Genomic DNA, 72,089 nt, shown 5'->3' with positions numbered 1-72,089 from the left:
TGTTACTCAGATGACGTCCAATGACTAGTTCACGTTCGAAGTCAGTGAGCTCTAATGACAACACAAAACGCCTTGTCCCCGTTTACATCTACGTGTCCACATCTTGTGACATCTGGTGGTCAATTAACGGATTATACAGGGTGAATCTTTGTCCTGAGACAACATGATATCTCAAATCAGCAGAAAGCATCCGCCAGAAACTGCTTTCTTCGGAAACTGGCGGTATCGAACTGGGGCACACATTAAGAACAACAGCTCTTGCCTTATGCTATTCAGCAGGAGGGTATGCTAGCCCAGTGTGGTACAACTCAGTGCATGCAAAGCAGGTCGATGTAGCCTTAAATGTCAGCTGTAGGATTGTTACAGGCTGCCTAAGGCGAACCCCCATGGACAACGTTCAGTGTCTCGCTGGGATTGCTCCATGTGACACCAGAAAAGAGGTCGCCGCTAACATTGAGAGGCGTGGATCAAATGCAGTGACCCCTTGCCAAGCCATGACTGAAGCCCAGGAAGAGTTTCCTAACAACTTCACAGCCCTTAGGATCACCTGCAGCTACCCGACTCACCAAGTGGAAAGAAAGATGCCAACGCCTGTCAAACTGGATGACACCACAAGAATCCCTGCCACCTGGACACATGGAGAAGTGGGTCATCTGGAAGTCCTTGAACAGACTACGGACCGAAGTCGCAAGATCGAGGGGCAACCTCCTTAAATGGAATTTCCAACTGCCAAATGCCAACACAACACTGTGCGAATGCGGTGAACTGCAGACAACCCGGCATCTCTTCAAATGTAACATGCCCTGCCAGCTGCAGCATAAAGGACTTCTTAACGTCTGCAGCACCAAATGCTATCAAAGATACCCAATTCTGGGTGAATACCGTACAGTTTTCGTTGTATGTATTGTATATGTGTTCATTTAGTGTAACTCTCAAATAAAAAAGAATAACCTTTATCGGCTGTATCTTGTAGACATAAAAACGTAGTTTTTGTACTACAGCTCGTGCACTGTTGATCGTAGTATTTCCTATTTTTGGCCTCTCTACATACTGATTTTGTAAGACTCCTTATAAAAGTATTCTGTACCTTTTTTACTGATAGCCTCTGAAATAGATGGGAGATCTACCCCTGTTCACAGAGGACATTACCTGTTCGTCTAAATGACGTATGCCAAGCCCGAAAAGTTGGTCGATGTGGTATCGCAGCCGCCCAACCGCTGGGCGCACGAACTCCACGCCCCCGAGCTTCGACGGTGCGGGTCAGGTGCATAACTCACAGCCCGACTGCAGATCTTGCCGAGTTCGTTCCCAGTGGTTGAGTAACTCCAGTTAGTAGCAGTTGAGGATCGTTGGTTGGTTGGTTTGGGGAAGAAGACCAGACAGCGTGGTCATCGGTCTCATCGGATTAGGGAAGAATGGGGAAGGAAGTCGGCCGTGCCCTTTCAGAGGAACCATCCCGGCATTGGCCTGGAGTAGTTGAGGATCGTCATAGTGCGTTTGCAAGACTACACTGGTCTTGCTGTTTGATCTGAAAGACTACGGGCGACTGAAAGTTTACACCCTGACAGCAATCACTTTAGCTTGTAAGCCTTCCACCTGTCCAGCTGTGTCTGCTAAATCTATTTTGCCCTTTGACAGTGGTTGTTGTTGCTAGCCTGCATTGGAGGTGATCACCTTTATTAGAACCTTACATGAAACTAGAATGCCGAAATAATTTAATAAAACGGTGGCCCTTTTATTATTGTAGTCAATTATTGGTGGGTGATTAATATATCAACACGGGACTGTCGATTGGCCTTGGCCGGGCGACCCAGTTTCTCTCCCGCGTCCCAGTCCCTACTGTGGCCAGAAACGCCTGATAGGTAGATCCAGGTAGGTAGTTTTTCACCTCTTCGGCTGAAAGCATTGTCTGCACACAGGAGCGAGAAATTCTTGGGACCAGCATTCTGTCCCTGGTAAGCGCTTTCAGATATTCCACTCTCTAACAGCTGCACGTGGCCTCCAAGCCCCAAATGTCCACTGCAAGATTTACTGTTAAATAACCAAACCACCTGCTTGTTCTCAGTTCCAGAAAATACTTTTCGAAGGAGAACTTCCATAAAGATCCCGCAAGCATGTACATGCTCCCATCAGTGCCTGCTACTGTTGATAACTTCCTGCCGTCTCCCAAAAAATGATGTCTAGGGCATAATAACAACATTATCGAACAGCCTTGAATTTGAAAATAAGTGAGAGATTGACTTGTCCTCTCTCACATTCGCAACTTTCTCTACCAAACTAGTACATCAGAACTGGCCCCAAGATATATTTCTTACTCTCCAATTTTTATTGAACACACAGCCATTTCGCTGTACTATTGTTAATTACGACACAGGTTTCGACCTTTTATGCCATTTTCAAGTGGTTAACTTTATGCCACTAACATGTATTGCAGGACATCAAGCTTACTTCTCTATTTTGAACAGCCAGCCGCTGTGGCCCAGCGATTCTACGTGCTTCAGTCTGGAACCACGCTGCTGCTACGGTCGCAGGTTCGAATCCTGCCTCAGGCTTGGATGCGTGTGGTGTCCTTAGGTTAGTTAGGCTTAAGTAGTTCTTAGTCTAGGGGACTGATGACCTCAGATGTTAAGCCCCCTAGTGCTTAGAGCCATTTGAACCATTTGTATTGTGAACAGTTAACATGTTTAACTTATCCTGACTTTGCCAAGGACTCCTATAACGACTTCATCAAAGAGTCATTGTACTAAAATTGAGTGTAACACAATATTTCTCTTGGAGCTTGTGTTCTCCGATTCTTTTGATTCCTGCTTCGAAACCCGCGCACCGTCCCGACGCGAAAAGAGTACTTTCGGCGACGAGATTTTACTTGGTCGCTTCAGTGGAGACGGTTGTTCCCTTTCACAAAGTCTCCGCAAGTTTCTTTGCTCTTGGGTATCGGTTTTCGTCACAATGAATCAGACTACACCTTTTCGTCCTGTGGCGTCCAGTTTTTTGGAATATCTACGGAACCTGGGAAAAAAGGGGGTGGTGGTGAATTATCTTGTCAGATGTTGAAGATCAGTGTTATCACACAGCATAGTTTTAAAATTATTAGAGTGTAAAATAGTAAATGTAATTTGTGTACACCCTTATATCCTCGTTTTACCTCTGTGCCATGTAGCTCGAACGCGGGCATCATCATTATACACGCCCGTGGAGGACCGACACCACATACAGTAAATATCAGCCGCTCATACTTTGGTTTTCCGATATATATAGCTGATACGCGTGCCTCTGCATTACATGTAACAATGTTTCCTGTCTAGCCTTAAGTGCAATTTTTATAGCAGATACTTACGTCGTTTCTCGGGTACCACCTGTCACTAAAATTACGGTTGCAGTCGTAGTTTAGCCGCCTAGAGGAATCCCACCACCTGAGAGCAGCAGCCAGTATCCAGGTCAAGCCGCCGGCACTTGTTTGCGCAGCACGGCTGGAGCCCGAGGTTAAAGCGGGGCGCTGGAGTGAAGCGGCAGCCCGGCTACCCACCCACCTGTTGCTGCCGCGGTCTGCTACGCTGGGGCGCACGGACCAGCCTCAGGTGGCGGCTGTTGGTTCCAAACCGCCAGCGCTTCACTCTCCACTTAGTCTGCTCAACATGCGCTTCTAGTCCCACCGGGGAATACAGTATTCTGTAAAGGACTGCAAAGGTTTAGGCAAACACTATTACACTCCACTACACTGCATTCGCCATGAGCAACACTCGTGTGATGAAACTGAAAGGAAGAAACAAAGGTCATCATCGATATCTACCCTTGAACAGAGTTAGTTAGGTTACGAGAGTTTTCTACAAAATAGCAAGTTGGCATCCTCACGAGAAGGATTCCGATGGCCTGTAGGAAAGAAATCCGCCTCGCGCCCTCCGCTGTGAAAGCCTGGCGTATCTGTATCAGGTCGATTTCCATCTTTATGCAGATAACTACGTCGACTACGAAGTTTCTCTATAACAGGATTCCAAGCAGAGTTCAGCTGATAACCGCTATCTCGATTGATGAGAGTCTCGTTGTCAGACAATCTTATTTCCACAGATTCATTGATAATCGAGCTCCAAAAGTTTGATGTATGGGCCAAAATTTTTGTGTCGTAATTCATGGAATGGTCTGTGGAAATACAATGTTCGGCGATTGCGGACTTGGTGGGTTGGAGAAGGCGAGTATGCCGTTGGTGTTCCACAATGCGTTCCTGCACAGTTCGTGTTGTTTGCGCTATATATGATATTGCCGCATTCACACGGAATTTTGTAAACACCTGGTTTACGCAGGCCCAGGTCGTCTTTAACCGATCCCACCAGTGATGAAATTTTGGAAGGATGGCGAAAGATGACTCTCACTTGATACTTTCTCAATATTCTGCCTATCTGTGAAGAAATATTCCCAATAAATGGTAGATAAACAGTCGACCTGAAGGCCTCTTCCTCTTCCTTGTTCCATCGTTTGTAGGTGATGAAGACCTACAAACGACGGAACAAGGAAGAGGAAGAGGCCTTCAGGTCGACTGTTTATCTACCAATTATTGGGAATATTTCTTCACAGATAGGCAGAATATTGAGAAAGTATCAAGTGAGAGTCATCTTTCGCCCTCCTTCCAAAACTTCATCACTGGTGGGATCGGTTAAAGACGACCTGGGCCTGCGTAAACCAGGTGTTTACAATATTCCGTGTGAATTCGGCAATATCATATACAGCGCAAACAACACGAACTGTGCAGGAACGCATTGTGGAACACCAGCGGCATACTCGCCTTCTCCAACCCACCAAGTCCGCAATCGCCGAACATTGTATTTCCACAGACCATTCCATGAATTACAACGATACAAAAATTTTGGTCCCCACATCAAACTTTTGGAGCTCGATTATCAATGAATCTGTGGAAATAAGATTGTCTGACAACGAGACTCTCATCAATCGAGATAGCGGTTATCAGCTAAACTCTGCTTGGAATCCTGTTATAGAGAAACTTCGTAGTCGACGTAGTTATCTGAATAAAGATGGAAATCGACCTGACACCGATACGCCAGGCTTTCACCGCGGAGGGCGCGAGGCGCAGCGCACGGAGCCGTTATGAACGCGCACGCTGAGCAGCGCATGCGCAATGTCACCTCAGTACGGCTTTAAATATCGGAGCTCAGCGCGTACTCGCAAGTACTACTACAGTGGCATTCACCTGAAGATGGCCAGAAGACTCTGCGCCGAAGTATCGTGGCAGGAAGTTACTGATATCCGGCAGTTCTCCCGTGTTTTTATGGAACAAAAGCTCTTTTGTTTAGCAACCTATTTGTTGTGCAGGTTTGGGACTCGAATGTCTCCACTACACGGTGAGTAGCAATCTACATTTTGCATAATATTACTCCAGTGCCCTGCAGTGATTTCTGTACAGCAATTTGTTTAATATCGCTTCCAGATATCTAAAAGGTTGCAGAAGAAGGCAGAACTTCAACCAGACCTGCTCATACTGCAGGACCAGTACCATGTCTTGGACCAGCAGAACTTCTCTTGACATTAACAGAAGCAGCTTGAGCAACGTCGTCTCTCAATAGGTATCGACTGTGCAACATAGTAACATTTTCATCGAAAACCGGCATCGTTCTCAAACCCACCTCACAGCAGTTATGTCCGATTGTCTTGTTACATCATCTATCACAACATTCACAAAAGAAAACTAGTAATTTCTTGGAACAAAAACTGCCCATAAGTTCAGAAACTTCTCAGAACAATAACTGACTATACGTATCATCCTACGTGGCTCGATGGCTCAGACTACAGATCCAAAGATCTCGAGTTCGATGCCTGGTCAATCCCAGGATTTTATCTATCACTTACATCTTATTTCACCTTTGGTTATGTTTGTTGACATGAGAAATGCCCAATTGCATCCTGGTTCGGAATCCCGTTAAGCTGTCGGTCCCCCTATAACTGGCTGGGTGAGTTCATAGATCGGAGGAAGGCATGAGCTTACCATCTCCTGCAGGACCATCCCTAGTAAAGCACCCTGGTGTTCAAAACAATCTTCGTATTGATGACTGCTTTACTCACTGCCTGTGATCCTATGAAGAAACGATGAAAAACCAAAAACTGAAACGTTGGGACTAGATTCAAAGCAAGCCCACACCCTCTAAGATTCATTCCATCTTTCTTTCCTCCATACATCCGAAATTTGTGAATGCGGGTACCCTTCTCCAAAACATCCGAAAATACAATCCATACTTATCCAATAGCTAGATCACACTACAGAAAGTCAGCTTTCTAATAAAATTTCTGAACCCTGGTTTCCATGCTAAAGTCGCATTTAAAACTTGAATATTACATTTGGTCCTTGCGGAAACATCACGATCTCTCCAACAGAAAACCAAACAATGCAACCTTAACATCCACTTAGTACCCTCAGCCTTACCACAGAGGGGAACTGCTACAAGAACTCATATCCCACTTCAGCTCTGGAATAAGAAAACTCTCTATAGAATCATTGTTTGCAGCCCATTCTTCCAAGTCATAAAATCTCCATTCACTATAGATCAATAAATCAGGCAGGTTTCTCAAGATAATACCATAAATGAAAACATAAAATTTCTAAGTTCTATTCACAAACTTCAAGATGCTAAATGTGCCTCATAGTAAAACACCATTTGACAACTGAATTAAGAAGCTCAAAGCTTCAGCAATCAAACCAGAGCTCACGGGTCCCATCAGACCTATTGACACACATCTTCACCTAAACATCTCCCTCCATTCACACCCTAGTGCAGGAGACATTGTATCTGAAAAAAAAAAAAAAAAAGCCGCACATTCAAAAGACCACACACCATCCAGTAAATTTCTATTGTTGTGTATTATGAATTTCACCACAACAAACAAGCTCATTTTGTTTTCAACCACTTCGACAGCCACCAGGACCCTTTCTACCCTAACATCATCAACTAATATTACATCATGATGCAATATTGGTCTCCTTCCTGTATTTAATCTCGTACATTATCTCTTTACTTTCGTCCTCAACTAAGCCATAAATCAACCCCATTATACCAGCCTGAACAGCCTCCCGTAGTCTGCGGTATTGTCTACTGGAAGAATGGTAATCTTAGGCCCCATCCTCTTCACGATACTCACACCAAACATATCATGTTGTCTTTTTTTTTCAAAACGTTTAATATTACCACAGACACAAAATACAGGGTGATTCAAAAAGAATACCACAACTTTAAAAATGTGTATTTAATGAAAGAAACATAATATATCCTTCTGTTATACATCATTACAAAGAGTATTTAAAAAGGTTTTTTTTTTTACTCAAAAACAAGTGCAGAGATGTTCAATATGGCCCCCTCCAGACACACGAGCAATATCAACCCGATACTCCAACTCGTTCCACACTCTCTGTAGCATATCAGGAGTAACAGTTTGGATAGCTGCTGTTATTTCTCGTTTCAAATCATCAATGGTGGCTGGGAGAGGTGGCCGAAACACCATATCCTTAACATACCCCCATAAGAAAAAATCGCAGGGGGGTAAGATCAGGGCTTCTTGGAGGCCAGTGATGAAGTGCTCTGTCACGGGATGCCTGGCGGCCGATCCATCGCCTGGGGTAGTTGACGTTCAGGTAGTTACGGACAGATAAGTGCCAATATGGTGGCGCTCCATCCTGCTGAAATATGAATTGTTGTGCTTCTTGTTCGAGCTGAGGGAACAGCCAATTCTCTAACATCTCCAGATAGTGTAGTCCAGTTACAGTAGCACCCTCGAAGAAAAAGGGACCAAAAATTTTACTGGCTGAAATGGCGAACAAATGTACAACTAAATGAAACTTTATAGCTCCCTTAATTCGCCGACAGATAGTGCTTAGCTCTGCCTTTTGTCGTTGCAGAGTTTTAAATTCCTAGAGTTGTGGTATTCTTTTTGAATCACCCTGTGTATTTGATCTCATCACACGAGCCACTGTGACTGATTCTCCTGCAGAGTCAGCAACTTCTCCACCTGTATTATTGACATTCACCTATATACATACAGCCAGTCTCCTGCAGTGTTATTACTGTAGTGGTGACATTCATAGTGATATAGTACATATCCCACAGCACAATATAGTGCTAGTGCGAAAGTCGCTGATCATATTTAAAGGAAGCATGTACCCACCCTACTCACTATCTCCTACAAGACAACCCAGACAGCCGTTCCTAACTCCAATACAGAACTCATTTAAGATAATTTATTCATTAATAAAATGTCTACAGGAAATCCATACACACTCAAAATCGAAGCCATTACTTAACCTTTGTCCATATAAAACCCAACTTTCCTCTCTGCCCCCACACACTCTCCATGGAATATACACTCAGTTCTGCAAACTATATTGTTTCTTTCTATAGATTCATGATTGAGCCATGTTCATATACCATTGGCAGGGAGATAAAAACAATCTACTAAATTTAAAGCAACGTCGAGACTCCTCAACACTACACTAGCTGCAAACTACTTTAAGCCTCATCTTCTCTATGTGTAAAAGGCAATGTCCCGACTGACTGATTCACTAACTCATCATCTCTCAACCCAAAACACCAAGGATAGAATCTTGGAATTTGCGGAGGCTGTTGAGCTTATACTGTTTGTTGTTGTTGTGGTCTTCAGTCCTGAGACTGGTTTGATGCAGCTCTCCATGGTAATCTATCCTGTGCAAGCTCCTTCATCTGCCAGTACCTACTGCTATCTACATCCTTCTGAATCTGCTTACTGTATTCATCTCTTGATCTCCCTCTACGATTTTTACCCTCCACGCTACCCTCCAATATTAAATTAGTGATCCCCTGATGCCTCAGGACATGTCCTACCAACCGATCCCTTCTTCTAGTCAAGTTGTGCCACAAACTTCTCTTCTCCCCAATCCTATTCAATACCTCCCCATTAGGTACGTGATCTACCCACCTAATCTTCAACATTCTTCTGTAGCACCACATTTCGAATGCTTCTATTTTCTTCGTGTCCAAACTATTTATTGTCCATGTTTCACTTCCATACATGGCTACACTCCATACAAATACTTTCACAAACGACTTCCAGACACTTAAATCTGTAATCGATGTTAACAAATTTCTCTTCTTCAGAAACGCTTTCCTTGCCATTGCCAATCTACATTTTATATCCTCTCTACTTCGACCATCATCAGTTACTTTGCTCCCCAAATAGCAAAACTCCTTTACTACTTTAGGTCTCATTTTAATCTAATTCCCTCAGCATCACCCGACTTAATTCGACTACATTCCATTATCCTTGTTTTGCTTTTGTTGATGTTCATCTTATATCCTCCTTTCAAGACACTGTCCATTCCATTCAACTGCTCTTCCAAGTCCTTTGCTGTCTCTGGCAGAATTACAATGTCATCGGCGAACCTCAAAGTTTTTATTTCTTCTCCCTGGATTTTAATACCTACTCCGAATTTTTCTTTTGTTTCCTTTACTGCTTGCTCAATATAAAGATTGAATAACATCGGGGAGAGCCTACAACCCTGTCTGACTCCCTTCCCAACCACTGCTTCTCTTTCATGCCCCTCGACTCTTATAACTGCCATCTGCTTTCTGTACAAATTGTAAATAGCCTTTCGCTCCCTGTATTTTACCCCTGCCACCTTTAGAATTTGAAAGAGAGTATTCCAGTCAACATTGTCAAAAGCTATCTCTAAGTCTACAAATGCTAGAAACGTAGGTTTACCTTTCCTTAATCTTTACTCTAAGATAAGTCGTAAGGTCAGTATTGCCTCACGTGTTCCAACATTTCTACGGAATCCATACTGATCTTCCCCGGGTCGGCTTCTATCAGTTTTTCCATTCGTCTGTAAATAATTCATGTTAGTATTTTGCAGCTGTGTCTTATTAAACTGATTGTTCGGTAATTTTCACATCTGTCAACACCTGCTTTCTTTGGGATTGGAATTATTATATTCTTCTTGAAGTCTTAAGGTATTTCGCCTGTCTCGTACATCTTGCTCACCTGATGGAAGAGTTTTGTCAGGACTGGCTCTCCCAAGGCCGTCAGTAGTTCTAATGGAATGTTGTCTACTCCCGGGGCCTTGTTTCGACTCAGGTCTTTCAGTGCTCTGTCAAACTTTTCACGCAGTATCGTATCTCCCATTTCATCTTCATCTACATCCTCTTCCATTTCCATAATATTGTCCTCAAGTACATCGCCCTTGTATAGACCCTCTATATACTCCTTCCACCTTTCTGCCTTTCCCTCTTTGCTTGGAACCGGGTTTTCATCTGAGCTCTTGATATTCATACAAGTGGATCTCTTTTCTCCAAAGGTGTCTTTAATTTTCCTGTAGGCTGTATCTATCTTACCCCTAGTGAGATAAGCCTCCACATCCTTACATGTGTCCTCTAGCCATCCCTGCTTAGCCATTTTGCACTTCCTGTCGATCTCATTTTTGAGACGTTTGTTTTGCCTGCTTCATTTACTGCATTTTTATATTTTCTCCTTTCATCAATTGAATTCAATATTTCTTCTGTTACCCAAGGATTTCTACTAGCCCTCGTCTTTTTACCTACTTGATCCTCTGCTGCCTTCACTACTTCATCCCTCAGAGCTACCCATTCGTCTTCTACAGTATTTCTTTCCCCCATTCCTGTCAATTGTTCCCTTATGCTCTCCCTGAAACTCTGTTCAACCTCTGGTTTAGTCAGTTTATCCAATCCCATCTCCTTAAATTCCTTTTTTTGTAATTTCTTCAGTTTTAATCTACAGGTCATAACCAATAGATTGTGGTTAGAGTCCACATCTGCCCCTGGAAACGTCCTACAATTTAAAACCTGGTTCCTAAATCTCTGTCCTATCATTAATCTATCTGATACCTTTTAGTATCTTCAGGATTCTTCCATGTATACAGCCTTCTATTATGATTCTTGAACCAAGTGTTAGCTATCATTAAGTTATGCTCTGTGCAAAATTCTAACAGACGGCTTCCTGTTTCATTTCTTAGCCCCAATCCATGTTCACCTACTGTTTCCTTCTCTCCCTTTTCCTACTGTCGAATTCCAGTCACCCATGACTATTAAATTTTCGTCTCCCTTCACTACCTGAATAATTTATTTTATCTCATCATACATTTCTTCAATTTCTTCGTCATCTGCAGAGCTAGTTGGCATATAAAGTTGTACTACTGTAGTAGGCATGGGCTTCGTGTCTATCTTGGCCACTATAATACGTTCACTATGCTGTTTGTAGTAGCTTACCCGCATTCCTATTTTTTTTATTCATTATTAAACCTACTCCTGCATTACCCGTATTTGATTTTGTATTTATAACCCTGTATTCACCTGACCAAAAGTCTTGTTCCTCCTGCCACCGAACTTCACTAATTCCCACTATACTGTAGGCGTCGTTTAAAAAGGGATTTTTTCGAAATTCCACTCCTAAGGAACTGAAAAATGGGATGAAAGGTTTCTTGAAAATATGTTGCTATTAATACAGTTTTGAAGTTAGAGCTACGAAAATTGGTATCATGTTTCTCAATCAGAAACTAAAAATATCATGCTTCATATTTTTGGAAATTTAATCCCTATCAGGGTGAAACAGTTAATGAAATCATTATTAAAGAACTACCAAAATATTTTTAAAGCTAGACCTATAAAAATGGTATTTGAAATAAAAAAAGACATGTTTCAGCGTTTCTGGAAATTCAGCCGGTAATGGGAGAGTTGAGAGATGGAAGTTTTTATGGAAATATTTCATTATGAAAACATTGTCGAAGCTAAATCTACGAAAATTGGTATTTGGCTCCTCGGTTAGAAAGAAAATATAGTATGTTTCAGTATTTTCAGCCTACTGAATAACCAGCCGGCCGGAGTGGCCAAGCGGTTCTAGGCGCTACAGTCTGGAACCGCGAGACGGCTACGGTCGCAGGTTCGACTTCTGCCTCGGGCATGGATGTGTGTGATGTCCTTAGGTTAGTTAGGTTTAAGTAGTTCTAAGTTCTAGGGGACTGATGACCTCAGAAGTTAAGCCCCATAGTGCTCAGAGCCTACTGATTAACTGACTCATCATTGCCCAGCCCAGAGCACTAAGGATAGGAAACTGAAGTATGGAGAGGTTGTTGATCTTATACTGATATCATAGATTAGCAAGGGATCGCTCCAAATTCCACCTCTACTGAGGAGAAGTAGGTAATGAAAGGTATACTGAAAATAATATCACTATTAAGTCAATTTTGAAGCTAGAACTACAAAAATTGTTATTTGAATTCTCTGTCAGAAATTAAAGTACATTCTTCAGTATTTTTGGAAAGTCAACCTCTAAGGGGAACAATAGGGCATGACAACTTTTTTGAAAATGAAGCATTAGTGGTGCTCTAATAAAGGATTTTAAAACTAGTTCTATTGCAATCGATAGCTGAGCTCTCGGCTGGAAATACCTATTTTAGTGTTTTTGGAAATTCAGCGCCTAAGGAAGTGTAATAGGGGATGGAAATTTTCCAGAAATATTTCATTACACAAGAATTTTTTGGGCTAAATGTAAAAATTTTTTATTTTGCTTCTTAGAAAAAAATATGTATTTCAGTGCTTTTGGAAATTCAATCAGTAAGGAGTTAAATAGGGGACGAAAATTTTTATGAAAACATGTAGTTACTTTAAAGCATTTTTAAAGCAAAATCTATGAAAATTTATATTTGACTTCTAAATAAATATGTACCAGGGGATTCTATGGAAATACCCTGAGAACTCAAAAGGCAGGAGTAACAAAAACCTCGGACTCCAGCTACCACAATAGCTTTTTAGTCAGAAGTGAATTCGGGAATGGCCATGAATCTATGGCCTTAATGAGGGTGCCTAGTTTGAAATATGTTGTAGTTTATGAACAACATAAAAATTACATTGAATAAAAACAAAAAAAATCTGTGCAGACTAGTCAGTGCGAGCAAAGCAGTGGGCTCTAAGCTAGTTGACAATAATCGTACTCCCTAAGATCCCGTTCTGTACAAAGATCTCCGTACGCCTGAAGAAAGAAAAACAAAAGGCGGAAAAGCCAATCACTGTGACCATCCAACCTCTCTGATATATTTACAACCTCTGATGACCGCAGATATAGATTACAGCGCGTCATTATTGGTACGCTTCGACTGCTTTCTCCCTTGTTCTGTTACATCTATGGCTGCGGATTTGGTACACACCTGCCTCTTCCTTGACAGTATTAGTTCGGCAACAATCTATGGTTACGGACACGAACTAATGAGAGCAAGTTGTTTGTGGCCTGCGGTAGCTTTCAGGAATGTACAGTAATATGCAACGTAGGACCGCTTTTATTTACATCCATTCACTGTTTTGCCTTAACTGCCTCTTACATTCCTAGATTGCATTATGATTAACATGTCATAGATTTATCTATGACATGATTCTTTTTCTGCTGTACATTTTTCTTCGTTTCTCCTTCTAAAAACAAATCATTTTGGATAATAGTTAGCGAATAGTATATGACTTTTCGATAACGAGTACTGCTATAATTTCATTTTCACATTTCTATTTTATAACTACCTGGCTCTCATAACTTGTGTAACCTTAGCATGTTTCTGCGTCGTCTACTGATATAGACTATACGTTCAACAGTATCCGGACACCTTTTCAAAGGACGAGACGTTTATCGTGAGACAACGAAATGCCTCAAAAACTATGCATCGTATTAAAAATTACGCATCCAATTAAAACACGGAAAAATACTTATTCATTTTTTAAAAATATGCTATTCGGTGATACCAACGTCAACCCTCACCTCCATGCCTCACCCTCCCTCCCCCCCCCCCCCCAAGAGGGTGAGGTACAACAGGTAACTTCTGTATGCAATACTTTATTCGTTGCGTGATAGAGGGTACTATAATCGACAAGAAACACAATTGAGTTCAAAAACGATATTATATCGAGAAAAATGCATTGGGTAAAAAATAAAAACAGATGTGTTCCATAAGTTCCTTTTTTTTTTTTTTTAAAAAAAATCTTGCTTTAAGTGAGTCCTCTCACATGTTACGCCTCTCACCCACGGGGTGGTTGTTTTAGGTGAGAAAAATGTATGGGGATTCATTTAAAACAAGCTTTTTCCGAAGTTGTTGAGCACGTGTGTTTTTATTTCTTGATGCAATGCATCATTCTTCGTGAGGTGCAGTGATACCATTTTCGATATCGTTTCTGTATCTTGTCGATTAGAGGAAGTTTTATCACGCAACGAAAATTTATCACATACAATATTCTCGTAGAATTCGTATCTACTGTAAAAATGGGATGTTCTGTTTAATATTGCAAAATTGCCTCCCTGCTCCATTCCCTGGCGGTGGGGCAGTGTGGATCAACATTGGTAACGCCGAATTGAACACGTTTGTCACCATTTTTAAATCAGATGCTTCAGCTTCAGACAATGTTCCTTGTAGGTCAGTGTACAGTCGAGGGTGACACCCAAATACCTGGGGTGGGAACAATATTCTAGTGCATTTCCATTCTAGAGTATTTCAAGTTTCCTGTCAGCTTGTTTATGTTTCAGATGAAATGAACACACTTGCGTTTTCTTAGAATCGGGTGCGAGTTGATTCTTTTCATAGTAAGTACCAAGCTGTTGTAGACCGTGAGAAGCATTATCTCTACATTCTCTGCCCTGGGCAGCAAGAGCAGGGTCATCATCGTTTATGAAGCTTTTGCATTCTTGAGACTGTGGTTGATCGTTAGTGTACGCATTAAATAAAATAGGTGACAGTACACTTCCTTGAGGAAGACCATTCTTTTCAGTTCTCCGTCGGCTGTGTTTTCCTTGGTGTCGAATGCTGCGGAAAGGTCAACAAAAGCTACACCAGTTATCTTTCTTTGGTCAAAGCCATCTTCTACGAACTGAGAAAGATAAAGGATTTGTGAGGTGTAATTCTTGCCTGGTCTAAAGCCAGCTTGCTGCGAGATAAGAAGTGGATCAACTACCACAGCCGACCGAAGCGGCCGAGCGGTTCTAGGCGCTACAGTCTGAAACCGCGCGACCGCTACGGTCGCAGGTTCGAATCCTGCCTCGGGCATGGATGTGTGTGATGTCCTTAGGTTAGTTAGGTTTAAGTATTTCTAAGTTCTAGGGCACTGATGACCCCAGAAGTTAAGTCCCATAGTGCTCAGAGTCATTTGAACCATTTTTGAACAGATCTCAAACGCCGCTGGTATATGGAGGAATCAGTCCCTTTGTGCTTCGAAATATAGTTTCCAGATGCACGCTTGGACTGGTACAGGATCGGCGACTGAAGTGCGAAGATGAGTAGAGATAATGCGTTTAAACAAAGCATCCTGAACTGTAATTCAGTGGCAACTTGTTTATGGAGCATGTGTAATGTTACGAAACAAGTGAGGTTTTGATACGAGAAATTTAATAAAGTTAGGAAATACACTGACATCATTATGACCACCTGCTTAATAGTGTACGGCCACAGTTTTGCGGCAATAAACCAGCGTTGCAGCATAGAATGGCCTGTACAAATCCTTGATAGGTTTCCGGAGGAATGTGGCACCATTGCTGACGGGATAGGATGAAGTATAAGGGGGTTCAGGTGGCGCGCAAAAATAGTGACAGCCTACAGCTGTCATGCTGCCTTCTATTAGTATGACAGGTCTCACTGAAACATAGATGAACGTCCTCCATAGTATAATGTCTCCCATCTCTTATGCATTCTTGGATGGTTGCACGTTTCGAGGCTGAACGACAGCGTGTTATACCACGGCTATTTTTAAACTACCACAGTTAAGCTGTGAAGAATCATTCTCTCTATGATCTTATAGAGATGGCAAAGGCGAGATATTGGCCTGCAGTTCTTCGGATGCGTTGGTGACTTTCCAATGACGCGTGCCTTGCGCTATAATTTCGGGATCTTGAAAAGAGCCAGACAGTAGTTACAAGGGCCAGTCTTTGGTTGCAGTGCCAAAATGTTTAATTTGCTCTACAAAAATGTCGTCTAATTTTGCTGCCGTGGCATTCTTGCATTTCTGAATGGCTTATTCTAATTCATGTAGGTTGAATGGTCTAGTAAGGTTATTATTCTCTGACTGTTCCTTAAACTCTAATTTGAAGTCCGATTTTTTGATAGGAGATCTTGGTTAAGCATTCTCAAGAACCTGCGTAGAAATTTCATTTGGAGTGATGTTAGCGTGATTGGCATGTTTGGTTGGATCGTTATTTATTTTTCTCAGCAGTTTCCAGGCCTTTTGGCTACTAATTGAAAGATTTGTTTCCTCCATAAGTTTAATCCATCTTTCTCTGTTGTTTTCTGCTTTGGAAGACATTACTTCTTGACCAGCCAAGATGGTTTGCGCTACCCAAGATGGTAGTGAACAATTTTTGAAGAAAAAAGTAGTTTCTTTGTTGACTCAAATTTTCATGTATCTGGCAAGATATAACGTTCATATGTAGAGATTGGCCTGGCCGCGTGTTACACTTGTAATGAAAAGAGACTGTCCAAAGCCCAATGTGTGGTGCGGACTTACTTTGCGAAACTTGCAACACGTGCAATCTCATGTTATGTTCCAGGAGGATGGATACACCGTCAGTAGTCCCTATATATTTGTCAGTCGCTGGCTGTGAATTTTCGCGATAGGTGAAGTGGACGAGATGGTCCGAGTTTCTGGCCTCCACGATCACCTCACACCACTAGCATTCTTCCTACGTGGTTTTCTAAAATATTAGGTGAACGATCTAATGTTACGTTCCTACATGACTTGAAGACATAGATTCGCAATGCAATTTGGGATGTACAGAGAGAACGACTTAATACCGGCTGGACGTCGGTGTGCCGCCAGACACATTGACGTGACAAAAGTCATGGGATGACCTAACATCTTATCGGACCTCGTTTTGCATCGTAGTGAAGCAACAGGACGTGAAACGGAATCAAGTCATTAGAATTTCCCTGGAGCGATACTGAGCCATGCTCCCTCTATATAATAGCGGAAGTGTAGCCGCTGCAAGACTTTCTGCACAAACTGACATCTCGATTATTTCCCATAAATATTCGATAGGATTAATGCCTGGCGATCGGGGTCGCTCTAATTGTTCAGAATGATCTCAAAAACCAATCACGAACAATTGTGGCCCAATGACAGGGCGCATTGTCACACGTAAGAGGTCCTTCATTGTTTGGGGACATGAAGTCCACGAATAGGTGCAAATGGTCTCCAAGTAGCCGAAAATGACCATTTCCATCACAGAACCCCATGTAAACACAGCCAACACCATTATGGAGCGAACACCAGCTTGCACAGTGCCTTGTTAACAACTTGCGTCCATGGCTTCGTGGAATCTCCGCCACAATCGAAACCTGTCATTAGCTCTCAGCAACTAAATCGTGACTCGCCACGCCACTATTTTCCAATTGACTAGGGCCCAACCTATGTGGTCACGAGGCCAGGAGAGGCGCTGCAGCAGATGTCATGCTGTGAGCAAGGACGGTCGTGTCGCTAGTCTGTTACCATAGCCCATTATCGCCAAGTTTCGCCGCACTGTCCTAATGGACACTTTCGTCGTACGTCCCACTTGATTTGTGCGGTTATTTCACGCAGTGTTGCTTGTCTGTTAGCACTGACATCTAAATGCAAACGCCACTACTCTCGGTAGTTAAGTGAAGGCCGTCGGCCACTGCGTTGTCCGTGATGGGACGTAATGCCTGAAATTTGGTATTCTCGGCGCCCTATTTGACGCTGTGGATCTAGGAATACTGAATTCCCTAACGATTTCGGAAATGGAATGTCCTATGCGTCTAGCTCCAGCTAACATTCCGTTTATTCCTGTCGTCTGGCCATAATCACGTCTGAAGCCTTTTCACATCAATCACTCGAGTGCAAAAGACAGCTCCGCCAATGCACTGCCCTTTCATACCTTGTGTACGCCATACTACCGTCATTGGTATAAGTCCATCTCGTTATCCCATGACATTTGTCACCACAGTGCATATGAATGAGAAAGCAAAATTTGATGAGTTGTATGTAAAACCAGCAATAATGATCTCGAATAATTTTAAGTTATGAAAGTCTAAATTTGTAAAGATAATCTATGGACACCAGTATTGTATACTGACCAATGTTGTAACCAAATCTTTTGATCACAATGCGTTTGAACATGTCACCATGGAGTTTTAGGAGGTTACATGACGATCATACAGTGTTCTAAACTCTACAAGGTTTATATATCAGGTAGCTGTATCCTCCAATGTGGTCACGTCATATGTCATCATAATTGACTTTTACGGCCAACAGGGACCCATTTCGCGATGTATGTGATATAATGAAAATTTTCCTTTGAGATACGATTTGAATATTTTCCTAATTGTCTGTAGAGAAGCTGACCTACCTTTAGGTTACTAAATCCGCTTTTAGCAGATGTTGCATGTAATTATCGACACATACATGACATATTACAAAATTATACAACAGAATAATAATAATTACTTATTCGGCTCGGAAGGACACGAAAGGGCAAGCGTGTTTTTGTATTCCTTTTTAACATTTCTTTTTCGAGAAGTTCAGAACTCAATCATAAATCCCCAATAACCGTGCGATGCAGCTGTCAAAAATTCTCTACGAAAGCGACTTTGAATGAATTTTTTCGACCATCTTTACTACGATAACACAAGTCCATTTTTTCGACAGGAGTATGTCTCTGTGGTAAAATGCTCACTTGCTGTAAGGATGGGACGGGTTCGATTCATGGCTGTGATAAATTTTTAAACAAAGATGGATATTCTGCGAGCATTCCTGTGAAAAGTGAAATACATAAAAACGAAATAAAATTGTTTTGCATAGTTTTAACTTTTAACAATGTTTATTAACAAACCGGCAAAAAACAGTTTATATTAGAAATGAAAACAGAATTTTTGTGTGTGATGTGTAATTAGAAATAAGAACACGTGCATATCTCATTAATTACAGTTAGATTTGTGTTAGTTATTGTATATTTGATAAACTATATACGGAAATTACTTAGATATATAAACCGAAAAAAACCAAAAGGATAAAGATAAAAATAAGACTAACCACCAATTACTAGTCTCAAGCTCTAACAATTTTTTCCATCTTTGTGTATTTAACGCTTCACGTATATGCTTGTAGAACGTGCACTTTTATTTGAAAATTTGCGTTGCCGGGAAAAGAAGCCAGCCAGCCACCCACTTGTCTGACATTGTCTGTAGAGAAGCTGGCCTACCTTTAGGTTACTAAATTCGCTTGAGAAACTTCAAAGCCAATTTTTCGAGAATATATGAGAGTTGCATCGACGTCCTACGGAGAACTGATATTTTGAGTTCTGAACTTTACATACCATAAACACGAAAAAATGGAAAAGGCAATTTCCATGTGGTCTCCTTGTTAAATGTACTTTTAAATTAAGCAGAGTGTCTAAAAATATGTCGTGTAGTTTTACATGAGGCACTACCGATCAAAATTACACTACTGGGGAAAAATTGAACATACTTTTAGAGGTTTAGAGTTCAGTTAAGAATGATCTTGCATGTATTCAATTTTATCTTTCTTTTTCCAAACGACACTCCGAAATTCTGATTATGAATTGTTAATGAGGTATGACTACAGAAAGAGATACATATTACCAACAGCAGTTAAAGAGATACTTGAACGTTATTTTACTCCGTCTGCACAACCACTTTTCCATTATTTATTCACTATGTAATGTATGTGAATCCTCAACTGGCGTAAATCAACTATTAGCCGTTTCAATTCCTAACCTTCTTTCTACCCTTACAGTCTGTATAACTGAGGCTAGCCGTTGGGACATGTCACTTGCTTATTCCGATATCTTTCTGAAGCCAAATTTCATAGATAGACTACATTTTGAGAATTAATTTACTAGCCTTGAGTCCAGACCTCTGTGACAAATTTTTGAAGCTATTATAAAAGTTGTGTTTTCTCGTAATCATCATAAGATCACATTTCTTCATATTTCCCCCACGACACTTATTGTCAGCAGTTTCCATCTTCTTACGAGCGACACCCTCTTCCATTGACATTGTCTGCTTCATCATATCTGTGGAGTACTCACTTTCAAAGTCAAACCTCTCCCTCTCCCTCACCCTTCCCTTCTCCTCCACTGCACTAGGCGAACTGGGGTAGGTATAAATGGCAGGGCAATGTACTATTAGTTGGCACAGGCAGGATGGTTGCCAACTTCGTTAATATCTAGAATTTAATAACTCCTCATCTTATTTACAATAATTTATCACACACTATGAGGTCGCTATCAAACACTTTCTGCTCGGAAAAAAATCACCACGAAGAAATTAGCCGAATGAGATTGGAAGCAATAGATGTGGCGTACTTATACGAACATACAAATGACCACAATCTCATAGTAATTAGACGATTTTTTCAAGAGAAAGAGTTTCACAAATTGAGCAAGTCAATAACGCGTTGATCCACCTTTGGCCCTTATGCAAGCAGTTATCCAACTTGGCATTGACTGAAAGAGGTGTAGAATGTGCTAATGTACTCCTGAGAGATGTCATGCCAAATTCTGCTCTATGGGCGTTAGATCGTCAAAATTCCAAGCTGGTTCGAGGGCCCTGCCTCTAATGCTACAAAAGTTCTCAATTGGGGAGAGATCTGGTGACTTCATGGGCCAAGGTGGGATGTTTTTTTTTTTTTTTTTTTTTTTTTTTGGTCATCAGTCTACTGACTGGTTTGATGCGGCCCGCCACGAATTCCTTTCCTGTGCTAACCTCTTCATCTCAGAGTAGCACTTGCAACCTACGTCCTCAATTATTTGCTTGATGTATTCCAATCTCTGTCTTCTTCTACAGTTTTTGCCCTCTACAGCTCCCTCTAGTACCATGGAAGTCATTCCCTCATGTCTTAGCAGATGTCCTATCATCCTGTCCCTTCTCCTCATCAGTGTTTTCCACATATTTCTTTCCTCCCAGATTCTGCGTAGAACCTCCTCATTCCTTACCTTGTCAGTCTACCTAATTTTCAACATTCGTCTATGGCACCACATCTCAAATGCTTCGATTCTCTTCTCTTCCGGTTTTCCCACAGTCCATGTTTCACTACCATACAATGCTGTACTCCAGATGTACATCCTCAGAAATTTCTTCCTCAAATTAAGGCCGGTATTTGATATTAGTAGACTTCTCTTGGCCAGAAATGCCTTTTTTTGCCATAGCGAGTCTGCTTTTGATGTCCTCCTTGTTCCGTCCGTCATTCGTTATTTTACTGCCTAGGTAGAAGAATTCCTTAACTTCATTGACTTCGTGACCATCAATCCTGATGTTAAGTTTCTCGCTGTTCTCATTTCTACTACTTCTCATTACCTTCGTCTTTCTCCGATTTACTCTCAAACCATACTGTGTACTCATTAGACTGCATTCCGTTCAGCAGATCATTTAATTCTTCTTCACTTTCACTCAGGATAGCAATGTCATCAGCGAATCGTATCATTGATATCCTTTCACCTTGTATTTTAATTCCACTCCTGAACCCTTCTTCTACTTCCATCATTGCTTCCACAATGTACAGATTGAAGAGTAGGGGCGAAAGGCTACAGCCTTGCCTTACACCCTTCTTAATACGAGCACTTCGTTCTTGATCGTCCACTCTTATTATTCCCTCTTGGTTGTTTTACATATTGTATATGACCCGTCTCTCCCTATAGCTTACCCCTACTTTTTTCAGAATCTCGAACAGCTTGCACCATTTTATATTGTCGAACTCTTTTTCCAGGTCGACAAATCCTATGAAAGTGTCGCTATTTTTCTTAGCCTTGCTTCCATTATTAGCCGTAACGTCAGAATTGCCTCTCTCATCCCTTTACTTTTCCTAAAGCCAAACTGATCGTCACCTAGCGCATTCTCAATTTTCTTTTCCATTCTTCTGTATATTATTCTTGTAAGCAGCTTCGATTCATGAGCTGTAAAGGTGATTGTGCGATAATTCTCGCGCTTGTCAGCTCTTGCCGTCTTCGGAATTGTGTGGATGATGCTTTTCCGAAAGTCAGATGGTATGTCGCCAGACTCATATATTCTACACACCGACGTGAATAGTCGTTTTGTTGCCACTTCCCCCAATGATTTTAGAAATTCTGATGGAATGTTATCTATCCCTTCTGCCTTATTTGACCGTAAGTCCTCCAAAGCTCTTTTAAATTCCGATTCTAATACTGGATCCCCTATCTGTTCTAAATCGACCCCTGTTTCTTCTTCTATCACATCAGACAAATCATCACCCTCATAGAGGCTTTCAATGTATTCTTTCCACCTATCTGCTCCCTCCTCTGCATTTAACAGTGGAATTCACGTTGCACTCTTAATGTTACCACCGTTGCTTTTAATGTCACCAAAGGTTATTTGACTTTCCTGTATGCTGAGTCTGTCCTTCCGACAATCATATCTTTTTCGATGTCCTCACATTTTTCCTGCAGCCATTTCGTCTTAGCTTCCCTGCAGTTCCTATTTATTTCATTCCTCAGCGACTTGTATTTCTGTATTCCTGATTTTCCCGGCACATGTTTGTACTTCCTCCTTTCATCAATCAACTGAAGTATTTCTTCTGTTACCTATGGTTTCTTCGCAGCTACCTTCTTTGTACCTATGTTTTCCTGCCCAACTTCTGTGATGGCCCTTTTTAGAGATGTCCATCCCTCTTCAACTGTACTGCCTACTGCGCTATTCCTTACTGCTGTATCTATAACGTTAGAGAACTTCAAACGTATCTCGTCATTCATTAGTACTTCCGTATCCCACTGTGCTACCAGCTCGTATTCTTGTTTGCAGTGAATACATTTTTAAATTTTAAATCTGATTTGTCAAAAGTTGATTTGGGTACATTACACTCCTTAGATTCATTTAAGACTCCCATTTCAGATGATGAAATGGCTGAAACTGCCATTTCTACTGATTTAACATCCCACTACAGCAATCAGACTCTCTAATGTATGTTCACACCATCTGGAAAAGAAAGGAAAAAATAAACAAATAGTTTTAAATGTACTTGCATCAAAAAAGGCGGGCAGACCGGTATGTTCCTTTTGCCCTATCCTGTTCCGTCCTAAGAACACATTTTAGAGTATCAAATGTTGTTGTTGTGGTCTTCAGTCCAGAGACTGGTTTGGTGCAGCTCTCCCTGCTACTCTAACCTGTGCAAGCTTCTTCATATCCAAGTAACTATTGCAACCAACTTCCATCCGAATCTGTTTAGTGTATTCATCTCTTGGTCTCCCTCTACGATTTTTACCCTCCGCGCTGCCCTCCAGTACTAAATTCGTGCTCCCTTGATGCCTCAGAACCTGTCTTACCAACCGATCCCATCATCTAGTAAGTTGTGCCACAAATTCCTCTACTCCACAGTTCTAGTCAGTACCTCCTCATTAGTTACGTGATCTACCCATCTAATCTTCAGCATTCTTCTGTAGCACCACATTTCGAAAGCTTCTCTTTTCTTATTGTCTAAACTATTTATCGTCCATGTTTCACTTCCATACATGGCTACACTCCATACAAATACTTTAAGAAAATACTTCCTGATAAATGAGCCTAGTAATTGACGCATTTAAGCGTATTATATAAATGATATATAAATGACATGCGCCTCAAGATTACATGTTATTTAATGGCTTATCTTGCGTTTAAATTAATCGAAAATTGTAAAAACAGAACTGGAAACGTAGAGGACAACGGTTCACTTACAAGTCGAGTTCCAGGACAAGTGACAATGGCTGCCGCACATTCGCTTCCATTCAAAGATATACAGGGTGGTCCATTGATAGTGACCGGGCCAAATATCTCACGAAATAAGCGTCAAAAGAAAAACCTATAAAGAACAAAACTTGTCTAGCTTGAAGGGGGAAACCAGATGGCGCTATGGTTGGCCCGCTAGATGGCGCTGCCGTAGGTCAAACGGATATCAACTGCGTTTTTTAAAAATAGGAAACTCCATTTTTTTATTACATATTCGTGTAGTACCTAAAGAAATATGAATGTTTTAGTTGGACCACTTTTTTCGCTTTGTGATAGATGGCGCTGTAATAGTCACAAACATATGGCTCACAATTTTAGACGAACTTTTGGTAACAGGTAGGATTTTTAAATTAAAATACAGAACGTTGTACCTTTGAACATTTTATTTTAGTTGTTCCAATGTGATACATGTACCTTTGTGAACTTATCATTCCTGAGAACGCATGCTGATTACCTGTAAATACCACATTAATGCAATAAATGCTCAAAATGACGTCCGTCAACCTCATTGCATTTGGCAATACGTGTAACGACATTCCTCTCAACAGCCAGTAGTTCGCCTTCCGTAATGTTCGCAAAAGCATTGACAATGCGCTGTCGCATGTTGTCAAGCGTTGTCGGTGAATTGCCGGCCGCGGTGGTCTCGCGGTTCTAGGTGCGCAGTCCGGAACCGTGCGACTGCTACAGTCGCAAGTTCGAATCCTGCCTCGGGCATGGATGTGTGTGATGTCCTTAGGTTAGTTAGGTTTAAGTAGTTCTAAGTTCTAGGGGACTGATGACCACAGCAGTTGAGTCCCATAGTGCTCAGAGCCATTTGAACCATTTTTTGTCGGTGGATCACGATAGCAATATCCTTCAACTTTCCCCACGGAAAGAAATCCGGGGACGTCATATGTGGTGAACGTGCTTCGACGACCAATCCACCTGTCATGAAATATGCTATGCAATACCGCTTCAAACGCACGCGAGCTATGTGCCGGACGTCCATCATGTTGGAAGTACATCGCCATTCTGTCATGCAGTGAAACATCTTGTAGTTACATCGGTAGAAAATTACGTAGGAAATCAGCATACATTGCAACATTTAGATTGTCATCCATAAAATGGGGGCCAATTATCCTTCCTCCCATAATTCCGCACCATACATTAACCCGCCAAGGTCGCTGATGTTCCACTTGTCGCAGCCGTCGTGGATTTTCCGTTACCCAATAGTGCATATTATACCGGTTTACGTTACCGCTGTTGGTGAATGACGCTTCGTCGCTAAATAGAACGCGTGCAGTAAATCTGTCATCGTCCCGTAATTTCTCTTGTACCCAGTGGCAGAACCGTATACGACTTTCAAAGTGGTCGCCATGCAACCCCGGTGCATGGAAATATGGTCCGGGTGCAACCGATGTTGATGTAGCATTCTCAACACCGACATTTTAGAGATTCCCGATTCTCGCGCAATTTGCCTGCTGCTGATGTGCGGATTAGGCGCTACAGCAGCTAAAACAACTACTTGGGCATCATCATTTGTTGCAGGTCGTGGTTGACCTTTCACATGCTTCTGAACACTTCCTGTTTCCTTAAATGATGTAACTATCCGGCGAACGGTCGAACACTTGGATGATATCGTCCAGGATACCAAGCAGCATACATAGCACACGCTCGTTGGGCATTTTAATCACAATAACCACACATAAACACGATATCGTCCTTTTCCAGAATTGGTATACGGTCCATTTCAACACGGGTAATGTATCACGAGGCAAATACCGTCCGCACTGGCGGAACGTTACGTGATACCACGTACTTATACGTTTGTGACTATTACAGCGCCACCTATCACAAAGCGAAAAAAGTGGTCCAACTGAAACGTTCATATTTCTTTACGTACTACACGAATATGTAATAAAAAATGGACTTCCTACTTAAATAACCCAGTTGATATACGTTTGACCTATGGCAGCGCCATATAGCGGGTCAACCATAGCGCCATCTGGTTTCCATGTTGAAGCTAGACGAGTTACGTTCTTTGTAGTATTTTCGTTTGATGCTTATTTCGTTAGATATTTGGACCGGTCACTATCAATGGACCACCCTGTAGTTACATGTTGCTATAATAGGTAGTAGCACTCTCCTTTTTAGAAAACAGTAAAATCCCGTTGTGCCCGCTATCTCGTTCTGTCTTAAGTTTCCCTATCCTTTCGTCTCTGTCCTACTTACATTTCCTTAATTACCGTGTCACGCGCCCGCAACTCAATGACTTCCAGTCACCTGGTGGGCAGAGGGCATAGTGTTTTGGCTGATTAGCATATTGTGTACGAGGCTAACGAAGAATAGAACAGCCGGGACGTCTCTCTCAGACGGTAACACGTACTGCGCCGAAGAGTTGAATCAAATCAAGTGTTGCGTTGTGTGAGGCAATATGCGCATGAACTCAACATCCCGTTGGCAGTGTAGTGTGCCAGAATTTGTTTTATCACTGGGTAGCGCGACAACGCTCAGACGAGAATTACGCCAAACGAATGACGTTGTCTGTCCAACATTTAATGCGGTGTCAGGCGGAGGCCGTCCAATTTCTGCAGGGAAAGAAGCTTGTGTTCATCGCGTGACACCTGATAAGAAGAATGCTTCAGTACCGTGGATACACTCTTCATCTCCTTTCAAGAACAAATTAATGGAGTCCATGATGAAAGTTAGGATAAAAGTCTATCAGGAAGCGTAGGGAGTGCTGATGGTGGGTTTCCTGACCCATGGGGAAACCGTCATTGCTACCAGATTTTGTGCTACACTGGAATTGTATCAGAAGGCTGTTCGATGAAACAGTGGGGATTGCTTTCGGTAAGAACCCTGTTGTTGAACGACAATGCCCTCTGAGAAACAGCCTCAGATAAGCGCCATCTCGTCTGGCGTTTCGGATGCACTGTATTGGCTCACCCTTCCAACAACCCAGACCTCGAACCAAGTAATTTTCCTTTCTTCTGGCCTTGAATAAGATTCCTGTCCGGTCGCCACTTTAGATCCGATACTGACGTTCAGGGCACTGTTGTCAATTGGTCCCTATGGTCTGTACGGCGAAACTAGAGCCCTGTGGGTTACAGTGGACTTAGCCCTGCTGATATACGGTTCTACCAGGACTAGACACTTAACACGATTTTGTATTCGTCTCCATGGCAACGCCTCAATGTTGCTGCAGCTCTGTAGACAAATTCAGTACGGGCAGCAGTCTTTTTCTCTTAGCTTCAAAATGGCAACAGTACTGCCAGCTCTCAGTGCTCCTATGAAGTACTGACCTGGATACTGATTTCTTTCATCCCATTTCCGACAACTCAGTTTACGATGGTACTAACATTTAGACGAATATGGTGATTTTGTGTAAAAGTAATAATCAAGTAACTTTTTTATCTCTTATTTCCCGAATAAACCTTTTCACTTAGAATAGTTGTCATGTAACTTCCTGAAACACCTTCGCACATGAGTCAGATTCGTGAACGCTGAATTTAAAACATTCAAACGTGTTTTATATTTTCGTATCTCAGAACGAGATAAAACATTTCACTTATGAAGGACCCTCATTCAAGTTATTAACGAAGGATTAGGTCTGCAGAACCAGTGGTATAACGTGTCATTTTAGACACCGTGACGTTCCGAAGTTACAGTTGTCTAGTTCTTGTGACAGATACCAAGACATTCCAACAGCCTAACCGCGATGATGGATCTCGTTATCTTCGGTGACTAATAACTTGCCAGAACTTAACGAATGTTGCAGGCGCCTGCCACCCTAGCCGACCGGCCCGAAGACCTCTTAGCCGCCTTTCCGCAATCCCATTATCCCTTAAAAATTAGTTGTCACGAAAATTTAAAATGCATTGGAACAACCTTAAATCGATAATAACTCCGGTCTCTACCAGCCGGCGCGACCCCTCGGCCTGCTATTAAAAGTCAATTTAAGGCGATGGGGGCGAAGAAAGGCGTCCGCTCACCGCCACCGGTGCTCGCGAAGAACTTCGATTTTTCTCGGTTCCGCAAATCTCTGGCACCGCAAAATCTCACTTTTGTGAACGGCGTTTATCTGTTAAATAATCTTGAGGAGTTTATGCTGTAAATAGCTTCAGTAATGGCGTGTACGTGTGCTGTATCTTTTAATGTAGAAGCCGGCCGCTATGACTGAGCGATTCTAGGCGCTTCAGTCCGGAACCGCGCTGTTGCTACGCTCGCAGGTTCGAATTCTGCCTCGGGCATGTATGTTTATGTGATGTTCTTAGGTTAGTTAGGTTTAAGTAGTTCTAAGTCTAGGGGACTGATGACCTCAGCTGTTAAGTCCCATAGTGCTTAGAGCCATTTGAACCATTTTAATGTAGAGTTTAATGCTTTTCTTGCCTCTCAGGATGAATGTTTCATTCTGCATCGGATGTATATTGATTTGAAAATTCCTGGTAGATTAAAATTATGGCGAACATCACTCCAAAGAGGAAACTTATCTGTCAATGGAATTGCCCTATAATATCCCTTGGCCCATACTAATGCATAGGACTTGTGAAACGATCAGCTGATCGGTTGAACGACCTTCCAAGTGTAATTGGTTCAAAGTTAATATACATCGTAAGACGGCAAGTTTCGCCTATGCGAGCGAAATATCTATTCCTTAACTTAGCGTTGCTCGATGCCGAGGAAGAAATGTAAGAAAATGGGTATGTGACCTGACTTTGTGGGGAGACAGGATAACGAGAAGACGTGTATGAAGTGCGTGTAATGAAACTGTCATTGTTAGCCCCCATATTGTATAATTCGTGTTTTTATGAGATTCACAAGCGATATGTAACGTTAATGTGGAGTTTAGTAACAGCCATAATACAGTCTGGTGCATTTCAAAGGTAATCTCGTGTATTCAAAAGACTCTGTGATGAACCGTAATGTACGACATGCTTGTATAGGACTTCGAACGTTTGGTGGTCGTTGTTTGCTTTATAACTTGCTTCAATAACACTGTCAAAGCGTAGAAAAAGTTTTCTCTGATAAAGGACTCTCTTCACTCGCAGACAATCATCGAATGACCAAAAGCGAATGGCAGTATTCCAATTCGAGAAGACCGTATAGAAGTTTTCTTCCTCTTACATTTCAAGAATTTTACAGGCGATCGTCGGAGTCGGCAGCTGCTTCTACACCACGAGAGTAATTTGTCTACGTGCACGAAGTTACGTACGCTGTGAGAGTAGCCGACGCCGCTCTGGAAACTGATATTGTCCTTCAGAGGCAAACAGAGACACCACACACAGTAGTTCAGTAACAACGAGTTTAATATTACCAGCTTAAAACATTAATTTCTTCTTTTTAGCCATAATACTATAGCTCTTACCGACTGAGCTATCCACACCTACCCACGACCAGGCGTAGCAGCTTCGCTTCCACCAGTAACACCCTCCTATCTTCCAAACTTCACAGAAGTCATCCTACATACTTTCGAGACTAGCAACAAGTAGTTTCAGAACAGAGTGTTCTCCGTTGCAGAGTGAAGATTCATTCTAGAAAAAAGCCCTTAGGGGCTACATTTCTCTACACTATCCTCTGTTCCAGTTGTGGTAATCCCGCAAGATGTGAAGGAGAACTTCTGTGAAGTTTGGGGAGTAGAAGAGAAGGTACTACCAAAAGTAAAGCTTTAAGGACGTGTCATGAATCGTGTCTAGACAATTGAAAGGTGATTCAGTGTATGTCGCCCATGGATGTCATCCCATCCACAAACTTTGGCACGAACCGGGAAGTGCCAAGTTATATTAAACTTTATTATCTGGAGACTAGTTATTTACTGTAGACTCAAACGTCATCAAACAGCCGACAGAACTTGTACATCTATTTCTCTTGCGGATGTCATAGACATTCCTTATTTGCCAAATATTTGAAAACAGATTTGTACCGGATTTGGACCATCCATTCCTCATTTTCCCCACTAACGTGAGGGCGATACGGCTAGATTTAGGCAAGGAAACTTACAAGGCTTTAGAAAAGAAGCACGGAATAAATCCAATCCCATCTCCGATTTTTATAAATATTATTTTTGTAGGAACCATTTCTCACATAATCTTACACGAAAAAGTCATCATCATTTGTATATGGACCAGAAAAAGACTGAATGTTATCACCAGAAATGCACCCCATACCATCAGCATCCACAACATCTTACGGTCAGACAGCAAAATTTCCCCGTTGTCACGCATAATGTTTGTGTTTGACTCGCGGGCTCACGCACTTAGTTTCGGCAGAGCAACTATACAAGAACTTCTAGAACATTTGATGCTTCAGCATTAGAACCTTAAGAACCTCAGAAACAAAAGCAGAGGCAACGATAAAAAACTTATTTTCTGATGTTACATAAATGTAGTTCTTGAAGATGACATTATTCTAGATCAAGGAGCAGCGACTTCGGCAGTTCTTGATACCACAGTGACAAAAAAAAAGTTTAAAATAGGGTCGGAAAGCGCAAGATACCAGAGAAGATAGTAAAGGTTATCATAGAGACTTGCAATAATCCTGTAGCGCATAAAGTGGGCAGCTATAAATGGTCGCTTCTTTGACGTTTCCAATCAGTCCCAAGGCTGCAACTTCCATGGGCACTCCCTTCTGGTGTTGTGCCCTGCAAGCATTTGCAGTCCCAGGAGTTATTGAAAATACCAGAGAAGTGATCATTAAAAATTCCCACGGCAAAGAAAAGCACGAAACACGGGATAATTCATATGCCGAGTCCTTGAAAATTGCGGAATCCTTCCCAGTTAAGTCTGGAGTTCGCCAAGAATGTGTGTGTTTTTTTTCAGTTATGTTTCTGCTGGTGCTAGATGGAGCGATCGGGAAAACGACGGAGAAGTAGAAGACAGGGATACAATTTGGAATGGCTGACTTACTAGACCTTGATTTTACAGACGACATCTGCCTCCTTTCAAAGAACCACGTTGACACGGAACGAAAGATGCAGGACCTTAAATATGAAGCCAAGATTGACGGGTTCACAGTGAATGCCACCAAGACCAAAATTATGAAAATAAATAACAGAGATACGAGAAACCTGAGAACGGACAATGAGAACGCTAAAAGGTAAGCTTGACACACTTGGGAGTGCAGTTACTGAAAACGGTGGCGTAGTTGTCAATGTTAAAGCAAAAATGCCTTCATTTTACAGACATCTGCCACCTTTCAAAGAACCACGTTGACACGAAACGAAAGATGCAGGGTCTTAAATATGAAGCCACGATTGACGGGTTCACAGTGAATGCCACCAAGACCAAGATTATGAAAATAAATACCAGATATACGAGAAACCTGAGAACGGACAATGAGAACGCTAAAAGGTAAGCTTGACATACTTGGGAGTGCAGTTGTCAGTGTTAGAGCAAAAATCCGAAAGGTGCATCGGACCTTCATTCAGCTATATCCATTATGAAGGGTAATGGACATTTCCATGACCACTAAACTACGAATATCCAGAATATATGTGAAAGCAGTGCTGCTACAAGGGTGCGAAACTTGAAAGATAACTTCTGTTATCCCAAGAGTTTGCAAGTTTCCCTCAGTAAACGTCTCAGGTAAATTCGTGAACTCTTTTGCGAAATCTGATATCCAGCGAAGACCTTTGTAATCGAACGAGAGAAGACCGCATCACCATGAAAATCAAGAAAAAGAAAGTGGACCTGGATCGGACACACCTTCTGAAAAAGCCAGGATGCATAGAGAAACAAGCTCTCGTCTGGAAAGCTCAGGGTAAAAGGAAACAAGGAAGACCGAAGACATCATGGAGGACTATAGTGGAGGGAGAGGCCAAGAAAGAGGGGGAAACGTTCGCAGAGTTGAGATCTTCGTTCAAAATTGAGTGCGCTGGCAGAATTTCGTGAAATCCCAATGCTATGCATAGGAGTAACAGGCGGAAGCGGTCGCCGTCATTACAGGCATTCCGTAGACTTCTGCAAATGCGATGATAGTCAAATTAATAACGACAATGCTGAGATTAATTTCCGTTATTTGTTTATTTTATCTGTTTGGTGTAAAACAGAACTGCTGTTCTATTGGAGTCGTTTGTATATATTATTTATTTATTTCCTTCGTCACTAAATAGCTTTATGTCTACTGTCTTCCATCACTATAGTGTACGATACTATGATTTGTCCTTAATAACAAAGAAAATAATTTTCTATTCCAGGAGAACCGTTAACTTCAACTAATATGTAATTGAGACGGAAATTTCGTCAGTTTTATCACCCAATGAAAAAAAAAGTAAAAAAGAAAGAATAGCTCAGTCGGTAAGAGTATTTCTCACAAGTGGTAAGGTTTCGTATTCTAGTCACGGTGAGTACACAGTTTACCCTCCCAAGAAGTTGCCTTAACTGCAACGTTCGGGATGCCCCTTATAAACTACAATTGCACCTAGAGGTTGCTAGTTTGAATCATCTGGGAATGTACTGTTTCCATAGTACAGGAACAAACGTATAGTGTGATCTTGATAAATAGGGACAAACAGCAGGAAACGGACACGTGGCTGGAAACGGAGGTACACCCACACGAAGGTGGAAATAACGACCTTTTTCAGATTAGGTTTCAGTGACTGAAAGTACACGTGAGAAAGGATGAGTGCTCTCACGCGCTGGTTGCCCGTGATGCCTGCCCACACACTGGGGCTGCATCGGTGCTGAAGGTTCGCTGTCACCATACCAAACTAAGTGATGCTGATTTCCCCGACGGACTCATACGTCGCATACACTCATATCGCACGAACAGACGTTTCAACATTGATGTGCAGGGCAAAAGATTGACACAGTGTGGTATCGAAGCTGGAGTACCCCAGGGAAGCATTCTGGGGCCAATCTTGTTCAATCTCTACATTAATGATTTCCCAGCAAAACAAAACACGACGTTAGCCATCTATGTGGATGACATATCCATCCTTATGCAAGATTGGAAACCGTCGAGCATAAATTCACGATTACAGGCGGAAGTGCCGAGCCTTGGCTCGAACGATGGTGTATTAAAGTAAACGTCGACAAGTGCGAAACAGTTCTGTTCACGCGCAGACCGAAGCTACTTTGCAAACATCAACAATGTACAGTGGTAACACTACATGCACGCACAATACATTTCCGAGGGAAAGTCAGATACATCTGTGTCTGGCTGGACTGGAAACTGCCCGCATCTCGTGGTCGTGCGGTAGCGTTCTCGCTTCCCACGTCCGGGTTCCCGGGTTCGATTCCCGGCGGGGTCAGGGATTTTCTCTGCCTCGTGATGGCTGGGTGTTGTGTGATGTCCTTAGGTTAGTTAGGTTTTTTTGCACTGGAAACTTACTTGGGGGGACCACACAGAATACGTTGCCAACAGCGGTCTGAGGCGCTGCAGTCATGGACTGTGCGGCTGATCCCGGCGGATGTTCGAGTCCTCCTTCGGGCATGGGTGTGTGTGTTTGTCCTTAGGATAATTTAGGTTAAGTAGTGTGTAAGCTTAGGGACTGATGACCTTAGCAGTTAAGCCCAATAAGATTTCACACACGTTGCCAACAGAACTCACGTGAGACTGAAACAACTCTACAGAGTGCTCAACAGGGAAAGGAAAATAAATAGGAGGATGTGTAACTCCATATACATGACACTAATTAGACCTTTGACGATGTACGCAGTTCCCGTCGGGGGATATGCAGCTCCAACATGCCTGCAGATCATACAGAACAAAGTGCTACGCATCATTAGCAACGCTCCACGCTACAGCCGCACTGTGGGTCTTCACAATGAATGCCGCCTTGAAACCCTCAACGATGTATTCAAAAGACTCGCCACACGACTATACAGGAATTCGAGACACTCGGGCAGTCCTTTCATCGTTATTCAGGAAAACTAAGATCACAACCATAGACAGAATCATAAGTGGCCAAAGACACTGTTAGTTAGGACAAAAACACCTATGGTGAGCTAGCATAGACTCACAAGCGAAAACATTATCAAGTCCCTGCACATCAGCAACTTTGACTGTATATGCCAGCTGCTATGAAAGCCGACCAACAGGCTACAGCAGCGAAGCTCACAAGCTCACACACTAACACACAAATAAACCACCACTACTACCCTACACTGTGAATCTGATATATCATCTATGGGACACTAACCAATGATGAACCCACCTGTTACAGGTATGCTGATACTGACCAAGAAGCTAACACTGTTACCCAGCTGCAGCCTCCGAGTAATATCACTCGTCAAGGTCAAAGGTATCCACATGCATGATACCCACTCCTAACAAAACCTACCATTGCATGACATGATGCAGGCAGCAAGCTGTATCTAGCCATGCACACATACCCAGTGTGGCTGATTAATCATGAGAAATGTTCGTCCTGCTATCAATATACGTCTCAGAAACTTTCTCACAGCTAAAAGCCTATGCTTCATGGGATTAGATGAGCGGTCTAGGGCGCTGTCATGGACTGTGCGGCTGGTCCCGGCGAAGGTTCGAGTCTTCCCTCAGGCATGGGTATGTGTGTTTGTCCCTTAGGATAATTTAGGTTAAGTAGTGTGTAAGCTTGGGGATTGATGACCTTAGCAGTTAAGCCCATAAGATTTCACACACTTTTTTTTAAAAGCCTATGCACGCTCACGAAAACATGGTTAATCATTAAGGCATTCTTGTTGTTTTGAAAGAGAGCACTCTCTATGCATATATGGGGTGGGGGGGGGGGAATCTTAACAATTACACAATAACTCAATTCAAAGCACTGTCTAGCAAAAAGAGAAAAAAATGGCCAGAATTTTCGGTATCCTACAGCTACAGGTCCGAGATGTCCTATTGCCACAGTGGTGGATGAGTGACAGCATCCCCGTCAAAGATGGATGATCTGCTTCAACTTGTCTTTGAACACTTGCTCTCTCAGAACTTTCCCATACCTTGCCTCCAACCTGTTCGAGTGTTGTAGACACTCCTACGTAATGACACAAAGTATGTCATCTGAATGAATACAGCATTATGATTGTATTTTGTACAGATCACATAGTGCACCGACAATTAAACCCTGCATAGTGGTCTACCGATAGTCAAATATGGAAAGACTCTTGGTCGATATACTGGTCTCCCACTGAGGACAGGAGCTTCAATATTAGAGTGCGAAACAGATCTCTAGCCCAGCAATATATCACTGCATACCGTGTCGATGTAATTAACATACAATTCATATTCTGCACCATACAAAATCAGCCCTTTTACATCATTCGTACATATACCGTGAAGTCGGACAGCACCATATACACTCCTCGCAGCACTAGATATTTCCCTGCAAGGTCGGCGGTCATCCACCCCCGATGGGTGGCCAGAGCACCATCAGTGGACCTACGTCACTCACAGACCTGTTCTACAAATTTGGGCTCGTTCCCCCTCGTTCCAAACGTGTTACTGTTTCTGGTCTAGACCTGCTCGCTTGATTGCTTTTCTACACCCATCTCCAGACTCCAGGATTACAAGAACACGAGTATTTTTGCATGGTTTGCCATGATATCACACCATTTTTGCGATAGTTCTCGATACCAAGCACACAGCAGCAGTATCCTACCTATCGCTCGCAAAACATAATTCCAAAGATATAGACTGGAAATTATTTCTATACAAACGGAAAACTTTTAGCTAGGTGGGGCGTGCTGTGAACCACCGACTAACTAGAAACTTGGCACGTCTGCAGAGACATTTACGCGGAAACTCACCAAAAATAGAGAAAACTGATATTTCCGCTAGCGAATACCGATGTCAGTGATGTATCATCACGCCTACAAATTACAAGATCAGCTAATGTGTTTCTCATGTCTAGAGAAGTGCCAAAGGTGTCTTCCACATGATAGATGCACACACCACAATCGATCTTCTCTCAACTAAGTAAAGGCACGAAGTGTGCAGAAGCAGTCAACTGAACAATTTACATGGGAGGGAATAGCAGTGGAGTGCAAACACAACTCCATATTCAAATTTCTCAAATTTCGAAGCGATTGCGAAAGCTATCCAACACATACTAAGTATTACTTCGCTATTCTGTCATCTGGAGGTCAACCTGGTTAAGACATCTACATCCCTACACTCCAACAGGCCTATCCATTCTGACAGCTCCTACCATTCATGGGAAACCTGAATCATCCCTGCACAGGTCACCGGCGCTGCACGCCAAGCACGCACAGGTGGCATCATCATCATAAGAAATCGGTCACATATATGTTTTAGCCCTATACTTACAACTAAATGTATCGATCGTGGTCTCAATTGAACGACATTCAACAAAGAGCGAAGTTTCGGAAATACATCCTGATGTCAGTTTGGCTCTGGAAATAGAAGTATTACTACGATTGTTATGACTTGAAGTACTCTTCCCTTTGCTATCACAGTACACGACGTCAAATGTATACCCTCCTTACGAATGGACAGTCATTTCCTCTGCACATGTCAGAACACAAACACATACTTTAGAAGCCTGATATGCTCAGGGCGAACCTATCATGTATCCCCTACTACCAAATATAACGCTTTGTCAATAACTAATCGCAGGCTATATGAAATATATTAACTGTCCGAAAATCCAGGATGGGTTGTCATTTCTCGTAAGTTTTTCTTGTGAGTGTTACCACCATGTCTTAGAAACGCCAGATGCTGATAATCACATATGGCATTACCTACAAATCATGTGGTTTTTCCAAACAAATACCGAGACAGTGGTCGTAGGAGTGTATATTATCATTCTTGCAGTCCGGTTACACATAGCCCACGATGCAACCTCGTCATAAAATAGCTCAGTTTTGAAAGTGATTTGGGTGAGGAATGTGGTATAAACCTCCATGTGCAGCCTCTTCTTGACGCCACCAATAGATATTTCTCCAGTATTTGTAATCTATTCTGTCCCGATACCCTATCAGTGTTTCTGCAATACATCCACTGAGTTGTGGGCAATGACTGATTGAGAAGGATCACAAACAGCAGTGAGTGGTGTGCTGACTGAAGTCGTAAGAAATGTACACTAGCTTTTCAGAAGTCTAGTGTTACGCTATCTGCTAGAAATGATGTCTATGATATGGAATCAAGTTTTTCCATTGAACCACATATCTGCATTTGATCCTGTGGGAAGTCTTCTAATGATTACAGTCACTAGTGAATCATATTTGTGGCACTGTCATATCTCAAAATGAGCCACCTTTCTCGAATCTATCTGCTACCGTGAAATACCAACATAATTTTAGGTAGCCCCTAAGCATCTTGCAACTACCTCTCAGACTCTGCTCTACTGTCCATGCAGCTTTACGCATGTGATTGTTCCAAATAAGTCAGAAGTGAGTAGAAGTTGCAGAAAGCTGTATCTACCTGTGTAGAAACTGGCGAAGCTGAGTTACTGCGACAGAACTGTGTTTTGACCATTCGACGGCAACGAATCCTGCTTCTGCAACATGATGTAGTATAAAAGACAGTACGGGACCTGGGTTAAGGACATGGATTTTGCTACTGCGTTGTGGTTCTTCTCCAAACTACAAGCAGGTACTACAGATCCACATCCCTCAGGACCCATTCACGTCTATCAGTCCAAACATTCTATCATCATTGTTCTGTTCCATCCACTAGAGAAAAATTACGAAGTATAAAAGCTCCCCTAAGTTCATCCAATAGAGAACTCGATAAGAATTTTACCACCTCTCTCTCCTCCCATATATCTAAAATAAATACCGTATGCATGCCGGCTTCGAGAATGTGTGACGATCCTATTAAATATACAGGTATTGATGCACTGCACAAACCAGTTTAAAATTTCATTACCTGTACTGTAGGAGGATGACCGTATCCCACAGACTATACTGTAAGTCGCAAGAGACGCTCCGTGTGACCCTGTGTTGTTGTTAGAAACATTGTTTTTTGCTGTTATAACACGCTTTGTACACTCCTATATATTTTGTTTTTCTGACACGACTTCGAAGTCTGTGTCAGATTCTAAACTGACATTAACACGTTCTGATCCATCATCTCTCGCAGAAAACTAGACGTCGCACGCTGTAAATTGTATGGTTACTGCTGTTACCATAACACACCGCACACATTGGATGATTTTAAATAAAAGACAGTTACAACATGAGGAGCCTGGAAGAGTTTGGCTGCGTTGTGGAGAGTTTCCAAACTGCTGTCCAAAAGTTATAGAAGACCACTACGTTTAAACTCATCTGTCACATGACGGAATAGCTGATGGCTCTGCATTCCATTTCGACTGATTCCTGATATTGCAGTCATGTACGCGATCACTGTTTTCGTGTTATCTGTCCGCAGAAGGTGTTGTCCCTCCACTAAAACTCTTTCTCCAACCCAAACAAGCTATATCAGTCAATCATTATGTCTTAACCAACAGCAGGCCAGTGGACGGATGGGTTGGAAGGCACCCCTTATGTACTGAAATAATAAGTATCACAGTCGATACCGTGAACAATTTTAGCAATTTTAAAGTAATTTCTACACCGACCAGTGATGTGGCAGTATGTTTCCCAATTTCGGTATCATAGCTACACCACCCCTTCTCCACTTGCGAATATAATTGCGAATGTGGATAGATGACTATGCATTCATTGTTAATTGTCAAACACATACATCAGCAAAGTAGTTCAGACAGCGCTCTACACATTTCTAAAACTTCGAGCATGGTGCTTAATTTACGATCTGTAACTATGCTGATGGGAGTCACAGAGCATTCTACCAGTCTTAGCGTAAAATTAGAGACTGAAAGATCTCCATTACACTGTCATTGACCAACCTGCCCTACAGCACCGTTACCGATTTAATCTGCTACATTCCGCGTCTCGTGAATGAATAGAGCTTGCCGAGTTCTCGCTCATCCAAGTGCGCAAGATTTCTCGAGATGCGCTCATGTCGAGGAGGTTAGCACTCCTTATCGATGTATAGTAATAGATTTGAAACTGGGAGGTGCTGGTAAGAGAGAACACAAAAACACGCACTCCTAAGGCTACAATGTTCCGCACTTAAAACGGGCTATAATGTTAGATCGCTTGAGTTTCTGACCTATCAGCTGGCCGCGGTGGTATAGCGGTTCTAGGCGCTCAGTCCGGAACCGCGGGACTGCTACGGTCGCAGGTTCGAATCCTGCCCTGGGCATGGATGTGTGTGATATTCTTAGGTTAGTTAGGTTTAAGTAGTTCTAAGTTCTAGGGGACTGATGACCACAGATGTTAAGTCCCATAGTCTCAGAGCCATTTTTTTCTGACCTATCAGTTGTATGGAATGTGGCGCTGTAAATATTCCAATGTAACAAATATATTCGTAGCGCATGACATACATCCTTCTTCCCGCTCTCTCTACGATAAACTATGTTATCGAACCATAAAACAGAAAACTACTTCCTTAAAACATTGTCTCTGTATGATATAAGCACAATATAGCTATCCAGAGATGTATAGCATCCACTGTTCACATCTGATTACACTTCAGAAATTATATTATGCCTGCATCAGCCCTACACAAAATTATGGTTAGTAACGGGGAATATAGCGTTCTCGCTTCCCACGCCCGGGCTCCCGGGCTCGATTCCCGGCGGGGTCAGGGATTTTCTCTGCCTCGTGATGACTGGGTGTTGTGTGATGTCCTTAGGTTAGTTAGATTTAAGTAGTTCTAAGTTCTAGGGGACTGATGACCATAGATGTTAAGTCCCATAGTGCTCAGAGCCATTTTTGAACGGGGAATACGTGTTACAAGGAAACAGATAAACACATAGCAGCAGCATCCTACGTCTAAAAATTACTACTCATTCTGCCACTGATTCTGTAAACAGCACATCTGTGAAGCACATGTATACACAGGGGATTGCAGTGTCTCAGAAACACCTATTGCTAAGTTAGTTATGAAACTGAAGTATCGATTTTGCACTTAACATATGACAGGGGGGTGGAGTACATTGCATAAATCATAGTTCGTTTAGAGGAATGTGACACGTTTCATCACACATGAAATGAAAGTCATCTGATGACCGACAGGTTTACCATTAGCAATCGCAAGTAGAAAGTGCTTTAAATCACATACAGAACACGTGGCTGTATACGAGTCGAACGCAGACTATGTCAAGCGACTGATGCAACCTGATAGAACAGTGGAAAAATTGACCTACACCAAATTCTCCCTCTCTAAAATGCATCATCAGTCTACCATTAAATCGTACCTTGTTACAGCACCATCTCAATCGATCTCCCAGTACTCTCTCTGTCATCCTTTAACACAGATGTATGTAAGATTAGAGGCGGATGGTTCTCTGTCTTCCTGAAAAGCGTCAAACACAGCAGTCAACTCACGTGTATCAATGGTACCTCAATAGACATACAGTATAATGCTGCCTTAACGGAAAAAACAATTGAGTGCTTCCATGATTCACTTCACTTCCATGTCGACATTTTCTCGGATTATTCTTGATGCTGCATACTTGTTCCCATGTACAAGTTGCTCTGTGCCAACCAGAAGATACGCTAGTACTTCGTCAATTTCTCCACATTACGGTCGATTTATATACATCCCCCATCATTTTTCGCAATTTTATCGATATTTTAATGTCAGTTCCATTCATGCGACCATGACATAATCTCTCGTTCGGTGTTTTAGAATTGCTTGTAAATGTAGGACATCCATCACCAACTATCCCAAATTCACTGATTGGGGGCGTAGTTTAGCACTGTACTCGATTGAATCCAGTCACCTCCACATCTATAGAATGTTTGCCCTGTTTTCTGTATGCCTGTGTATATCCATAAAAAATGTATGTGGGTATACAAAACGAGCGACAGCAGAAAAAAAACAATATTTCAAACAACGACACAGGGTCACAGGGAGAGTCTCTTGCGACTTACAGTATTGTCTGTGGGATATGGTCGTCGTCCTACATTATAGGTGACGAAACTTTAAACTGGTCTGTGCAGTGGATCAGTACCTGTATAGTTAATAGGATCGGCACATGTTCTCGAAGACAGCATGCAAGCATTACTTGTTTTCGATATATGGCAAGAGAGATGCAGTAAAAATGTTATCTAGTTCTCTATCGGATGAAGTTAGTGAAGCTTTTATAGTTCGTAATTTTTCTCTAGTGGATGGAGCAGAACAACGGTGATAGACCTCGTGATGACTGGGTGTTGTGTAATGTCTTTAGGTTAGTTAGGTTTAAGTAGTTCTACGTTATAGGGGACTGATGACCATAGATGTTAAGTCCCACAGTGCTCAGAGCCATTTGAACCATTTGAACGATGATAGAATGTTGGGGTGATAGTGAAACATCCCTTTAGAATATTTTATGAATGACAGTGCTGGAAAACCTCTACGTTATTTGATTTTCAAATAGCTGAGCAAAACTGAACGTACTCAGACATTTCTCCCTTTATTTATTCTGATCAACAATAAACTGACACACAATATTTTTTTTTTAGTGCAACGCAATCTGACTTTCAATAATCCCTAGAAAAGAATGGCCCTGACTAACAGTAACCTATACCTTTCATGAATCACTTACCTCACAAAAATCTTCGTTACTCAAACTACTGCAATACAGCGAGTGCCAAAACTGCCAGGTAAATAAAAGATTCTAACTATTGAAAGCACTAACTACTGATAGATATAGTTAGCAAATGAAAGATTTTAATAGAGAATAAACAGTTTATTTACCTTAATAGTGGTCAAATGTCATTATATATATATATATATATATATATATATATATATATATATATATATATATATATTAATTCATGACATCCATCTTTACAAATTTCCTTTTCGTGGCGGACACACGTCCAGATCGTCCGCTACTAGCAACCTCTCAAAACTCTGGCATCTCTCTCTCCACATCCACCACTGCTGGTGGCGGCTCACCTCCAACTGCGCAATGCTACACGCTGTTCACATCCAACTGCCCAACACTACAGTAGCAAACATTCCAACAATGCAATACAGCCACAGACTGCACACAGCACAGTCAGTGATTTTCATACAGAGCGCTACGTGGCGTTACCAACATAAAAACCTAAACAGCCTACTTACAATACACGTGAATGGGTCCTGAGGAATGTCGATCTGCAGTACCTTCTTGTAGTTTGCAGAAGCACCACAATGCAGAAGCAGTCCACGTCCTTCCCCCAATTCCCGTACTGTCCATTATACTTCATTTCCGTCAAATGGCCAAAACACAGTTCTGTCATAGTAACTCAGCTTCGCCTGTTTCTGCATGGGTTGCGGAAGGTGGTAGATATAGCTTTCTCCACTTCTACTCGGTTCTGACTTACATTGGAATATTAACATACGCAAAGCTACAGGGACAGTAGCACAGAGTCTGAAGTGTAGTTGCAGGATGCTTAAGGGCTACCTAAAACTATGTTGGAATTTTACTGTAGCAGAAAGATTCAAGAAAGTTGGCTCGTTTCGAGATATGAGAGCGCCAGAAATATAATTCACTAGTGACTGTAATCATTAGAGGACTTCTCTATAGGATCCAACACAGGTATGTGGTTGAACGGAAAGACTTGATTCCAAATCATAGACATCATTTCTAGGAGATAGCGTAACACTAGAGATCTGAAAAGCTAGTGTACATTTCTTACGACCTCAATCAGAACACCATCTACTACTGTTTGTGATCATTTTCAATCAATCATCACCTAAAACTCAGTGGATGTGTCACAGAACCTCTGACATGGTATCGAGACAGAATACATTACAAATACTGGAGAAACATCTACTGCCAGTGGTGTGAGGGGGGTAACGCATAGCGGTTTCATACCACGTTCCTTAGCTGATTCAGTTTCAAAACTGAGCGATTTTATGACGACACTGCCTCGTGGACTATGTGTAACCGGACTACTGGTCTGATAATATACACTCCTACGATCACTGTCAGGGTATTTGTCTGGACAAACCACGTGATTGGTAGGTAATGTCATCTGTGGATTTGTAAAGCTGGTTTGTCTTTTAACAAGGATGCTTGTGTGCACATGTAGAACAAAGACCCCTTGTGACAGCAACATACAGTAGTTGTTGGGATCGGATTTTTAACATCTGGCGGTTTGTAAGACAATTAAACCTCTCTTTCTAAGAAATGGTGGTAGCACTCACAAGAAAAACTTGTAAGACATGCCCATGCATCGTTGATTTTCGGTCAGTATTATTTCATATCGCCAGCGATTAGTTATTGACGACCGATTATAGTAGTAGGGTGTGTGTGATAGGTTCGCCTTGAGCATCAGGCTTCTAAAGTACGTGTTTGTGTTCTGACATGTGCAAAGGAAATGACTATGTTCATTCGTAATGAGGGTACTGATTTGATGTTACATACTGTGATAGCAAATGGAAGAGTATTTCAAGTCATAACAGTGATAGTAATATTTCTATTTCCAGAGCCACACTGACAACAGAATGTATATCCGAAACTTCGCTCTTTGTCGAATGTCGTTCAACTGAGACCACGATCGATACATTTAGTTGTAAGTATAGCATAAAATTTATATATAACCGATTTCTTAGGGTGATGATGCTACCTGTGCGTGTTTGGCGTGCAGCGCTGGTGAGCAGTGTGGGGATGATTCAGGTTTCCCATTAATGGTAGGAGCTGTCTGAATGGATAGGCCTGTTGGAGTGTAGGGATATAGATGTCTTAACCGGGTTGACCTCTAGAGGACCGAATAGCGAGTAAATTGTTCAGTTGACAGCTTCTGCACACTTCATGCCTTTACTTAGTTGAGAGAAGATCGATTGTGGTGTGTGCATCTAGCATGTGGAAGACACATTTGCCAGTTCTCTAGACATGAGAAACACATTAGCTGATCTTGTAATTTATAGGGGTGATTTGGATTCTTCTACATCACTGACATCGGTATTTGCTAGCGGAAATATCAGTTTTCTCTATTTTTGGCGAGTTTCCACGTAAACGTGTCTGCAGACATGCCAAGTTTCTAGTTAGTCAGTGGTTTACAGCACGCCCCACCTAGCTAAAAGTTTTCGGTTTGTATAGAAATTATTTCCAGTCTATATCCTTGGAATTACGTTTTTCGAGCGATAGGTAGGATACTGCTGCTGTGTGCTTGGTATCGAGAACTACCGCAAAAATGGTGTAATGTTATGGCAAACCATGCAAAAATACACATGTTCTTGTAATCCTGGAGATGAGTGTAGAAAATCAAGCAACCAAGCAGGCCTGTAATAGAAACAGTAACGCATTTGTGACGAGAGGGAACGAGCCAAAATTTGTAGAACAGGTCTGAAAGTGACTTTGGTCCACTGAGGGTGCCCTGGCCACCCATCAGGGGTGGATGACCACCGACCTTGAAGGGAAATATCTAGTGCTGCAAGGAGTGTATACGGTGATGTCCGTCTTCACGGTATTTGTATGAATGATGTAAATGGGTTGATTTTGTGTAGTGCAGGCTATGAATTGAATGTTCATTACACCGACACAGGATGCAGTGATATATTGCTGGGCTGGAGATCTGTTTCATGCTCTAATATTCAAGCTCCTGTCCTCAGTGGGAGAGCAGTATAATTGACTAAGAGTCTTTCCATATTTGACGATCTGTAGACCACTTTGAAGGGTTTAATTGTCGGTGCAATATGTGATCTGTACAAAATACAATCATAATGCTGTATTCATTCAGAAGACATACTGTGTGCCATTACATTTGAGTGTCTACAACACTCGAACAAGATGGAGGCAAGGTATGTATGGAAAGTTCTGAGAAAGCAAGTGTTCAAAGACAAGTTGAAGCAGGCAATCCATCTCTGATGGGGATGTCATCACTCATGCACCACTATTACATTAGGACACCTCAGACCTGTAGCTGTAGGATACCGAAAATTCCGGCCATTTTTTTTTCTGTAAGACAGTGCTTCGAATTGTGTTTGCGTAATTGTTCTGATTTCCCCAACGTATGTTCATGGGGAGTGCTCTCTTTCCAAACAACAAGAATGCTTTTATGATTAACGGTGTTTTCGCGAGTGTGCACAGGCTTTTAGCAGTGAGAAAGTTTAACATTTCTGAGAGATAGGTTGATAGCAGAACGAACATGTCTTGTGATGCATCAGCCACACTGGGGACGCAAGCATGGCTAGACACAGCTCGCATGCCCCGTTAGGATCGCTAGGAACAATGCACCCTGTGCTATTCTGTGACATCAATATCCTCATGTATCGTATCAGCAATGGTAAACACACGCGCTGCCCAGAGGCGTCTCGTGTATGGGATTGGCGTGAGCGCACCTTGGACTTCTGTGACATCAGTATAGCACTTGAAGAACTCTGACTGTATACCAGAAAACAGACTGAACTTTCACCTGCTCGCTCTAGGCTGCAGCAGCTTGACAGTAACGGCTCACGCTGGCTTGCATCCGGTGGTTGCTCGCGGTGGTGTCATTGCGTGTGCAACCTTGGGGCATCTGCACTCAGTAAACTGGTCTTCCCCCCATCCGGTTCTATCACCAATGGTGCCTTGGTGATCACGTATTTCGAGAAGAATTTCTCAGGTGTCAAGTAGGAAAGGGGTGCCCATGCCTCATGCTTGTGGGACCTGAATGGGCATATGTGCGTGGCTTGGCAGCTGATGGCTACGGATGCTGTCTGTGCATCCCTACTTCTGGGAGTGTGTGCTGTAGCCTCCTGTGTGGTCCAGTGAGCAGGGGGTGGTGGGCGGTGACTGGGCGTGTTATTTTCATGTCTGTAGCATTATTTTGCGAGCACACATCTGTAGGCTGTGCTATGTGTTATTTGGAAATTATTTTGGTAATTTAAGAGTTGTTTGCATGTCTGCAGAGCATTATTTCGGTAATTAGGAGTTGTTTATAGGTCTGTAGGCTGTGTGTCCGAAAGAAGAGATACCATCATATATATACTGCAATAAAGTTGATGGTGAATAACAATGGAAATTGTAGAAATGCCTGTCGCAACAATTAGTTTTTCACGATATTCCCAGGTCCCACCCATGAACAAATAGTGCTTTTATAAGCCGCCTAAGATCCGCTCTAAAACAAAGTAACCTTGCTCAATTTACTTGGTCTGGAGGAAGTGTGTAGTGTTTTAATTTTGACACTGTACTGTAGGACAGCTCCAGCACGATCTGAATGTTCACTAGGCCAATGGCTGTCCAAAATAGTTGACCCTTTGTCTCTGTGATCGATAGAATTCGAGATGTGATACCCTGGAAAATCACATTTTCGCACGTCGATTTTTGGAACGTATTGGTATACTGCTCTGCTGTGCACGGACCGATTACGTCGAACTGCGTGACGCAAGCCAGAATCTCACTAGACCCTTATAACAAGTAATCTGAGGATGTTCAACGGAAAGTGACTTCAATTCACTGTAATTAAATTCCTCAGCTATAGCAGCGTCTCTGTAGTTTGAAACACGCCGACAGGCAGCCCCAGACTATACTCTGATTGACGAACGATGGCGGTTACACACAGGTCTCACAAAGAACGGGTACTGGATTGTTGCCGGTTCGCAGTAGCGCATACATGTGTTTTACGCTTAAAGACAACATATGCTGTGCAGATTATGTCTCGCACTTACTTAAGTAGAATTTGTTACTTACCAGTCCGCAGCTCGTGGTCGTGCGGTAGCGTTCTCGCTTCCGACGCCAGGGTTCCCGGGTTCGATTCCCGGCGGGGTCAGGGATTTTCTCTGCCTCGTGATGATTGGGTGTTGTGTGATTTCCTTAGGTTAGTTAGGTTTAAGTAGTTCTAAGTTCTAGGGGACTGATGACCATAGCTGTTAAGTCCCATAGTGCTCAGAACCATTTGAACCATTTTTACTTACCATCTCCATCAGTGATGACAATTCGCAACAAATGGAATAAAATTTCACTAAATAACTCGCTTCAATCTCTTTGATGCTCACCGGCCATTTGACCATCTTCTATTGCAGGAATCGGCAGTAAAGCCGCGAGTAACGAGTGTAATGGGCAGGGGTACTATAAATACAGTGCGGGACCATCAGTTGCGAATGTGGGTCTCACGGGAGGCGTGCCTGCAGTCGCACGATCCTCTGTGTGCTCGGTGGCTCATATGGGTAGAGCGTCTGCCATTTAAGCAGGAATCCCTGGTTCGAGTCCTGGTTGGGGCACACATTTTCAACTGTCCCCGTTGACTTACGATAACTCCTGCATGCAGCTAAGGGTATTCATTTCATTGTTATTGCTGTATGTTCTTAATATAATATTCTCGAGAAATCCTCAAATTTTTTTGATATCATTATCCGTTACCAAGATCGAGAGGCTCAAACTTACCATACTTTTGCAGAAAATCGCAAAAAACAGGTTTTACCCATTTTTGCGCCGTGGACCGCAATTTTATAAATAACTAACCACAGAAAACGGCTCAAATTTCAACTGTAGATTCTTTACACATTCATATATAAATACAATTATCCCGTTTTCGAACATTTCTATTCGTTATTAAGAAACGCCCGAAAAACCACGATTTTTGTGTACCAAAAGTTGAAATCTGGGAATGGCCACGTCCATAATTTGCATTCATAGGAAATCGACGAAACTGTCATGTGGTTTTAAGATGATACACATGGAAACTTTCAAACTTTTTTAGATGTCATTATCCATTACCGTGATCCAGAGCTCAAATTAACCACACTTATGCACATCATATCCAGTCTCAGGCGCAATGTACATTTACCTGACATAGTGACCACTTGGAAAGAGTTCTAAGATCATTGCAACGGTTCTGTGGCCACCAAACTATGTTTTTAATCAGCACTTTCTCACCAACATATCTTAATGATGCACTGTCTGTATAACGGGCATTTCAAGTCTGTACAAATATGGCCAAAATGGTACTGCAGTGAAAACAAATGGGCTAAAATATGTCTTAACATGCTTGAAAAGAACTTAAAGTGACTGCCAAAAATTGTATAAAACTGGAAAGACAGCAAATTCATTAAAATATTTCTATTAACATCTTAATTCTTTTATGATGCAAAACATAACCTGGGCGTTTTCGGTGAATTTCGATCGATGGGAAAAATAGCCATAAAAATCTATGGCAAACTATTTTGACTTAATCTTATGCTATGCGTATGGGTCTGTCGAAGTATATGAATAAACTGCCAAAACTTTACTAACCTTAAGAATTCGTTTTAAATAAGCTGCACTCCCTGCTGCAGCTGGGAAAAGAAGGGAACCAGAGATAAATGCTCCTCTCAGAGCAACAAAAAGGCGAATATGTTCCTGACAGAAAAGTGGGGAAGCAGTTGCGTGGATCCCCATTCCGGCACCTCACCAAAAATTTTGAAATGCGAACTTGCTCTTTTTTGTGCTGGAACAGAATAGCACAGAGAAAGTGACTGTGGAAGAGAGAGGAGGCGTTGCCAGTGGGAGAGAAACAGAGGCAAGAAAGTGATGGCGGGAAAGAAAAAGTGACAGTGAAAGGTAAAGAGACACGGATGAATACAATACCAATGTGAGTGGGAGCCAGAAGACGAAATATTGATGGTGACAGACAGTGGCAGCAATAGAGAAAGAGAGCTGGATGGAGATAAAAGCAGTGGAATCAAAATAATGATGAGACAGTAAAATGGAAAGGAAGATTAGTTTTTAATGTCTTGTCGACACTGAGATCATTAGAAACTGAACACAATCTTGGATTGTTTCAAGGAATGGGAAGGAAATAAAATTCGAAGGAACCATCCTGGAATTTGCCTGGAGCGATTTAGTGAAATAGTGGAAAACACAAATCAGGGTGGCCGGACGGAGGTTTGAATCGTTGTACTCCCGAATGTGAGTCCCAACCTAACCCAACTAGTATTTTAAGCATTATGCCAATGTTCCCGTATTCTAGGGGTAGGGTCTGTGATTCATAATCAAAACGTCTTTGGTCCCGGGTTCGATCCCCGCCACTGCCTAAATTTTGATAAATAATCAGCATTGGCGGCCGGAGACTTCCGGCATAAGAAGTCGGCATCATTCTGCCAACGGTCTTGTCAAAGAGGGCGGAGGAGCGGATAGAGGTTCAGGGCACTTTCTTGTCCTAGGGGTGGGAAATTGCCCCTAAAGGCGACATGAGGATGCAGAAGGCAATGGAAACCACTGCATTAAAGACACGTAACGTGTATCCACAGGACATGTGGCCTGTAATTGAAGAAGTGACATGATGATCTCTCCATTGGCAAAAGATTCCGGAATAGTCCCCCATTCGGATCTCCGGGAGGGGGCTGCCAAGGGGGATGTTACCATGAGAAAAAGATTGAATAATCAACGAAAGGATAACGTTCTACGAGTCGGAGCGTGGAATGTCAGAAGCTTGAACGTGGTAGGGAAACTAGAAAATCTGAAAAGGGAAATGCAAAGGCTCAATCTAGATATAGTAGGGGTCAGTGAAGTGAAGTGGAAGGAAGACAAGGATTTCTTGTCAGATGAGTATTGGGTAATATCAACAGCAGCAGAAAATGGTATAACAGGTGCAGGATTCGTTATGAATAGGAAGGTAGGGCAGAGGGTGTGTTACTGTGAACAGTTCAGTGACCGGGTTGTTCTTATCAGAATTGACAGCAGACCAACACCGACAACGATAGTTCAGGTATACATGCCGACGTCGCAAGCTGAAGATGAACAGATAGAGAAAGTGAATGAGGATATTGAAAGGGTAATGCAGTATGTGCAGGGTGTTTCAAAAATGACCGGTATATTTGAAACGGCAATAAAAACTAAACGAGCAGCGATAGAAATACACCGTTTGTTGCAATATGCTTGGGACAACAGTACATTTTCAGGCAGACAAACTTTAGAAATTACAGTGGTTACAATTTTCAACAACAGATGGCGCTGCAAGTGATGTGAAAGATATAGAAGACAACGCAGTCTGTGGGTGCGCCATTCTGTACGTCGTCTTTCTGCTGTAAGCGTGTGCTGTTCACAACGTGCAAGTGTGCTGTAGACAACATGGTTTATTGCTTAGAACAGAGGATTTTTCTGGTGTTGGAATTCCACCGCCTAGAACACAGTGTTGTTGCAACAAGACGAAGATTTCAACGGAGGTTTAATGTAACCAAAGGACCAAAAAGCGATACAATAAAGGATCTGTTTGAAAAATTTCAACAGACTGGGAACGTGACGGATGAACGTGCTGGAAAGGTAGGGCGACCGCGTACGGCAACCACAGAGGGCAACGCGCAGCTAGTGCAGCAGGTGATCCAACAGCGGCCTCGGGTTTCCGTTCGCCGTGTTGCAGCTGCAGTCCAAATGACGCCAACATCCACGTATCGTCTCATGCGCCAGAGTTTACACCTCTATCCATACAAAATTCAAACGCGGCAACCCCTCAACGCCGCTACCATTGCTGCACGAGAGACATTCGCTAACGATATAGTGCACAGGATTGATGACGGCGATATGCATGTGGGCAGCATTTGGTTTACTGACGAAGCTTATTTTTAGCTGGACAGCTTCGTCAATAAACAGAACTGGCGCATATGGGGAACCGAAAAGCCCCATGTTGCAGTCCCATCGTCCCTGCATCCTCAAAAAGTACTGGTCTGGGCCGCCATTTCTTCCAAAGGAATCATTGGCCCATTTTTCAGATCCGAAACGACTACTGTATCACGCTATCTGGACATTCTTCGTGAATTTGTGGCGGTACAAACTGCCTTAGACGACACTGCGAACACCTCGTGGTTTATGCAAGATGGTGCCCGGCCACATCGCACGGCCGACGTCTTTAATTTCCTGAATGAATATTTCGATGATCGTGTGACTGCTTTGGGCTATCCGAAACATACAGGAGGCGGCGTGGATTGGCCTCCCTACTCGCCAGACATGAACCCCTGTGACTTCTTTCTGTGGGGACACTTGAAAGACCAGGTGTACCGCCAGAATCCAGAAACAATTGAACAGCTGAAGCAGTACATCTCATCTGCATTTGAAGCCATTCCGCCAGACACGTTGTCAAAGGTTTCGGATAATTTCATTCAGAGACTACACCATATTATTGCTACGTATGGTGGATATGTGGAAAATATCGTACTATAGAGTTTCCCAGACCGCAGCGCCATCTGTTGTTGAAAATTGTAACTACTGTAATTTCGAAAGTTTGTCTGCCTGAAAATGTACTGTTGTCCCAAGCATATTGCAACAAACGGTGTATTTCTATCGCTGCTCGTTTAGTTTTTATTGCCGTTTCAAATATACCGGTCATTTTTGAAACACCCTGTAAAAGGGGACGAAAATCTAATAGTCATGGGTGACTAGAATGCAGCTGTAGGGGAAGAAGTAGAAGAAAAGGTTACAGGAGAATATGAGCTTGGGACAAGGAATGAAAGAGGAGAAAGACTAATTGAGTTCTGTAACAAGTTTCAGCTAGTAATAGCGAATACCCTGTTCAAGAATCACAAGAGGAGGAGATATACTTGGAAAAGGCCGTGAGATACGGGAAGATTTCAATTAGATTACATCATGATCAGACAGAGATTCCGAAATCAGATACTGGATTGTAAGGCGTACCCAGGAGCAGATATAGACTCAGATCACAATATAGTAGTTATGAAGAGTAGGCTGAAGTTCAAGACACTAGTCAGGAAGAATCAATACGCAAAGAAGTGGGATACGGAAGTACTAAGGAATGACGAGACACGTTTGAAGTTCCCTAACGCTATAGATACAGCAATAAGGAATAGCGCAGTAGGCAGTACAGTTGAAGAGGAATGGACATCACTAAAAAGGGCCATCAGAGAAGTTGGGAAGGAAAACATAGGTATAAAGAAGGTAGCTGCGAAGAAACCATGGGTAACAGAAGAAATACTTCAGTTGATTGATGAAAGGAGGAAGTACAAACATGTTCCGGGAAAATCAGGAATACAGAAATACAGTCGCTGAGGAATGAAATAAATAGGAAGTGCAGGGAAGCTAAGACGAAATGGCAGCAGGAAAAATGTGAAGACATCGAAAAAGATATGATTGTCGGAAGGACAAACTCAGCATACAGGAAAGTCAAAAGAACCTTTGGTGACATTAAAAGTAACGGTGGTAACATTAAGAGTGCAACGGGAATTCCACTGTTAAATGCAGAGGAGAGAGCAGATAGGTGGAAAGAATACATTGAAAGCCTCTATGAGGGTGAAGATTTGTCTGATGTGATAGAAGAAGAAACAGGGGTCGATTTAGAAGAGATAGGGGATCCAGTATTAGAATCGGAATTTAAAAGAGCTTTGGAGGACTTACGGTCAAATAAGGCAGAAGGGATAGATAACATTCCATCAGAATTTCTAAAATCATTGCGGGAAGTGGCAACAAAACGACTATTCACGTTGGTGTGTAGAATATATGAGTCTGGCGATATACTATCTGACTTTCAGAAAAGTATCATCCACAGAATTCCGAAGACGGCAAGACCTGATAAGTGCAAGAATTATCGCACAATCAGCTTAACAGCTCATGCATCGAAGCTGCTTACAAGAATAATATGCAGAAGAATGGAAAAGAAAAGTGAGAATGCGCTAAGTGACGATCAGTTTGGCTTTAGGAAAAGTAAAGGGACGAGAGAGGCAATTCTGACGTTACGGCTAATAATGGAAGCAAGGCAAAAGAAAAATCAAGACACTTTCATAGGATTTGTCGACCTGGAAAAAGCGTTCGACAATATAAAATGGTGCAAGCTGTTCGAGATTCTGAAAAAAGTAGGTGTAAGCTATAGCGAGAGACGGGTCATATACAATATGTACAACAACCAAGAGGGAATAATAAGAGTGGACGATCAAGAACGAAGTGCTCGTATTAAGAAGGGTGTAAGACTAGGCTGTAGCCTTTCGCACCTACTCTTCAATCTGTACATCGAAGAAGCAATGATGGAAATAAAAGAAAGGTTCAGGAGTGGAATTAAAATACAAGGTGAAAGGATATCAATGATGCGATTCGCTGATGACATTGCTATCCTGACTGAAAGTGAAGAAGAATTAAATGATCTGCTGAACGGAATGAACAGTCTAATGAGTACACAGTTTGGTTTGAAAGTAAATCGGAGAAAGACGAAGGTAATGAGAAGTAGTAGAAATGAGAACAGCGAGAAACTTAACATCAGGATTGATGGTCAGGAAGTCAATGAAGTTAAGGAATTCTGCTATCTAGGCAGTAATATAACCAATGACGGACGGAGCAAGGAGGACATCAAAAGCAGACTCGCTATAGCAAAAAAGGCATTTCTGGCCAAGACAAGTCTACTAATATCAAATACCGGCCTTAATTTGAGGAAGAAATTTCTGTGGATGTACGTCTGGAGTACATCATTGTATGGTAGTGAAACATGGACTGTGGGAAAACCGGAACAGAAGAGAATCGAAGCATTTGAGATGTGGTGCTATAGACGAATGTTGAAAATTAGGTGGACTGATAAGGTAAGGAATGAGGAGGTTCTACGCAGAACCGGAGAGGAAAGGAATATGTGGAATACACTGATAAGGAGAAGGGACAGGATGATAGGACATCTGCTAAGACATGAGGGAATGACTTCCATGGTACTAGAGGGAGCTGTAGACCGCAAAAACTGTAGAGGAAGACAGAGATTGGAATACGTCAAGCAAATAATTGAGGACGTAGGTTGCAAGTGCTACTCTAAGATGAAGAGGTTAGCACAGGAAAGGAATTCGTGGCGGGCCGCATCAAACCAGTCAGTATACTGATGACCAAAAAAAAAAAAAAAGCCACCTCGGCGGGTGAGGAAACAGTGGAAATTAAAAATTCAGGTAAGTGGAGACCACACATTGCCTCGGGGGTCTGAACTCTTCCAGACCACCGTACTCCTGTTTGTAGGTATAAGGGGTGGGGTTGCGCTTTACACTGCAATTTTAAATATGTGGGTATAATAGAAAAAAATAAATTGGATACACTGAATTTTGAGCTGCCGAGGTATGGTGGAGGTAGTGGCAGTCGGTGAAACAAAAGGAGAGGGACAGTGGTAGTGGGAAATACTGTAAATCAATGGGAGAAAATGGAGACAGTGAGAGGGAGAGATACGTATGTACAGACAGTGGCAGTGAGAGGAAGATGCTGACTATGAAGGTTTGATTACAAAGAGAGGCTAGGCAGAGGGATTTAAAACGTTCTGTGTTTAAAAGAGCGCGAATACGTTCATATGCCAAAATTTATGGAGAGGAAGGCGGAATGAGGGCTGAGGCGGCAGGTTCCCCACTTTTCAATCACAGGCTTTTAAAGAGGAACATATTCGCCCTAAGCTCCGACAGGAGCTGTAGTATCTGCAGCATTTCCACATCTTTAATGAGCATTTATCTGTGTTCAAACTTAACGTTCGCTTTTCTGTGAGATGGTAAGTTTTCGAGACACGATAGAGAATCATGTTTATAGTTGTACATTCGAATACAAAGACATGTTAATTATCACCACCTCATCTAGTAAATTGTTTCCAACGTTGTTCTAATGCGTACAGACACCTTGCTGTTCAATTATTTCTTTTGTGGTGATGTTTTATACCACATGTTTCGTGTACGAAAGTTTTTGTGATTTACAGTCGTCATAAATGTGCTTTAAATGAAATAATAATCTTTTGAATCGAAGTTTATTAGGTTTATTCATAGCCCATTACACTGTTGAAAGCTTCTAGCATCTTTACAATAGTGTGTGTACATTGCATCCTGCATCCAGCTACCACACCCAATGTTATAGACCTCCTGCATTCAGCATAGATACTTGTTTGAATGCGCCACTAATAAAATCATTGTACACGTTTCTCAAAACTGCAGTCAGTAGTACGGTTCGGCTATTTTTTTTCGTTCTTTTAAGGCCAGAATGTAAGTCATCATGTGGCGATGCAGAGAGAACTGCTGCTACATCACTTTACGTATGATATAATTGTTAAAAGTGCCTTTCGTTTGAGATTTGAAAGTAGAGGAGTTTAGGATAACAGACAGAGTCATGTCAGTCTCTGTGCGTAACTTGCCTACAACGTGGGTTACCTACACCTACCTCAGATCAGGCCAGGAGCTAACTGCAAGTTACCACGATTAAAGAATTCATTCAAATGTTCATTTATGACCGCTGTTATTTCGTTGCACATAGTAAATCACATCTTTCCTTCAATATCCTCTGTACTTCTAAAAAGTTGTAGTTAGATAGCGTTAGAATACCATTTCTTTGGTCTAGACTTCATGAAAAAGGGCGTCTTTTCAGGGCACGTTTCAGGATACGGGGAAATAGGGACAATCGGGTAGCTAAGGACAAAGCTAGATAACAATGAAAATTTTCAATGTTGGGACTTAAAATTCATTTCAGTAACAGATAAAGCGTGAACAACGTAACATGAACTACAAGAACTTAATTTTGATATTTTAAATTATGTTTATTATAACTCAGCATTGTGCAAAATACGGCTATGCCTCATACCTTGGGGCAAAGCCGGTACTCTATGGTACACAATTGAACATGATTACATTTTTCATCTGAGGCACTGGACACTCTGATAGTCTTGAAAGTCATCTTAATCCACGCTGTACAATCCTTATACCCTACTTCTCATACTTTTGTAAATGGGCCTTGTGAATAGGCGAGGAACTCCACTGCCCGTCAGCGGATTCGAACATGCATTCTCTGTTGGGAGTGAGAAAGAGGATGGTAGAGGGATGTTCACGGATGGCTCCTGATGACAGAATAACATGTATTGATCACTTGCAATACATTGGTTGTGGACCCTCGTGGCGAGGTTTGCTTCGCTCGTAATATTTTGGGCAGCCCCATACCCGATTATACCCAGACTTCTACTACAAATTCGCATATAATCTGAACGTTGGCCAGAAGTGGTAGCTTACAATGGGAATGGTGCAGAGAAGGCACAAGCGAGCTATTAGGGTCCGGAAGTTTTCGAGGCAAGGAATATTCATCGTCATGTAATCGCACGATAGGAGAAAAATACCTCCGTGCAGATGGAGATGGTTGAAAGCTTACACGTCGCACAGAACGGTCAGTGTAGGTTTGGGGTCAATCAGCCCCTTCCCATAGCCACCCGAGACGAGAGAGCTAGATCAAGGTATACAGAAAAAGGAAAAAGGGGCTGGACGCCTTACTGGACGTAGCGTGGCTCTGCCCTGATTAACGCGCCAACATTCTGCGCACGCCATAAACAGCACATATCAAAATTTATCGCTCTGGAAGTTGAAATGACCGCCAAAAATCTAGAATGGGCATTGGTCAGAATCCTTTGCCCCGTTCCAAAGTTAAATGAGCGCCCATACGGTGAGATACTGAGCCACTTCGTGACGGACTGAGTAGGGAGGCCGATGTATTTCAATAGTACACGTCGGTAACGTACACTATCTGCTGAAAAGCACCCAAGAAAACATATATTTTGCAGAACTGAACATTAGAGGCTGACCCCCTCCCCCTCCCCTGTAGAGGAAAAGGATGGGTGTATTATGTTGTCAATAGAGACACACTAATAACAGAGTGGGTCAGCTAGCAGGACACAGTGAGTTCGAACGTAGGCTGGTCATTGGATGTGGCGTGTGTAACAAATATTACGTACATTTTAACCCTCTAAAGCTGCCCAAGCCCACTGCTGGAAATTTGATTTTGGAGTGGAAACAGTAAGGAATAACCAAAGACCAGGCAGATCTCATGTGCCGACATGTGGTAGTGAAAAGTCGCGTGACTTCAGCGGAAAGAATCACTTGGAGTTCCAAAGTGCTACAAGCTGTCAAGATAGCGCAATAACTGTTCGCAGGGAGTTAGGAAGACTGGAGTACAGTGGTCGAACAGCTGTCATCAGCCACACATTTCTGCAGTCAGTGCTGAGGGACGCTTCACAGTGGATGACTGGAGACGACTGATTTGCAGTGGTGAATCACGCTATAGCATGTGGCAATCCGACAGTAGGGTTTGGGTTTGCCGAATGTTTGCATATCACTATCTGCTATCATGTGTAGTGCCGACAGTTAAGTGCAGAGGAGGCAGAGTATGGCGTCGTTGATTTTCGTGTTTAGAGTGCGAGCCCCTTATTATGCTTAAGATAACGCTAACTTCAGAAGGATATAAATGAGCCATGGCTAGCTCATGCTGTGCGTTTGATTAAACCTTGCTTGCTATTCTGTGTTTAGTCTCCTGCAGTTGTAGCAATTATGCTGTTATTCTCTCTTTCCGAGGTCGGCAGCAGCGGTGTGTATCGATATTCGCACCTTGGACTATCTTTGTCCTGGCGCTTATAGTTTCCGGCTGGGCTGTGTGCAGGCAGTTGGTCGGTAGGCGTGGAGCAGCGAGGAAATCTCTGCTGCACGTGGTTTGGCCAGGCCTGCTGGCGGCCATTATGCCGTGTCGGAGTGTGTGGTGCTGTTCCCATTGTTACGAGGTCCGTGGCTCACCGATCCTGGACATGAAAGTTGAGTTTTGACTTAATCTACCAGCAAGTCACGACTGTTCACATTGTGTCGTTTGGAGTTCGTTGTCGGCTGTTGGGATATTCCCCCAAGCAACAACGTGTTTTTTCAAGTTCGCAAATTTTAGCCACCCATTTTAGCCACCATCCAGTGGAGTTTAACTGTACTTGGTTATTTGAATTGAATAGCACCAGCGGAATCTTCTGCCTTGTGACCGTTAACATTCCAGTTACCTGCCCTGGCCGTTGACGTAAATTCAGGCAGTGTATGTTCCTCATCGTGCTGTCGCTGTCCAGCACAGTGTGGAGTTTGTCAGCTCAGTGTATAATTGGTTGTGGGCGCCAACACTTTCTACGTTGTTCCGTTGAACTCCCGGTTGTCTGCTGGTCGAGTGGAGCGGAAGTTACCTTGTCAGTGCGTCCGTTGACTATCTGTCGGTTAGGTTGTCGTCGGATCGAGAATGGTTGGGCCGACTGCCTGTCCATCTAAGCGAGTGTTAGTGTTTGAATTCCGGGCCGATCCTCGGAACTTCTGAGCGCCCTTGGGTGAACTGCCTTTTCTTGTCTGTTCTCGTTGTTTGTACTTGTATGGCTTCTAGCTGATTTTTAAATTAAGGTTGCTTTGCCCTTAAGGCGTCAGATGGTTTGCGCCTTCAGCCTAGTTTAAGAACTGTTTTACATAAAGCCTTTGGCATTTTTAAAATTAATGATATTGAGTCTTAAGTGTTGGGCCTTCAGCCGATTTTGAATTTAAGTTGTTTGCTCTTAAAGTGTCAGATTCTTGGGGCCTTCAGCCTAATTAAGGAACTGTTTTAAGATAAGACTTTACCTTTTAAATTTCTGATTTTGGTTGAGCTTTAAGTTATTGGCTTTCAGTCGTTTTTAAATTAAAGTGGTCTTGCCTTCAAGGCGTGAGATTGTATGGCGCATTCAGCCACTATTTAAGTTCCAAAACTAAAGCTGTGTTTTTTTAAAAAGAAGAATTCTTGGCTCATGTAATGTTTGATCAAATAAAGGGTTGTATGTTCGAGTGTAACTGGCAGCCGCTTATTTTGGCCCTTTTCCACAACTTAAACTACCTTTCCTGTCCTGCCCGTCCTGCGGGTTTAGCAGGGTGTCTCAATAAATACATTTTACAGAACTGGGTACTGCGCAGTGTTGAGAAACAGCTGAGAGGCGATTACTGTTTATATCAGCATGACAATGCATCCTGTCATAAAAAAAATCAGTGAAGTAGTAGTTTGTGACTAAGAACATTCCTGAAATGAACTGGCTAGCCCATAGCCTTCACCTGAATGTAATGGAACGCCTTTGGGTCGAGATATAACGTCGGATCCGCTCCAGACCATGGTGCCTAACATTATTATCTTCTTTGTTTTTGTCTCTTGAGTAAAAATAGGCGGGTTAAGCAGGGTGTCTCAATAAATACATTTTACAGAACTGGGTGCCGCGCAGTGTTGAGACACAGCTGAGAGACGATGACTGTTTATATCAGCATGACAATGCACCCTGTCATAAAAACACAGACATTGGGACCTTGCATTAAAAATGTTCTCAGGACAGTTCAAGCTGTCATAATGGTTAAAGGTGGATACACTCTTGATAACGTCTACTATGTTCGGATTTTCTTTATCAGACAGGTTTTACTGCAAAGAAATATCCTGGAATGATGAGTCATAAATGGAAAGATCGTAGGGGCGAGAGGAAAGAGAAAGCTTGGACTGCTCGATGAGATTACAAAAGGACGATACTTTTAGCAAAATAAGAAAGAAACGCAGAACAGAGAGGTAAGTGGAGAAAGCCTGGTCGATACTTGCCGCTATACAGATGTACCAAAGAAGAAAGCTCCGTCTAAATGGGCACAGACAATTTCCTTCTTGAAACTCTTGTGCAACTAACCGCAAAGATCGTCTTTTTAAGAAATCGCTAACTCTTGTCGCCTCACGGTAATTTTCTTTTCCTTTTGTCTTTCTTACTTTTCGTTTTTGGCATTGTGCTACCTCCGTTGCGGGATTCGCACCTGATGAGATTATTCTTATCGTGCATCTAGAGCTTGTTTCAGTGGCCGAATTCCTTCAAGCCTCAACAGCGCCACCTTAATCCAAAGGGAGATGGAAGATAAGAGTTTAATGCCCAGACAACGTCGGGACTTCAAGAGGCGGTTAAAGTACAAGGCCGAATCGCGTGTACTCGTTCTTTTTGTTGAAATGAAATGACGTGTGACCAGGGCCTGGTGCAAGTCTTTTTGGTTGACGCCACTTCGGCGACTTACATGTCGATGAGGATGATGTGATGATAAAGACAACATAACACCCACTCCAAGAGCGGAGAATATTTCGACCCAGCCGGAAATCGAAACCGAATCCCTCTCATGGCATTCCGCCGAGCTGAACCCAGAGCTATGTAAGCGGACGTACATAAAGTTGATAAATATTTTCCACAGATATGAGCTGGATACGCCTCCCCATGCAATTATCATCACATGATCGTAACGAAAAGCTGAGGCACGACGTCTACTTCCATATGCAAAACCGATGTAAATTTTAAGCTCTCTCGCACTTTTCCACATTTGTTTCTACGTCTGCAACTGTACAGAGTTTTGTCCCAAGTAACGACAGACAAGTATTCCTATCGGTTATGTCAGTCAGTTAGTTAGTTGCAAATCCGTGGATCATTGGCTCGATATATCGGAATGATGTGGAATGAGTCATTTTATATTCGTATCACAAATTATTTTGTATATATATCTACAGTCTGATCATTTTCAGTTTTTTTGCTATGTATTTAAAAAATATGAGTTAGTAATTCCTATTCACCACCTTTTACATATTACAATAATAGCAATTCTTCTGCATCGTTGAAAGAGTTGTCAAAGGCTTGTTCAGTTTATTTTCAAATTTTAATTTTCTGCCTGTCAGGTATTTTATAACACTGGGTGTGTGATAAGAAATTTTGGATGCAGCATTATGCACCACACTTTGTGCAAAAGACAACCTAAAGGTCGTGTAATGAGCGTCATTTTTACTTCGGGCATTGTAATTACGTAGATCACTGTTCCTTTTGAACTGCATTGGATTATCTACAACTTTATGTTGGAATAAATATACTGTGAAACAGTAGTCAAAATGCCTAACTCCCTACACAGACGTGTGTGAGATGATCGAGGGTAAGCACGACAGCACGTTTTCCAGCAATGAAGACAGTTTTTCTTAAACATAAGTTACTCCAAAACACTATTCCACATGACATTACTGAATCAAAATATGTAAAATACGTCAGCCTACTGATTTGTCTCTAAGATTTGCAATGAATATGCTTTTCCGGTATAAATTCTCATTAATATATGCACCCAAGAATTTTCAAGTTTCAACCTTATATATTATTTCCTCACTCTGTCTTACCCTTTATCAATGGTGTACTACCCATATGTTGCAGAACTGAATCTGTTGTGTCTTTTTAAAATTCAGGGTGAGACCATTCGCTGAAAAACCAGTCGATGATACCTTTAAGGACATTGTTTGGTATTTCTTCTATTATTGTGCACATGCTTCGATTGAATACAATATCAGTAATTAATTCTGCTTGTTGTATGTTAGACGGAGGCTCGTTTACATACATGAAGAAGAACAGCAAAGCAAAGGTTGAGCCTCGGGGAGAGCAATACGTGATTTCTACCCAGTCCGGAAATGTCCCCAGATTACGCTGGTTGAATTACTACGTAGTAATTTCTGCACTCTTTTAGTTACATATGACATTATCCATTGATGAGCTACTCCAATAATCCCTCAAGACCTCAGTTTATCTAAGAGAGTATTGTAATTCACACAATGAAATGCCTTCGATAGGACGCAGAAAATACCAACCGGCGCTGTTTTGTTATCTAATGGTTGTACAATTTGATGAGTGAAAGTGTTTAAGGCGTTCACAGTAGTACTACACTTCTGAAGTCAAAACTGTTATTTACTGAGGATATTATTGTTGCTCAGGTGAGATACTATTCTAGAATACACCTTCTTCTCAGAAATTTTGGAAAATGATGGCAGTAGTGAAACAGGTCGGTAGTTATTGTCACCTACCTCTTATAGAGAGGTTTCAGTTGTACCGATGCAGGGGGCACCAAATTTGTTATAAAAGTCAGTGAAGTACTCAACGGACAGTATTTTTCAGTAAAGTTATTCGTTAATTCCAAGCAAGTGTCAATTCGTGACGTCATCGTTCAGACGCGAGTTGACTGTAATCTGAATCCGGTTTAGCAAACTAATAATTTCTCTCAGGCGATAAAACTTTATTGATTATAAAATACAAGTTCTTGAAGTTTAATCACAACCTGAAATGTTTAGTTAGTAATTACATGCCACAATTTATTTGTTTAATATAAAAGTGTTTTGAATTTTGTATGCATAAAAAAGTGTGAATTTATGTGCGGCTTTTACTCTGAGACGAGTTATCGCTTAGAGTGCAAAAAGTGCGCGTGTACAGTTCGCTGACCCATGTGGTGAATTTTATTTTGTGATCTTGAACCGAATGGAGAGTAAATCCAGATTTATTTTAACTTTACGTGACCTCGGGGAAGATCACTTTGGATTCTGTAGAAATGTTGAAACACGTGAGGCAATACTGACCCTACGACTTATCTTAGAAGAAAGATTAAGGAAAGGCAAACCTACGTTTCTAGCATTTGTAGACTTAGATAAAGCTTTTGACAATGTTGACTGGAATACTCTGTTTCAAATTCTGAAGGTGGCAGGGGTAAAATACAAGAAGCGAAAGGCTATTTACAATTTGTAAAGAAAGCAGATGGCAGTTATAGGAGTCGAGGGGCATGAAAGGGAAGCAGCGGTTGGGAAGGGAGTGAGACAGGGTTGTAGCCTCTCCCCGATGCTATTCAATCTGTATATTGAGCAAGCAGTAAAGGAAACAAAATAAAAGTTCGGAGTAGGTGTTAAAATCCATGGAGAAAAAATAAAAACATTCGAGGTTCGCCGATGACATTGTAATTTTCTCAGAGACAGCAATGGACTTGGAAGAGCAGTTGAACTGAATGGACAGTGTCTTTCTTGAAAGGAGGGTATAAGATGAATATCAACAAAAGCAAAACGAGGATAATGGAATGTAGTCGAATTAAATCGGGTGATGCTGAGGGAATAAGATTAGGAAATGAGACACTTCAAGTAGTAGAGGAGTTTTGCTATTTGGGGAGAAAAATAACTGATGATGGTCGAAGTAGAGAGGATATAAAATGTAGACTGGCAATGGCAAGGAAAGCGTTTTTGAAGAAGAGAAATTTGTTGACATCGAATATAGATTTAAGTGTCAGGAAGTCGTTCCTGAAAGTATTTGTATGGAGTGTAGCCACGTATGGAAGTGAAACATGGACGATAAATAGTTTAGACAAGAAGAGAATAGAAGCTTTCGAAATGTGGTGCTACAGAAGAATGCTGAAGATTAGATGGATAGATCACATAACTAATGAGGAGGTATTGGATAGAATTGGGGAGAAGAGGAGTTTGTGGCACAACTTGACTAGAAGAAGGGATCACTTGGTAGGACATGTTCTGAGGCATCAAGGGATCACCAATTTAGTACTGGAGGGCAGCGTGGAGGGTAAAAATCGTAGAGGGAGACCAAGAAATGAATACACTAAGCAGATTAAGAAGGATGTAGGCTGCAGTAGGTACTGGGACATGAAGAAACTTACATAGGATAGAGTAGCATGGAGAGCTGCATCAAACCAGTCTCAGGACCGACGACCACAACAACAGCAATAACGTGAGATAGACACATCACATTAGAAGAGAGTCGTGTAGCCTATTAGGGAAAACTGAAACTTGCGCGCTCGATTTGAAATACATTACACACCAGTGCATGGTCGAGCTGTCCAGTAAAACGCGTAAAGCAGTTGCAAGTGCGTTTGGACTTAATGCACAAAGTTGGAGATTAATTTTGAGACAGTGCTGATTTTGATACAAAATGAACCGAAAATTTATTCAAAATATCGAGGTCCAGTTTTAATTGAGACAAGAATCACCTTGTTGATTACGTTGCCTAGCAACACTGTAAAGCAGCTTAATTAATTCATTAGAACGATTTACGACGTAGTAAGGCCCATTACACAAACAAAATGTTACACGAAGTTTGCTGACCGCATGAGAGTATGAGACTGTTTTTCTTTCCATAAATGTCAATAAACCGGCGGTTTCAAAAGTTATTGTCCTACACCACTACGGAACGTGTTGTATCGTGTCTCTTCACACGAGATCTCAAGAAAGTGGGATAAACAAGAAGAAGAGAAAGACTAAATAAGAGGTATCGGTACACATTTTCTCTGGTAAAATGCCTTCAGTTAGCGATTCAATATATATTTCAAATGACACCAAGCTTATTATTTAGGAACAAATCTCTAGTACCCTATTGGAAACACCATTAAACCCAGATAAGCTTTTACTTTTGAGAGAGCATATAACTTTCTTAAATTTGGAAGGATAAGTTGGTGATACATTCATATCACTGAATTTTATGAGAGTTGCTTTTGCAATACACTGCCATAATTGTTCTCTTGTACTATTCGTCACTATACTTTCTACTATATTTAAGAAATTATTATTAAAAATATTTTCTGCCTATGACTCATCATTTACTGTCCAGCCATTCAGTTCAGTAGTGATGCTATTGACCGTCCAGACGCAGGCCTATTAGATCCAAAAAAATTGAGGCTGCCGTTATCGAAGTACGAAACCTAATCAGCAGTAGAAAATGTACAATAAGTAGTCTTAACTGAAGACTTTTACTGTACTAATACAGATCAAAGCTAGAAATTTAAGTAAAATGCGGCAGACCTACACAATTGAGATGGAAATGGATAAACTAGATAACTAAGGGAAGCAAATAAAAGACAAAAGTATCCGATAGTACGGTTTCCAGTCTACTAGGGGATCGAAATTAATTAACTGAATGTATTTGCTGGTAAGTTAATTGCACTGTACTGGACTGCCGATGCAGTTTGTGACATATGCACGATAGTAGATGTAGATAGTCACATTTTGCATATTGATCGATAAATAATCACAATGTTCGTGAAAATGTGTAAGTCTAATATTAAACAAATTGCATTAGCATTTTAAATAAGGTTTATTATAAAAATTTAGTGTGAGCGTTCCACGTTAGAAACAAAAATCCTTTGCCTTACACTCACGTGAGAAATGTGACTAATACCGATAAAAACTATACGAAGCATCTTTTTTTTTTAACAAACCCAAGAGCAAAGAGCATACAGAAGTTTTTAATGAAACACCATAGGAAAAGAGTACTCCAAGTACACGAAGTGAAAATTGAAAGACTGAATCCAAAACGAAAAAAATCAATGAAGCTTAAACTATTTGCTTCAGTTTGACTTTTAGTGTACATTCTGAAATAGTTACTTCAGTTAGTTACATTTGACTGGAAAATTTAGTTAATCAAATACTTCGACTTTCGGATTACAAATGTATCTGTGTAGACTTCCTGACCAAACTGAATAGTATTGATCTGTACATTATTAATCAGACATTACTGTGATGAGTAAATAAATGGCTCTCATTATTAATCATGCAATAACGTCTGGGAGCATAATAAAGGCAACACTGAGATAGATTAGTAACAAGAACAAGTTGAAGACAGAGTGACACAAAATAATTGATCGTCAACTAAAATATTTTAAAATATTTAATACTTTGGATGCCTTGATTTCAGGCCCCTCAGGTGTGGCAATCAGTTCCTCTTAAATTTAAAGCAGGGCCCAGAGAAATTTCTTCGAAATTAAAAATTATATTCGCAATTCTTGGCTGATGAAAGTTGAAAACAGAACGTAAGTGGTTGAAAAGAGCTCACATAGACTTTTCAGTTGAATTAAAACCTTTATTCTTGTCCCATTCTTCCAGGTCACAGCTTTCTTTTCGTCAGCTGCAACTGGCAGTTATTGCATGGTTGTAGGAGACACGAAAAACGGACAAATGATTCACGAAAAACAACCACTGGACAGGACTTCTTATTCTCAATGTTATGCTACATAAGCTGTGATAAAGACAGTCACACCCAAAAACACTGCTTTGCGTGACACCCCATCCTAAACAAGGCGGCCAGAGGAGATGTTTAGTTCATATTTAAAATAACGTGGGAAGAGCAAAGATTAGATGATACGCCTTCATAGGTCTCTCCGATGTCAAAAAATGTATATTTTAAGTAATGCCTGCACAGAGAGGTCTATTGCGTAACACTTTCTAGGAGGGGTACTTCCGGAACCCTCTTTAGGAGCGACTAAGCCGGAAATCTGTTCCAGATTTATGATCCAGAAATTGGATGAAGAGGGGAAGCAAATATGAGGGAATTGCTGGTGTTTTTGCTTTACAAATAAAGATAGCAGTGGTTGAGATTCGTTGACAACACTTCGACCCAGAGTAGTATTGGTAAGATTCGAGATTAGAGTGGATAGCTGTCTGCAACACATTCTGATAGAAATGTCAAGTGATGCTGCATCAATCATTCGATTTATTTGAAAAGAAGCCACCGCTGACAGTTTTCAGAAGCTGTATAAATGATACAAATATGTCGATGGTGACTAATTTTTAGTCGTCGAATGAAGGTACTTATTTTATGTGTTTAATTCACTCTGTTCCACTTCTTTACGGGACTTTTCAAACGAATCTTGTGCAACAGTCTGAATATCTTCCTAAAATACCGTATGCTTATTTTCGCCGGACACAAAGCGTCTGAAATCTGGCAGATGGTAATGCCGAGACAGCTAGGGGAGAACGCTGAGTGTTACGTTTTCATTTCGAGCCAGGCATTTTTGCTACACACTGTTGCCAGGTGTTAGCAGGAAATATGGGGGCAGGTCACGAAACTAGCGTGCGATTCTATCATTAATTCAGCGACAGACGTCCTTAAGCGTCCATTATCGCGCGAAGGACACTTTTAGCGTTAATGCAATTACGTAATTCGGCCAGTAACTTCCCCAGACGTGTTCCATACACACAGTTTGTAGCCCACTACTTTGTCACGAAACGCAAAAGGCGCTACCAAGCACTGTAGCTCACATTTGCCTGTGTTTCTATATTAATTTGAAATTTTCCAGATCCTTGCTATTATTACAGACAGATGTGTAATTACTAACAGCGCATTGTCGGAACCAACTCGTGTCTGTGGTGCAGGAATACATTTCTGTTATCTAAGCTGGATACCATAACGAAACTTGAGGCGATAAGTCAATACTGAAGGCTACACATGTTAGTGTATGGTTCAGTTGAGTGGTCATCTCACTGTAGCCATTAAACCCAAATCCCAGAAGGCTCTGTGTTACCTAGTGATGACTGGACTTTTGTACGGACTGTCTGCTGTCATTGTTAGAGCCCTCTGATACTGCTGACATACTCACTGAGTAGAATTGTCTGTTTTCAGTTTCTAGGTGACAGACTGCGCTTGCTTCTACATGGACCTCATGTAAGCGGCATCATTAGAACTCCACTGCAGAGAATGCACGCAATGAATGTTTGCCTGCGATGGATGTAGCACCTATTTCTGCAACTGGATGTTCATCCAAATAACCGTACATCAAGTGTTGAGCTTGATTCCCAGTGACGACCTCATCTTTTATGTGGTACGGTTCGGAGCTCGGTACACGAATCCTCGTGAGGCCAAAGAGAAGCCTCTTGATAAAATAAACACCAAATCTGACATGCAAACCACCCAAGTAATGTCAATAGGAGGACTCGCGCAAGGGCGGTAACCACGCGAGCCTTATTTATTTTATTGAGAGCTTTAGTAAAGTAGACGTCTGTCACCACATACGTACAAATTTTCTAAATTTTGTATGGTGCATCTTAGGACCGTAATTCTTTCCACAATGTGTTTTCGCGGCAAACATAGTAGTTACTATCTCAATGTTCCTGTACCCCAGTAGGAAAAACATTCAGTCTGGTCATTGTATCAGACTATGTCGGTTAGTATGTACATATACATAATTTTTTTTTCGTTTTATACCACTAAATGTAGAGTGCACTGTTTGAATTTGACAGAGACAGCACCGTTTCAGGTGAATATGTGACGGGACTCCCTTTGAAAATTTGGTCAAAACGGAGGGGAATGATAGAGTTTGAAATTTGATCACATAGAAAAATTTGAAATTCTAATGCATATATAACTGCATTTACATAAAATGTATCCCAGTTGCAAATATCGACACTCTCCAGCTGTGTAATGAAATGACTACACTGAAAATCAGTGCTGGACCTGGACTCGATCTCCCAATTGACAGGAGAGGTCGCCTTAACCACTTTCCGTGGGTATTTCAAGGTTTTTTTTTTTTAAAAAAGAAATTGACGGTCGCTGTGGATTTGGGTGGAAGAGCGAGCGGGGGTCGGATCTCGAGGACTGGCCACAGTGTTCTCTCTCCCCCTCTCGCACCTGTCAACTCTTGCAGTCTTCGGAACTGTGTGGATGATGTTTTTCCGAAAGTCTGATCATATATCGCCAGGTCATATATTCTACACACCAACGTGAATAGTCGTTATGTTGCCCCTTCCCCCAGTGATTTTAGAAATTATGGTGTAATGTTAACTCTTCCTTCTGCCGTATTTGGCCTTAAGTCATCGAAAGCTCTTTTAAATTCTAACTCTAGTTCCGTATCCCTAGTCTGTTTTAAATCGACATATGTTTCTGCTTCTACAACGTTGGACATATCTTCCGCCTCATAGTGGCCTTCAACATACTCTTTCCAGATATCCGCATTTAACAGAGGAGTTCATGTTGCACGCTTAATATTCAACCCTTTCTTTTAATTTCTCGGATATTTGTTTCGACTTTCCTACATACTGAGACAGTTCGTCTGACAATAATTTCTTTTACAATTTCTTCACATTTTCATACAGCAATTTCGTTTTTGCTTCCCTGGATTTGCTACTTATTTCATTCCTCGATGATTTGTATTTCTGTATTCCTGAATTGCCCTGACATTTTCTTACTTCCTTCTTTCATCGATCAACTGAGGATTTCTTCTGTTACCCATGTTTTCTTCACAGTTACCTTCTTTGCACCTATGTTTTTCTTCCCAACTTCTGTGGTTGCCCTTTGCGAGACGTCCATTCCTCTTCAACTATACTGCCTAGTGAACTATTCCTCATTGCAATGTCTATAGTCTTAAAGAACTTCAATCGTATGTCTTCATTCCATAGTACCTCCGAATGCTGCTTTTTTGCTTATTGATTCTTCCTGATTAATCTCTTAACTTCAGCCTACTCTTCAACACTACTACATTATTATCTGAGTCTATATCTGCTCAAGGATACACCTTACAATCCAGTATTTGTCTAACCATGATGTAATCTAACTGAAATATACCTGTATTTCCCGGCCTTTTCCGAGTATACCTCCTCCTCTTATGATTTCTGAACAGAGTATTCGATATTACTAGCTGAAATTTATTACAGATCTCAGTTAATCTTTCTCCTCTCTCATTCCCTCACCCAATCCCATATTCTCCACTAACCTTTCCTGCTACTCCTTCCCCTACATCTGCATTCAAGCCCCTCTCCCCCCCCCTCCCCCCCCCCCCCCCCATGACTATTAGATTTTCATTTCCATTTACGTACTGTATTACCTGTTCAATATCTATACTTTCTCTATCTCTTCATCTTCAGAGTTACCCATTCAGTCCCCTCATACGCTTTCTCTATCTGGGGCAACATATAGGCTTTATTTCATCGAAATTGGAATACGAAAAAAAAAAGAAATTGTAATTTATAGTTTTATCTACAATCGTCTGTTCATCTTAGTAGTTCTGTTATTTGCGTAGTACATCAGAGCACCAACATACAGCATTATTAGACATTTTAACTCAATGACAGTGTGTTTTCGGAAGTAAGTATCTTTTATGGAACTAAGGGCTCTAGTGTTATCTTTATGAAAACAAACAAACAGTGTATTTCATAGGCTAGAATATATGGATTTAATGATTTCGATTTGTGTATGAAAAACTTAACGACATTGCATTGCTTCATTTGATAGATTTTACCCATATTCTTTGCTAGGAAAAACGAATTATTTAACTTTGTTTTGTGATGAAAGTTCCTACTCATTTAATTTTGATTTTGTTTTGTTTACGAATAAAAATGCATACAAAACGCTTGAATCTTTCTAAATACACTTGAATGGCTAAAGCACTGAGAACTGTAGATAATTTTTATTTTCAGTGGAGCCACGGTCATGGTACATTATTGAATGGTGTTGCTACCGTTTGACTGCAACAATTTTTATTTGTTTGTTATACGATCCAGATTTCGGCCTTCGGCCATATTCAAGTACAAAAATTTATTTATATCTCAAAACAAATTAGCCTGGTGTCAAATACGAGTTCTTGTTGGAAAACCATATCTGGTCGAATAGGCCAGATCTGTCATTAGTAAAAGTAGAACATCTATAAAACGCCGGAATATGTTGTATACTTTCTCTTCTGAGTCCTCTTATATGAAACTTCTATCCAGTAATTTAGTGGTTGGAAGTTTCATAGAACAACTGTGCTATAGGGTCCAGAAATGAAAGTCTACGATATATTTAGGCGTCTTATAGATGCTTATGGTTTATAGCTACGAGTAATGTAAACAGAACGATCACATAGTCAATTATATGGGGAAAGCAAACCAAATACAACGAAACTTCCTGGCAGATTAAAACTGTGTATTTGTTTATATGTTCAGATGTGCTAACAAAACTAACGTGGTTCCATTTAAAAAAACGTAGGTTTGTGTTAAAAAACATATTTCCGTGCATTTTTGTATGGTTTGTATTAAACAATTACACTAGCCCCTCTCCTCACGTTCGGTCTGTGGAATCGGTTAGTCAGTATTTGATGTGGTTTACGAAATATATCCAGCGGTAACATTAGGTGACTCACCCTGTATATTGTTTCTTCACCAGTACCAAGAGGTACATATGTTCGGCTACAGGTAACCCAATGAATAATTCTGTGCTGGCTAGGACTACAACCCCGCGCATGTAGTCACTATCACTAGTCACCACTTAAAAGAAGAAATGAAGGTCCTATGTCCTTATGTGACGTTTGGTTTATGAACTACAATAACATTACTAGTGTAAAAAAGCTTACTAGAGACACAGTTTCTGCAAGCAACGACTTTCGCTTCTGACAGCCAAAACTAATCGAACTCTGTTCCAGTCGGTAGCTAATGGACGTCTTTAATGTTGATTTGGGATCACGGCACAGTCCTGCACTCTGTACATGGCTTTACTGGAGGTGAAGTGTGCATGTTTGTGGTTGTTAAAAACGTACCCCGAGCAGGAATCGAACCCACGTCTTAGCCATTACAAGGTAGCCTCAGTCCCACCAACTACCGAATTTCACATGTGCTAGCATCATGTCTTTTTTTTTCTTTTCTTAATGGGGTATGAAGCACGTGGTATGAGAAGTGCTGACTTCCACATGAGGTGCTGTTGTGAACAACCTATTCGTAGTGAACAATGGTCAACATCATGCAGTTCGAACGCAAAGCTGTGATATCAAACTCATCCTTTCATTTCTTTTTGAAGCTGTGATCCATGTATCTGCTGAGAACATTGGTCTGACAGAAGATAACAGTTTTGTCCATTATATAACCAGCCAATAATAGAAAAATCTCGCAGAAACATTTTTGTGAAAGGGCTTGTGGGTGTCTGTTATGGTAAAAGCAACCTTATTGCTATCAGCCAGTGGGCGCTTCATACAGACCGGCGTCCATCCAAGTAATGGCGTCGTATCGTGCATAGAGTGTATGGTCTCCATTGGACTACTCTGCACTCGAATTAGCGAGTATAACATTATGTTATGTTGCGTATGATGTAATACTGTGTTCTACCATGCTCCATGACGATTTTATATGGCATGTTGCTATAAGCATATTTAACTACGGTCTTATTTTTTTTTCAAATTTGTAGTATAGCACCTGTGGTGTCACCGCCAGACACCACACTTGCTAGGTGGTAGCCTTTAAATCGGCCGCGGTCCATTAGTATACGTCGGACCCGCGTGTCGCCACTGTCAGTGATAGCAGACCGAGCGCCACCACACGGCAGGTCTAGAGAGACGTACTGGCACTCGCCCCAGTTATACAGCCGACGTTCATGGCAATGGTTCATTGACAAATACGCTCTCATTTGCCGAGACGATAGTTAGCATAGCCTTCAGCTACGTCATTTGCTACGACCTAGCAAGGCGCCGTATTCAATTGATATTTATTATATGAAGCATGTATCATCAAGAGCGATGTTCTACAATTGTGGATTAAAGTTAAGTATTATATCAACTACGTACTTTATTTGCAATTCTCAAGATATTGTCCTGTTCCAGACCTCACGCCAATCTGCGTGAGCTTAACGCGTGCCTTTCGGCTACCTCCGAGTGGGTGGCTGTCTTGCTACGCCACTACAGCACCTACCAAGACGAATATTTATCATTTTTGAGGTTATGAGACGCATCGTTTATGCTTTAGAAAATGAGGCTAAAACGGAGTAAAGTCCAATATCTGTGACATTATGTTCTGTCTCTGTTTAATAAAAAGGTGAAAGCAGCGGAGGCAATTCGAAGCATCTGCACTTTGTATGGAGTGAGTACCAGGGGCGGCTCCTGTATAGGTTTGCAGATTTGCGCTACCCCCAAGGAATAATTTTGTTCAGCTGTGTTTGCCTTCTGAGCGTTCTATACGAGTGGAGAAGTAGCTGGCCCTTTATCTCTTTTGAAATGCCCGGGCTCCAAACGCCGAACGCAGCGGAATTGGACGGAATGTGCCGACGGCGACAGCGGGTTGCACTGTGGCTGCAAACGCGGACTTGCGTGTCTCAGAGGGGGTGTGGGGTGCAGGGGCAACGCTAGGCAACACTGTACTCGTATGATGGCGTTGTGTGTATAAACATCTCACCCGGGACGCCCTTCCAGCCGCAGGAAGAGGGCCCCGAACTATCGGATC

The sequence above is a fragment of the Schistocerca americana genome, chromosome 3, assembly GCF_021461395.2.
Source record: "Schistocerca americana isolate TAMUIC-IGC-003095 chromosome 3, iqSchAmer2.1, whole genome shotgun sequence".
Lineage (NCBI taxonomy): Eukaryota > Metazoa > Arthropoda > Insecta > Orthoptera > Acrididae > Schistocerca > Schistocerca americana.
The sequence above is the reverse complement of the archived record's forward strand: the minus strand, read 5'-3'. Positions refer to the sequence as shown.